The 60,948-nt window shown below is 35.3% G+C and overlaps 6 protein-coding genes and 1 non-coding gene across 11 annotated transcripts; 4 read left to right on the top strand and 3 right to left on the bottom strand.

Moving 5' to 3' along the window:
• Positions 1-261: 261 nt before the first annotated feature.
• LOC140015786 (uncharacterized) lies at positions 262-1,974 on the bottom strand. Its single transcript, XM_072068605.1, has 2 exons — positions 925-1,974; positions 262-660 (listed from the first exon to the last, which is right to left on the bottom strand). The coding sequence occupies exons 1-2, from the start codon at positions 1,972-1,974 to the stop codon at positions 262-264; spliced, it is 1,449 nt and encodes a 482-aa protein (XP_071924706.1).
• A 319-nt stretch (positions 1,975-2,293) lies between these two features.
• Positions 2,294-2,400, top strand: LOC113719339 (small nucleolar RNA R71). Its single transcript, XR_003454858.1, has one exon. It is a non-coding gene; the product is annotated as a small nucleolar RNA R71 (small nucleolar RNA).
• Positions 2,401-6,871: 4,471 nt separating this feature from the next.
• LOC113698979 (probable LRR receptor-like serine/threonine-protein kinase At1g53430) lies at positions 6,872-10,497 on the bottom strand. Its single transcript, XM_027218987.2, has 11 exons — positions 10,307-10,497; positions 9,848-10,022; positions 9,551-9,622; positions 8,434-8,502; positions 8,255-8,326; positions 8,082-8,153; positions 7,851-7,922; positions 7,676-7,747; positions 7,479-7,550; positions 7,296-7,367; positions 6,872-7,214 (listed from the first exon to the last, which is right to left on the bottom strand). The coding sequence occupies exons 1-11, from the start codon at positions 10,479-10,481 to the stop codon at positions 7,139-7,141; spliced, it is 999 nt and encodes a 332-aa protein (XP_027074788.2). The 5' UTR covers positions 10,482-10,497; the 3' UTR covers positions 6,872-7,138.
• A 9,300-nt stretch (positions 10,498-19,797) lies between these two features.
• Positions 19,798-30,331, bottom strand: LOC113698962 (protein CHROMATIN REMODELING 35). 5 transcript variants are annotated; one of them, XM_027218962.2, is made up of 9 exons: positions 30,173-30,331; positions 29,667-29,768; positions 26,381-27,462; positions 25,110-25,178; positions 23,794-24,105; positions 23,066-23,224; positions 21,491-21,991; positions 20,220-21,355; positions 19,798-20,137 (listed from the first exon to the last, which is right to left on the bottom strand). In XM_027218962.2, the coding sequence occupies exons 2-9, from the start codon at positions 29,749-29,751 to the stop codon at positions 20,134-20,136; spliced, it is 3,348 nt and encodes a 1,115-aa protein (XP_027074763.2). In that variant the 5' UTR covers positions 29,752-29,768; positions 30,173-30,331; the 3' UTR covers positions 19,798-20,133. The 5 variants fall into 5 exon arrangements, with proteins under 5 accessions (XP_027074763.2, XP_071908779.1, XP_071908763.1 ...); XM_072052678.1 differs by having other exon boundaries at positions 21,848-21,991; XM_072052662.1 differs by having other exon boundaries at positions 20,220-21,991.
• An 11,578-nt stretch (positions 30,332-41,909) lies between these two features.
• On the top strand, positions 41,910-43,367 carry LOC113690388 (cytochrome P450 76T24-like). The gene is made up of 3 exons (XM_027208256.1): positions 41,910-42,164; positions 42,420-42,618; positions 42,772-43,367. Exons 1-3 carry the CDS (start codon positions 41,910-41,912, stop codon positions 43,365-43,367), a joined length of 1,050 nt encoding a protein of 349 aa, XP_027064057.1.
• Positions 43,368-51,798: 8,431 nt separating this feature from the next.
• Positions 51,799-53,258, top strand: LOC113698973 (cytochrome P450 76T24-like). The gene is made up of 2 exons (XM_027218975.2): positions 51,799-52,503; positions 52,650-53,258. Exons 1-2 carry the CDS (start codon positions 51,799-51,801, stop codon positions 53,256-53,258), a joined length of 1,314 nt encoding a protein of 437 aa, XP_027074776.2.
• Positions 53,259-55,694: 2,436 nt separating this feature from the next.
• Positions 55,695-59,815, top strand: LOC113698984 (uncharacterized). The gene is made up of 6 exons (XM_027219000.2): positions 55,695-55,978; positions 56,129-56,269; positions 57,398-57,487; positions 57,637-57,866; positions 58,627-58,674; positions 59,325-59,815. The coding sequence occupies exons 2-6, from the start codon at positions 56,134-56,136 to the stop codon at positions 59,499-59,501; spliced, it is 681 nt and encodes a 226-aa protein (XP_027074801.2). The 5' UTR covers positions 55,695-55,978; positions 56,129-56,133; the 3' UTR covers positions 59,502-59,815.
• Positions 59,816-60,948: the final 1,133 nt, after the last annotated feature.

Here is a 60,948-nt window from a genome sequence, read left to right as displayed (position 1 = left end):
TGTCGCCATCCGGTGGGCTTTCGAATTGGTACGAGCTCACCCTCTTGGTTTGATTCCACTGTCACCCCTGCCTTCTTCGGGACCACCTGTACTGGACTTACCCACGGGCTATCTGATATTGCAAATATAATTCCAACGTCCAGCAGTTTTAAAATCTCTTTCTTTACGACCTCCATCATGAGAGGATTTAATCTCCGTTGAGCTTGCCGTACGGGTTTAGCATTCTCCTCGAGTCGAATTCGGTGCATACACACCGCAGGGCTAATTCCCTTGATGTCGGCCGGCGATGGTCCATCCTATCGCCTGCTTATGTTCCCTAAGAACTCGAAGTAGTTTCTCTTCTTGAACCTTTGATAAACCCGCGGAGATGATCACTGGAAGTGTCTCCCCTTCACCTAAGTATACATACTTTAGGTGTTTTGGCAGTGGTTTTAGTTCCAAGACAGGTGCCTGCACCACAGATGGAAGTAACCTTTGGTGAGGTTCGGGTATGAAAATCGGTGCAAGATCATACCTTGTCTTCGTGGTTGGTAATGTTTGCAACGATCCAATCACGCATTTAAGCTCTTCACTCAACTCTACCCTAGAGGTCGTTTCGGACTCAAAGTGCCTGGTCAGGACGACCTCTAGTTCATCCCTGCCTTCAATTTCAAAAACCTCCTGTATAGCATTGTCAATAACATTTACCGAGAAAACAGAGCCAATATTTGAATCGGATGGATATTTCATGGTCTCAAAGATGTTAAAGTGAACAATCTCACCATCAAATTCCATAGACAAAGTACCCTTATTAACATCAATTTTGGTTCGGGCTGTGCTCAAAAAGGGTCTACCTAACAACAAAGGTGACGGATCACGGGAGTGTTCATCCTCCATGTCGAGCACATAAAAATCAACTGGAAAAACCAATTCGTTAATTTTTACCAAAACATCTTCAATCAACCCGTCAGGGTATGCATTGGTCCTGTCAGCTAATTGGATTATTATCCCAGTCTCTTTCAAAGGGCCTAAGTTTAAGGAAGCATAAATGGACTTTGGCATGACATTAATTGAGGCTCCCAGGTCTAACATGGCCTTTCCAATCAAAGTATTACCTATCCTACAAGGAATAGTAAACATACCTGGATCTCCGCATTTCGGTGGAAGCTTTCTTTGTAGAATTGCTGAAACATTCTCCCCAACTATAACTCGTTCATCCCCCTTCAACCGCTTGCGGTTGGCACACAGGTCCCTCAAAAATTTTGCGTACCTGGGTACTTGTTTAATCGCATCCAGTAGGGGTATGTTGATCTCCACCTTGCGAAAGATCTCCAGGACCTCTTTTTCCTTGTCTTGCTTCTTTGGTTTCTCTAACCTGCTAGGAAAGGGAGGTGGATTAGTTTTAGCTGTAGGAATTGGGTTCGAGGGTACCTTTGCATTTTTGTTGTCTGTGCCCTCCTCTTCCAATTCTTTCTCAATCCGTTCCTCGTCCTTGTCTTTAGGAATCACCGGTTCGGGTCCTTGAACTTCCTTGCCACTCCTTAAAGTCATTGCACTTACATTCTTTGGATTTGCCTCAGGTTGAGATGGCAATTTTCCTTGAACTTGGGACTCCAAACGGTTGATTGTTATAGCCATTTGATTCATTTGATTTTGCAATGATTGTACCTGTCCCAGTTGATTTCTCATGCTTTGCAGGTTTGAATCCGTCTTTTGTTGATTAGCAAGTAATTGCTTCATCATCTCTTCCATGGACGGACTTGAGTTTGAAGGGGGTGGTGGTGGTGGTGGGCGAGGATGGTACTGTTGTTGGTGTCCTTGCTGTCTATTTGGCACAAAGTTAGACTGCCTATTTCCTCCATAGCTAAGGTTGGGGTGATCCCTCCAACCAGGATTGTAGGTGCTTGAGTACGGGTCGTACTGCTTTCTTGGCGCGGGCGCGTGGCCGGTCATGTTCACCTGTTCTGCAGTTTCTTCTTGAACCAGTGGACACATTTCCGTAGGATGACCCACGGCAGTGCACACCCCACACACTTTGGCTTGCGAGGCACTCCCCACAGGTAATTGTCTTACAAAAGATATTAATTCGGAGATCTGCTGTTGGATAGAGGACGTTTCTACCTCATTCACCCTACGCGTCGGGATGTCCTCTCTTGAACCAAACTACTGTGAGTTCTCAGCCATCCCTTCAATCAACTCCCATGCTCCTCGAGGAGTTTTGTTCACCAACGCCCCTCCACTTGCAGCATCGATTATGCTTCTTTCCCTGAAAAGCAACCCCTCATAGAAATATTGAATGAGCAGTTGCTCACTTATCTGATACTGAGGGCATTTGGTGCACAGTTTCTTAAATCTCTCCCAGTACTCATAGAGAGATTCGCTTGGGTGTTGTTTGATACTACATATCTCCTTCCTTAGGCTCGCAGCTCGAGACGCAGGAAAGTACTTGTCCAAGAATTTTTTCTTCAGTTGGTCCCACGTGGTGATACTACCAGGCGGTAGGTAGTAGAGCCAGTCTTTTGCGGAGTCCTTCAAAGAGAAGGGGAAGGCCCTCATCTTTATTTGCTCTTCTGTAATTCCCGGGGGCTTCATGCTGTTGCAAACGACGTCGAACTCTTGCAAGTGCTTGTAGGGCTCCTCACCTGGTAAACCATGAAAAGATGGCAAGAGATGAATTAGACCAGATTTTAGTTCAAAGGGAGTGTCATCATTTAAATGTGGAAAAGTAATGCACAAGGGCTGTTGATTTAAATCAGGAGCAGCCAACTCCCTTAATGTTCGTGCATTTGCCATAGTGACTTCCTCTTGGTCTGAATCACTCAAATTGTCACCAGACAAATTTGTCGGCTCAACCTCTGGATCAAGTCCCTGAGGTGCAATACCGTATTGCTCTTCTCTGAGCCGCCTGGTTTCTTTCCTCGTTCTACGCGCGGTCTTCTCTACTTCAGGGTCGAAAATTAATTCGCCTGTACGAGAAGAACGAGGCATAAACTAGAAAAATACCAGAAAAAAAATGAACTTAAAAAGAAACAAATGATTAACGCCAGTCCCCGGCAACGGCGCCAAAAATTGACAGGAGTCGAGCCTGTGCAATAATAAATACCTACTCGAGAAAAATAAATTTTCTGTGTATAGTAGTGAGTAGGGTCGAATCCACAGGGATTGGGAAAAATTTGATTCCTTTCAAGTTCGGGACACGGGGGATTTTTATCAGAAATAAACTAAAAATAATTAAACAATTTAACTAAAAATAATTAAATAATTTAACCAAAAATAAATAATTAATTAATACAATTGTAAATAGCAATTAAATAAATGATAAATAAATTCTAGCCAAGGATACAACTACGCAGACACAGTCCATTCATCCGATCATTGATGCAAAGAAGGTTCACTTAATTTTATTAATGGGCTAGTTATAGTCGCCGATAAACTCTAACGACCAGCTTTTCCTTAATTTATTGATAACCAAGGTACGACCGTTGATTACTTCTAACCAGGAAATACTCCTAGGTACGACCGTAGGAATTAATTTCCTAATTGCATTAAAAACTAGAAAAGCCTAACCCAAATTAATAACACGCTACGAGGGTTATTTAAATCAGATTGCATGTTCTCCTAGTATGTGAAAATACTAGTTGTCACTAATATTAACCAACTAAACAATTACGGATTTAATTGATTAATTTGACAGGAGATTAATAAGTCAAATTGCACATCGGGCCCTTGATATCCAATTAACAAAATAATTCCATGGAAATTAAAATAGAAAACATGCAAATATTAACAAATTAAGGAACACGTAAAATTAATTAGATCTCACAGATATTTGGGACTGCGTCTTCGCGTTGATCCTTGACTAGAGGAGAAAATTAGCCACGCCTCATAAGAAAATCTTCACACAATTCAATTGAATTTAAAGACATCATCTTTCTTCGATAATTGAGAGAGTGAATAACAAAGCTCTCGGAAGAGAATAAGAAAATTACACACTAGAATTCAACAAACCAAAACAACTCCCTATCCTCTCCTCTGGAACATCCCTCGGAGAGAAAACTAAAAACTCCTCTATCCTCCTACGGAGCTTATTTTGAGAGAAAACTCCAAAACAAAACTAATAGCTTCTCCAGCTATCTTCTCATTCTCCTCTCCACTAGTTTTATAAGAGAACTAGTTACGTAGGAAGCAAATAGAAAAGCTACTTTCATCATCAAAGTCCACCTATGGCTAATGAGTATATCTCCCACAATAAGAACAAACTTTCTACGTGGTCCCCGCTTTGATTTCTTATTGCTAGTGGATTTCATCATATCAATTCAATTCTTCATCAGCAATTCCGTTGGTTTGCACAATTTGGTTTGCACAATTTGGGCTGATGGTGGAAAGCTTTTAGAAGCTTTCACGCGTAGAGAAATCTTCTCAAGAAGGTCCCCTTTTAGCACTTTTCTGCTCCACTTTCTGAAATTATATCCAAATACCAAATATAAATATATATTGACAATTAAAACAATATTTGGCAAGGATAAAGAGGAAAATTAACAATAAAATTACTAACAATTAACACCCTATCACTTACATGTAAACTGTGTTTGATAGGGCATCTAAACTTCTGGGAATTGGCCCATCAATTTTGTTAAAACTAAGGTCCCTGCAAGACAAACATAAAGAGTAATAGATTAGGTATTGTTCATAGTCTTTTGTCAATAGCACCATTTGTTCATCAAAGATGTTCTCAAAGTAATACAAGTGCCCAAGTCCTTGTATCCAAATACCTGTAGTTGCCTATAAATTCTGTTTCCCTACTCCTCTTTATATATGTCTAGTCCGATGTTTTGGTTAAATTACACCAGCCTACCATCAGCTTTATCCTTTCCCTCCAATTCTTTTACATGGAAAAAAACCAAGACAAAAGAGCTGGAAGCTATTGTAATTTAAAAGTATGCAATCTTACAGAAATTATTTCGTGTCATCATCGAAAGTACAAAAGCAAAGGTCAGTGCAATTTTCAAAAACCTTAGGGGAGGTTTTGCTTATCAACTCAGCAGCTTTTCTAACTAGACCCAAGCATCATTTGCATCTCTTTCACTTTGTGTTTCCTACACAGGGATCAAGGTTGTAAAACAATGAGGTGCACACTTCCTAATCTTAGACACGGACAAACTGGATAACTCAGTGGGGGAGAGATCAGTTGGGTAGTACGGGGGAAAGAATGTAAGTGAGAGGTCCCAGGTTCGAGACCTCCCACTTATGCTAAAAAAAAAAAGGAAAACTGGGTAATTCATTCATTTTTTGAAAAATTTAAGCCTTATGCTGGGTGCAGAAAACCAGTATTGAATAGAGATTTTGAGCTTACTGAATAATAGAGCCAAAGTCTTTCCAAAATGTAAGGAAATCAAATAAATAATCCACCAGATCTCTCTTGTAATGTTGATTAACATTGAGTACAGCTATTGTATCATCCTTGAATTGCTTATTGTTGCGTTCCTACATTCCTACTGCATATCCGGATATCAAATTAATAGATTATAATGCTACTCTATACAATATGAGTCGGTATCCTTACACATATCTAAGTGATAGGGTGTTAATTGTTGGTATTTTTATTATTAATTTTCCCTTCTATCCCTGACAAATATTGTGTTAATTGCTGATATTTACTCATATTTGGTATTTGGAATCAATTTCAGGAGTGAAGCAGAAAATTACCAAAAAGGAGGGACTTGTATGGAAAAATGCAGACTTCTAAGGGCTTCAACCTTTGGGTCCTTGAATTGGTGGGGACCACAAGCTAGTGCAAGGTATTTAGTCATTTGGGCTTTTCAAAGAAAGCAACGTAGAGAGATTTGGAACAACAAGTACTTTGGAGGCTTTGTCCACATGTGCGGGGACCACGGATAAGAAGCATGAGTCATTTGGACTCTAGGAAAAGAAACGTACAAGACTTTGAATTTGGTGTGGGGACCACCAGAGATAGCATTAGACTTCCTTTTGGCTTTAAAAAGGGGGAAACGTACAGAGAACTTTTATCAATCAATAGTTTTTAGTTTAGGCTTTTAGCATAGTTTTAGTTTCCTTTTCTTAGCTCTTTCGCATGGTTGTTCTCCATTAATGGAGAACTAACCTCTTAATTCAAGTCAAGGGGACAACTGAAGATTTGGTTCAACAATTACTGTGAGATCTAATTTATTTTAATTGCTTCCTTAATTTATTGGTATTTATATGTTCCCTGCTTTTAATTGCTATAACTCATGTGAGTAATTGAATAGATGCGCAATATTTAATTATTCACATAGGCTATTTTGCTAAATAGGGATAATTGAATCCGTAATTGTTCGTTATCTTTATCTCAGTAGCAACTGGCGTAATTGGGTTTATGTCAGGGGAGCATACGATCTAACTTAAACAAACCCTCGTAACGTGTTTGTTAGTTAGGATTAGGCCTTTCTAATTATTAATGCAATCTAGAAATTAAATCCTACGGTCGTACCTAGGGTTGTTTTTGGGTTAGAGAAATAGTTAACGGTCGTACCTTAACTATAGAGAAATTAAGGGAAGGTTGGTTGTTTATTGCGTGCATGACAACTATAACTGGTCTATTAATAAATGTGGAATTATGTGTGAATCAATGATCAGTGCCTGAACCATTTCTGAAGTGTACCCTTGGCTAGAGTTTTCCCTTAATTATTTCTCTTAATCAATTATTTTCTGCAGTAAATTTATTTAGTTAGCATTTAATCCAAAACCCCCCATACCTTGGACTCTAGAAGAAACGAATTATCCCCAGTCCCTGTGGATTCGACCCTACTCACCGCTATATACAAAATCTGTATTTTTCTCGAGTAGGTACTTATTATTGCACAGGTTCGGCACCTGTCACTAAGGAAACTTCTTTTTGGACATTATCACAATGCTGTAATCTTGACTTTGTGATGCATCAAAATTTAAGGTTCAAAAACAAACACGAACAGTATGCAACTAATTGCATCTGAACGTTTAGTATTATACCCAACAAAGGGCAGTCATCAGTAGCCAGTTCTGAGGAGCGATCAACTTTGCATTAACAAAAGAGTATAAGGCTATGCATATTGTGAGGGAGAAGTCCCTGAGAAGCATGCAGAAGTTCAACTTTGAACAACAAAGAAGTAAATATCTATTCTACTCACAAGACTCTCAATTTTGTCAGTGAGCCAAGATAGTCTGGTAACTGCCCAACTATATTGCAACTCCTTAATACCCTACACAACCAATTGAGAAACAAGTCAATGCCACTTATAGTCATTTTCCTTGAGAGTGCAATGCAATGCCAGAACACTCACAGAGTCTTCATATTAGTTGCACCGCGAAGGTTAGGAAAAGTTGTGTCATTTCCACTCAAATCACTGATTCTCCTGTTTGTATTTTTCAAAGAGAACGATAGATCAGAAACATCAGCCGATTGTATTGTTTATTCATGAACTTTACTTTGTAAGAATGAAAATCAAGACATAAAGAAAACTTACAAGTCAGTTAAATTTGTTAAGGAAGCAATGCCAGGTGGGATTGGCCCTTTTAAACCGCTACCGTGGATCACTCTGCCATTATGTAATATAGTCTTTAGTTGAGTAACAATAAGATGAATCATTTCGGCAGAAATTAATTATAGGAAAACCAGAAGTTAAAGAAAATATTGACTGTTGCCAATAGGTCAAGGTCTTACAGATATTCAATACTTTTCCAGTTCTCGATAAAATTAGGTATACTCCCCGTGAAATTGCAGTCACCAATCCAGCTACAGTTTTTTCAAAGAACTTGAAGGAATCAGTTTTAAGACAGGAAAAGAATGAGTAGGACATTCAGAACCCATTGGACCGAAATTCAAAAAGAGGACTCACAACTCCTTCAAAGCAGTCAAGTTAGCCAATGTTCTAGGCAACTCTCCGGTCCAATTGTTCGAGGTAAGAGTTCTTCAATGAAGCGACCAAATTAGTTAACATAAAAGGCAAAAAGAAGAGAAAAGATGCTGATGAATTCTCATTCCCTAATAGTTGAGAAACACAAATGAAATCAATCAATCCGACAGCGAAAACAGAGAAATCCCAATAAGGCATACTCCAAGGGCTTACAGTCTCTGTAAGCGGGATAAGTTCCCAAGCTCTGGAGGTATAGTTCCAGACAACTGATTGAAGTCCAAGGTTCTACAGAAAATTAAGCGACAAGAAACAAATTATTCACAAGTTGATTAAAGAATTGAAACATATTTGTTAAAGAAATAAGAAGTGTCAATAGGGATCATTACAGATTTGCAAGGGTGCTGATGTTTCCAAGTTCTTTTGGTATTGTTCCTGATATGCGGTTACTGTTGAGAGAACTGTGGCAAAACCACGAACTTACACATTATCGCTGAATTCTTACATAGCCAGATATGCATCAATTCCAACAACATATAGGGAAAAATAAAATAGGAGCAAAACTTACATGTTAACAAGCTGCATGGTGCCCCATATTGGAGGGATGTTACCAGAAAGGTAGTTCCGAGTGACATCACTGGATCAAAGTAGCAAATATTGAAGATAAAGGAACAGTCAAGTTGGTTGATTTTTTTTCCATTTTCGACCCATGTTGTCTTCAAATTTATCACTGTGTTTTTGAAACTCGGACCGGATCGGCCGGTTCAACCGTTTGAACCGGAAACCGGATAGGCATCTGGTCCGAGTTGCTTTAAAAAATCAGGAAACAAAAACTCGGTTAAAATTCGAATTTGACCGGAAAACCGGAAGAACCGCTTCAACCGGAGTCTGAGATCTAAAGAAGAGATGGTCTGGAGACCACTTAAAAACTAAAGCCACGGGACAATGGGACATGTGCTGTACATAATTGCCTCCAAGAATTAACATCTCTATCTTGTGTGCCGTTTCTGACCTTTGACTGTTGTTGTAATCTGAGCATTTTTAATTTTTTCCTTTTTTACCTGTTTTACCCTTTTTGTTTTCCTTTTTTGATTCTTTCTTTTAATTACTCTCAAATCTCTTCACATATCCTACCATAAATCTCTCTCAAATAACTCCAATGGAAGATCTAAGTTAAAAAAAGGATAAAACATTAAAAAAAGAAAATAAAAAAATTCACCTAGAAATATTTTATCAATTTTATGATTTGACACTTAGAGTACTAGAAAACTTATTACACCTAAAAAGATTTTAGAACTTATAGCTATAGCCCTAAATTCTTGTATTACTTTTCAAGTAAGCCCTCCAATTTGGTTCTAAACCTGTTGAATATGCGCTAAATTGTAAATTGTATAAATTGCTACTTAGTTATACTACCTTATTTGTATTTTCTTGTAAACTATCTTAGAAATATCAAATATATATTGAACCTGCATTTCTTAGTATTAATATATTTTTATAAAATTTACATAATATATTAATTTTTAAAATTAAATATATTTATGAAGTTATCCGGTTCTTGAATGGGTTCGACCGAGTCGAACCCATTGACCCCTAATCCCTGAACTCAACCGAGTCGATGATCGGTCCGAGTTTCAGAACATATTTTATCAGTCATTTTCTCATAGGGAAAGGTGAACACTTACAACTCTCGGAGGTAAGGGAGTTTGACCAATTCTGGTGGCAGTTCTCCTGGAAGACTCTGTGATTTCAATACTCTGCACCTCAGATAAAAGACCCGGAAGAAAATTTTAAAAAAATTGGCAATACATCACTTGTAGAAACAGAATCATGGTTCTTTTTTTTTTTTTCCTTCTATTTTGTGTGCGAGCTACTTCTATGTAAAGAAAAACACGGGCCAAGAAGAATAATATTCTTCTCATGTAGACGTTCAGGTTTATGGATTCTTAGTCTCTGTACATGCTTGAGTAAGGAGTACTTACATACTAACGACATGACAGGTCGTGCTATTTTCAAAGGAACAATCACAAGTAACCGCATTCGCAAACTCTTTTGGTGCAGTAGCATTTCTCCAGTTTGATTCTCCACTACAGGGATCTACTCCGAAATTCCAATCCGTCTTCCCTAATGTTTTTGCTATCTCCCTCAAAACGTCCACTAGAAGAACCCAACATCCAAAAACAGAAATTGGTCATCTGGTATGATACAGCAAGTCAAATAATTTGTTTGGATTGTAAATTATTTGAGATATTTTCACTGTAGCACTTTTTGTGATATGATGTACGTGAGATAAAAAGATAATTGAGAAGATAAAAAAGTGTATTGAAAATTATAATAACGATACAAGCAAATATATTTGGACAAATAATCTGCCGTCCAAACACAACCATGGTACTATTGCCCTTTGCACCCAAGTTCATACTCGTATGGTAAGGATATACCTTCATCTGGTACAAGAGTGGCTCCTGAAGCAAGCTTTACCGGCCAGAAGGTGAATACTATTGCAGCAGCTGAAGCAACTGAAAATCCAAGGCGACCCCGAAGAAACATTTTTCTGAGTATTATTAAGAAGAGGTAGTTGCAGAGCAATACTACTATATTCCAAGTCAAAAACATGCCAAACAGAAGCTGAATATATGTAAAGAATTATTGACTGCTTCACACACGGGTTTCCCATTCACACTCTAATGATTATGACAATAGAAAAGTCAGCCGCTGGTGAGATTTTGTCTCGGTTTGACAGTAGATTGTGACGTATGGGTTGTGACGTATGGGTAGGAATAAATCTGTTCAAAGTAAGAATCTTGCTAAGCAATTGCCTGGGGTCTTTAGTAGGTCTCCCTTAGATGAGTGTACTTTTCAATAAGTGTACTTTTCAGTTTGTTGAAAAGAATCTTGCTAGAGAATTCCAAAGTAGTTTTCATACCTATTATCAAAAAAAAAAAAAAAATACTTTTCATACCTCTTCATTCACACCCATGGTTGTTAAAACATTATACCTATTTGAGCAAGTTTGTTATTTATCAAAACATTAGGTCTTTTAATTATAATTTTGCAACAATTTTTGTCTAAAAAACAAAAGATAAAACAAAAAAAAAAGATTCGGAAACAAATGAATAAAACAAATAGAGACAAAGTCACAAAGGACGAAGAGAGAGAAAGTTTCTTTGGTTCTTCTCAATCTCCATTCCAACCTTTTTTCCCCATCTAGATTTCAATAAAATTTCACAAAATTTTGCCAATCTCCCATCTCTAATTCTCTATTGTCTTTGTATCCTTATCCAGCCCAATGAAAACAACCGCGATTACCCATAACCCCTAATTTGATTGTTTCTTTTAATTATGCCTATCAACTATATATGTGTACTAAATGTTTTTACTATCATGTATTAAGATGGATTGTTTTTTTATTTCTAATTAGATAAGACGCTTGGACCTTTTCTTTTCATTTTAGGGTTCCATTGCTTTATTTCTTGTCAAACTATAGGTAAAAATAATTATATGTTTATAAATATTTTACTTATTTGATATTTTTAAAGTTGTACAAAACTATATATAAATTTCAAATTAATTAATTTAGTTAATTTGAAAGTTTTTGGTAGAATCTTACGATCCTACGATCCAATCCTGTGAAACTAAAATCGATCCTACGTAGAATCCCGATTTTGCAAACCTTGTTCATACCTGTGCTGATGATGTTATGGATTTGGACAGCGCAGGTTACCATTTACTCTCTTGTAGTTTAGTATTTTTTTTTTTTACATAACTAACTCTCCTCTAATTTCAAAAACTATACATAACCTCCTCATAGTTTGAACTAAAGTGTCAAAATGACAGAAACGATTATTCGTAACGGGACTTTTAAAAATATGGAAATTTTCCTTATAAATACATGACACATTAACCCCATATGATTTTATATTTTATCATATAACCCCCTTATAATTTAATACTTTACCATATAACCTTTTTATGATTTTCAAAATATACACATAACTCCCCTTGATTAATAAATAATTTTCAACTTTACATAAGGGTATTTTTGACATTTTAGGTGATGTCTTATTACGAATGATCATTTCAGTCACTTTGACACTTTAATCCAAACCATAAAGGGATTATGTATAGTTTTAAAAATTATAGGGGGGTTATGTAAAAAAAATACTAAACCCCATGGAGGTAAAGTGTAATTTCACCATTTAGATATCAATCCTAGTCAGATGTGATTTTGGGTACCAGTTATATTTATCTGTTTCTATGATTGCATCCTTGTTTCTATGATTACACTTGACTAGAGTAGTTCTTTTGCTAAACTATGTGGAATTTCAAGAAAGAATGGAAAAATCTGAAACATAAAAGGCGCAGACAAATTTCCTTACAATCTGTTCATCAGAAAATCAGAATCGATGGTAACTGGATATAAATCTCCGGTAGATGTTGAAGATGCTGGGCATAGCTCTCATTTGAATTTGGTACTTCATGCTGATCGGAAATCTCCCTGGGCTCAACCTTGTTGCTCGAGACTCTCAACCCTGAAAGCTATGTTTTCAGAACCGGACCGGATAGCGACTCGGCCGAGGTCAGGGGTCAGGGGTCAATGGGTTCGACCGGGGGTCGATAGAGGTCGAACCGGATGACGTCATAAATAAAAATTATTTAAAAATTAAAATATTATATATATAATATCTAATAATATATTGATATTAATAAATGTATATTCATATATATTTGATGTTTCAAATATATTTAACAAGAAAATACAAAGAAATTAGAACAATCAAGTAGCAATTTATATTATTTAATAAATATTAACAAGTTTAGAATTAAAATTATGAATTTAATTGAAAAATAACATCAAATTTTAGGACAATATTTATAAAGTATCAAATATTTGAGGTATATCAATAAGTTTTAACAATTTAGGGGGTCAAAACATAATATTAAAAAGTTTGAATTTATTTTAAAAAAATTACTGTTGAACCGGAAAAACCGGTTTTTTCCCGGTCAAACCCGGTTTTTGACCGGCTTTGACCGGATTTTAAATTTCCGGTTTTTTAATATGACTCGGACCGGCTATCTGGCCGGTTCCCGGTTCGACCGCCGGTCCGGTCCGAGTTTTAAAACAGAGCCTGAAAGTAGCTCTTTATTAACTGCTCGTCCTTCCAGCATGCTAACCACGGTTGACATGCTAGGCCTAATGGTCGGTGAGGCATTGGTGCAAAGAAGGGCAACATGAATTGTCAGTATAACCTCTTCCTTGTTGAAGTTTGATCCGAGTCTTGGGTCCACTAGTTCCATTAGTTTCCTTTCATCCTTCAGCAGAAAAAAAATCATCGTGTGCAATAGGGGTGGCAATTCGGGTCCAAATCAGATTGGCGGGTCGGGTTCGGGTCAACCCGTCAGAAAATCTGTTGACCTGAACCCGACCCGCCAACCCGTGACGGGTCAAGTATGCTGACCCGAACCCGAAAATTTCAGGTTGACGGGTTGGCGGGTCGACCCGAAACTCAATTTTAATTTATTAATTTATCACTGTAATTTCTAATAAAATCAATTTTTCACAAAACTAATTACATAATCAAGTAATAAAAATTTAAATAAATAATTCCAAACCAAATCTAAAATAAATTAAACACCGTAAAAGTGTTTTATCCCAAACAAAATATAAAATAAATTAAAACAGTATAAAAGTAAAAAATAATATAATATATTATTTGTCCAAATATAATAATTTCAACTTCACACAAATTAAATAAATTCATTTAGGATTAAATAATTAATGCCTTTGAAAAAAAGAATAACTTAGTTTAGTTAGATAAAATTATTTTTATGTTTATTAAATTATTTTTAATTCGTAAACGGGTCATATCGGGTTATATCAGGTCATCACGGGTTGACCCGAAATCGACCTGTTTTCTTTTCGGATTCATCGGGGCCAACCCGATTCTGACCCGAATTCCCGAAACCTCAACCCAAACCCATTAATTTCGTGTTAGGTTCGTGTCATGTTTTCAGGTCGTGTCGAAAATTGCCACCCCTAGTGTGCAAGGCTGCAAGGGGAAAAAACCGTCTAATACCAAGTAATGACAGACAATACATAATCTTGTAAGGATGCCTAAGCTACTAGCACTGAATGAGATTTGGTTATTTTCATGCCTAACATAAGTCAGTATTCAAAATTAAAGCAACAATAAAACCCAGAAGATTAAACGCAAGAGAACAAGATGATTAACCTACCCAGTCAAGAAGATAGAAGCAATCCTGCTTTGGTTTAATACTGGTGTTACTCCTTCCACTGACAATCTCCAAAAGGACAACTCCGAAGCTATAAACATCTGCTTTGTCAGTTAAGTAGCCCCTCATTGCATATTCAGGCGCCATATATCCACTGAAAAGTCATAAATATGGATTCAGAAAATGTATGTATTGATAAGTCACAATACGTACTTGATAAACTATTCAAGAATGAAAGATGGTTCATGGCTAAAATGCACCATTTACCAATAAATGGACATATGTTGGCACAGACCCAAAATTTGAAAGAGGATTGTACTACAGACTTCCACAAGGAAACAATGTACATGCACTCACAAGGTTCCAGCAATACGGGTACTTATGTGGGTGTTTTCTTCTTCATCGAGCTTGGCCAGACCAAAGTCAGATATTTTGGGGTTTAGATACTTATCAAGTAGCACGTTGGTGGCCTTGATATCTCTGTGGACAATCTTCAATCTTGATTCTTCATGGAGATAAGCCAAACCTCTTGCTATACCTACAGAAATCTTGTGCCTTGTTGGCCAATCTAATTCCAACTGGTGTTCTTCAGGACCTGTCAGTGTCCATATCAGGAGCGGAGCCAGAAAGAAATCTTAGTGGAGGCAAAAATAATACTAATTTTTTTTTATTTACTCTTTTTCTAGTTTTTCAGCAAAAAAATAAATAAATTTACCAACAAGTACAAATGATACGTATAATCCATGAAAAACGTAAAAAAATAAACTCAAAATTATTAATGTAATAATAATTTTATTTCAAAAGCAAACTAAACTATTTACAATTGCTCACGACGAGTTTTCATATTTTGATAACGGTTTACAACTTTCTCATTTTGAACTTCACGAAATATATTTTTCTCAATATAAGTAACTAAACAATCATTCATCCAACTGTCTCCCATTCTATTTCGTAACCAATTCTTCACTATATTCATAGCTGAAAAAACCCTTTCTACTGTAGCTGTAGCAACAGGCAAAATCAAAGCTAACTTTAAGAGCATATAAACCAATGGATACACAATATCTCTCTTAGTCTCTACCAACCTTTGAGCTAGATCAGAGATTTTCCTTAAATCGAGAAATTCCTTAGCTGATTTCAAGTCATTAATATAAGTATCCAATTCAATGTCAAGTGCAAGAATATCCAACTTAGAAAATTCACAAGGATAATGTTCTGCAAAACGAATCAACTTTTTCTTGTCAAATGCTGCAAAGGAATCACTTGGGTTCAAGCATGCCATACAAAGAAGCAACTCCATATTGACTTCATTGAACCGATTGTTGAGTTCTTGGAGTTGTAAATCTATCACAGCACAAAATAGCTCAACTCGATAGTGGTGAAGGTTTGTAATTTGCTGAACTTTTCTTCGAGATCTCCCACTATTAATGAATATTTCATCCATTTTCGGAATGATGATCTCATGTTTTTCACAAAACGAACAAACTTCATCAAGCAAAAAACCCCATCCATCTTCCCTAGTAGCTTGTAATTGTTGCTTGGAAACTTTGGATGATAATCCCCAATTTTTTTTTCTTTGGGCTGGATCAGCAGCTAATTCATCGAAGTTAATCCCCAAGCAATTTCTTTTATTGTCATTTTTTGCACTTTCATTATCCTTGGCTTCTTCTTTATTAGATGACTCTTTTTCCATTGATTTCCTCTTGAAATATCTCTCCATAGCTAAAGAAATTAAAATCAATATATAAGATACTGATCCAATTAAAATATTAAATGTACAATAAAATCTATCCAAAAACTATTTCACAATTTAAAGTTATTTATTCATTACTAATTTAATATATCAAATCAATAATCACAACATATGAACCTAATCAAGTCAATTAGATAAAAACTCAAAAGAATCCATACAAGAATAATTTAAAAGTTAAAATATATGTCAAATGGCCCTTTATTCATCATTACATTAACTCCAATATAAGAAACTAATCAAGGAAAATAAAAATAAATTATATATCCATAATCCATAAAAGCACAATTTCACAAGTTAAAATATTTATCAAATAACCCATTTATTAGTTGTTACATTAACTAATCAGTTTTCAAATTTATTTAAAACAGTAATAGTCTCATGCTCTAGAAATATATTTGCCAACAAATTTAAAATAATAATAATAAGAAGTAATTGTTTAGAAGTTAGAACTTGATTTTGATGGTCAGATGGTCTTCTAAAATTGGTGGAAAGAATTGCAAATCAGTGGCAGAGTTGTAGATGGTCTCTCGATTGTGGCTTTGTTGGGGTCTTGAGGGGAAAATAGGAAACCAGAAATTAGAGGACTAAATTGGGAAGGAAAATTGGGAATAAGAAACCAGAGGACTAAATGACGGAGAAAGGAAAACGGACTAAATGACGAAGGAAGAAAATTGGGAATAAGAAACTAGAGGACGAAATGACGGAAGAAGGAAAATAGGAACCAAGAAAGAAACGTCGGGTGTGGAATAAGAAACTACCATTTCTCTTGTTAGAATAACAATTAGTACTAAATTAGTAGCTTGTCAGTGCAATTGGGATTTGGGACAGTAAATTAAGCGTGGACTTTGTTAGCATAGACTTCAGAGGTAGATGGGGGTTTGGAGCTCGGACTCGTAGACCTCGAAAATCCTGCAATGCTGAATTATTTGCCCGTACCAAATACAGTACAGATATGACCATTCGGACTAAACTGATTTATTTCATATAATATTTAGCTCACATGATAAATATATTTTTCAATCCTTACAAAGTTAGTTCATATAGGCTCCAATTCCCCTTATAGTTAATCATGATTTAAATTCAGACCTCAGATTCAATGCTATCGATAAATTCTTTTCATACTTTTTCCTTCCATGACTTTATTGAGCACCTTCTTTTGTCTATTCTTGTCAGGTTTGCTCAGAGTTTTCTCTTGATAAACTGTAGTGGTCAATAAGCTAGACTGGTCAAACTTCTGACTTTCATACACGAACACAAAAGCAAGGAGCATGCATGTTCTGTTTCGTTAACAAGTCTCCTAGAAGAAGAGCAGCAGAAGGAGCCAAATATAGAGACGTTTTGAACAATAGAATTTACTACGTTATATACAAAATCGTCAGAAGTCATGAAAATGATAGATCATAGAAGAACAAAAACCAACTCGAAATCCCTTTTCATCTTTCCGTATTTCGTCCGAATGGGTGTGAGTTGCTTATTCAAATTGGTGAATTGCTCGAGAGATATAACTTAAAAGTCAAAACTCCAAAAGAGAATTATCAATTATGCAGAGTGCCTGGAATCTGTTTAGAAAAAGCAGCAGAAGTTCCTCTTATTTGGCTTATCCGTTTACTTGACCATAGCTCTTAATTCTTCCAAGAAAAAATTGATAGCAATTTTTTGTTTTACAAGGCAATAGGAAGGATTTGACCGTGAGAAGGGGGACGCAATAAATGCCGTACGGGCAAAACTGTGAGCTGTAGTTGTACTTGGTTTTGGGGTGACTTGTTCATATGCTGTTTCATTCCAGGTTGCTGCCATGGAAACCAACCTCATCGTTGACTGAGTGTTTCATTATAGTGACAGCTTTACGTACCCCTTTCTCGGTCAGCCCTTTTTTTGTTTTTGGTTTTTTTTTTTTTTAATGAAGGAAGAGTGCATATATATATAATTCGAAGCAGGATTTGATAAGAAGGATTTGCAATCTGTGTGACAAAGGAAAAAGAAGTATGTTATGCCATGACATGTTTGTTTGATCAGCAATTGCAAGCTGTTACCAAGTTTATGAAGTTGAATCAGTATGAGCAATGAATCAGAAATCAAATGGTTTTTCAAAATGAATTGGGATGAATCATTTTGGTCAATCGGACTTAAAATGTGTTCTCATGACGATTTTTTTACTGTGTTAAATTTCCGCGCATGAGGGGTATTACACCGAAGAATGTATCATGACAAACATGAGTAACAAAGTAACACACTCATGGCAATTCTAGCCAAGCCATTCCAAAAAAAAAAAAAAAAGAAAAGAAAATCCATAAGTTAAAGGATTCCAAAAGGCAGGTACTGTTGTTTGCAAAAATGCCGTAAAAGTCATTATGGCTTTTGACAAAAAAGACAACAGCCTGAACCGGGTTGAGTGAGGTCTCTTTAGATCTTAGTCGCAGCTTGCCTGCTTAGGTTGTTATCCCACATCGAGGGTTGGAGGGGTTTTGGGGTAGTTTATAAGTCTTCTCAGGAACCACAAGAGTTGCCGACTTTTGTAGTTTTCTGTGGACTTAGGTTTGTAAAATACCGTAAAAATCATTCTGGCTTTGGACAAAAAAGGTACTCTTGTTTGCAAGAAAAGGTGTGGGAAAGTGAATTACTTTTTCGTTCATGTATGTCTGGTTAGCAAAAGGTTGAAAATTTTTCTTGCACTTGTCTTCACCTTCTCGTATTTTATATCCTTCAAAGTTGGCAGCGATTTTGAAGGAAAATGGGTGGTCAGATGCAAAAATTTTAATAATTGTCACTAACTTCCCATTCTCCCTCAAATTTTTTTCTTCAAAACAGAAAAAATTCATTTTCATTTATCTCATTTTTCCATACAATTTTCCCTCCATTCAAGCATTTCTTTAGTTTTCCTAAAATTAAGAAGAAAATGAAAAAAAAAAAAAAAATTGCTGCCCAACAATCGTACTACTCTATCAATTGAACCCTTAAAACTAACCTCGTGGGGTAAGCTATTCCAAAATAGACTCCAAGACCAAGAGTTGATGGACAGAATAACTTTGGACAAAATGAGCTTGTTGAAAGTTTTAATCAGTACTATAGGCTTCGGTGTTACTAGACATGCCTGAGAATTACTACTGCCTCAAACATTTAGTATTAGATGAGTATGACAAAGTTCGATTCTGAATTAGTCAAGACTCAATGGCCACTGGCCAGTGGCCATCACCTTAATGGTGATGCTGGAGGTAGGGGTTCAACCCCCGCCTCCCACAAAAATTTGCCACAATATGTGGCTGGTCTTAGTTGACCATTCCCCTTACCCCTTCTCTTAGATTAGGCTAGAGTAGGTTATAGGACATCTATCGTTGCGAAAAAAAAAAAAAAACAAGACTCAATGCGGTCACCAAACCCTGGCTGATTTATTCCCAAAGAAGTACTGCTTAATTTTTTAATTGAACTACCAGATACTTTAATTAAAGAATAAAACACTCAATAAAGATATGAATATGCTTGACTTTAAGATGGGATGTATGGAAATGGGGAGCTTTTCCTTAATTTTCCTTCTAATAAACTTGTCTGTTGCATTTATGAGACTTCCACCATTACACACAATCAATCAGGCTTGTAAAACTACTATAAAAGTATTTCATATGTTTTATGGAACAAAAAGGCGGATGGTCATAAAACACTTCCAGCAATTTTTTTTTTTTTTTTGTATTTACTATTCTCAAGAGGATGATTGTTTGAGTATCACAAAAAAGTAATACCTATTTTATTTACGTACAAATACAATGCACATACACTAGTTTATTTAAAGCCTATGATATTTTTGAGTGTTGACATCAAGCCGGTCAAAATGAGTAGCAATTTTCACCTGAATGATCTGCCAGCTAGTTAGGATGATAAAATCAGATTGGAAATTGTACCTCTTTTCTCCCTAATTGTTAGCAAGTAAAAGAAATTTCCGACAGAGCAATCTATAAGTTCACGACTTGCAAGAACATTTATTTACCATCCTATTTGTACCATACCCAATGGGTGAATTTACAGTCCCTTTTAAGTGTGACAAATTCAGTAACAAAAATTCAAAATATGGACTTCATTCTCTGAAAGTCAGCCAGCAATTTACATAATCTCTGTTGAGCATCTGAGGTTTACATTTATATCCTCCCAGTCATTTTTACAAACTGTCAGCAATATCAAAATTATAAAACCTAATCATGTGCCCCACCTGCCTATAATTGTCAACAAAATGAGACAAAAGTCCATCCAAAAATAAGCTGTTATCTACAAGCCTCCAACTGTGCTGGCTGTTTACCTGAAAATAAAGAGGGGGAAACAAAACATTATTAAATCACCAATATGGCAGATCTTGGAAAGGGCTAAAAGAACTGACTAACCTTCTGTAAAGAGAGACTACATCTTGGTTTAACTGTGATGACTCTAGAAACAAATCACCACAATCATTAACATCAACATTTTCCATCTGAAAATCTTCTTGACCCTGACATCCATTCCATTCAAACCACATCTTTGAAATAGACTCCTTTCTGAAGCAAGTTAAATGGTCATCCTCTTCTGGAGAACCAGAGGCAACCAATCTGTAGGTGTACACTTTCCTCTGTTGCCCAGGTCGAAATGCACGTCCAATTGCCTGGCGAGTGACTGAGGGGTTTAGATGTATATCCAGTATAATAATGCGTGATGCTCCTACAAGTGATATTCCTTCACCACAAGCTCTAATTGATCCGAAAAAGACTCTAGCATCTGAAGAATTATTGAATTGCTCCATGCAAGAATCTCGAATTTCAGAATCTGAGTCACCAGTGATCACAAACATTTCTTTTCCAAGACTATAGTTTTTAACTTTCACAGTCAGTCTCTCCAAGAACTTTAGAGGGAGAAGATATTGACTGAAAACTAGCAACTTCTCGCCAGTGGATTCACATAGCTGGAGAAGATTTAGGTAGAATTTGGCCTTTATTCCTTCAGTCTCTTTCAGTTTCTCCAACATTAGATCAATCTTCTCCACATCAACCCTATCTTTAACTCCAGAATACATCAAAAGTTTCTTCAACTGTGGGTGCACATAGATAGCACTTCCTTCAGAGTTTATTTTGAACCTACTTTTCAGTTCCTTCAGCTCTGCAACTTCTTTCTTTTGCGCACGGCTGAGTTCAAGAAAGACAGTGAAGTCAACTAGTCCAGGTAGTTCATCCAAGAAATCTCCCTTGTAGTAGTGAAGAACTTTGCTTGTCATCTCCCGCAGATCTTGAACGATATTCACTTTCCTATTGAATTTCTCATCTTCAAGGAGCGTGCACTCCACCAGGTTATAGAAGTCATCATCAGAAAACTTTGTAATAGAACTCCTCCCGCTTGATATTTGCACCTTACTCAAGATGCGCCTTTTAATGACTTTAGGAGTCCCCATTTTCAGAAACTTTGGATGAACAAGATTCAAAACATTGAAGACTTCCCTGACATGGTTCTGATAAAGGGTGCCAGAAAGTACAACCTTGCGAGATGTCTGTACCTGTTCAAGAGACTTCAAAATATCAGTGTTTTGGTTTCTGGGAGTGTGACCTTCATCCAAGATAAGAATAGAAGGGCAAGTTAACAATATATCCCGACATGCAAGAGTTGTTTCATTCATATCCATGTCACATACAATCAAAGCAAACTGTGCATATCCCAGAAACAAAATGCTTCTTTCGTTTGCCCATCTCTTCAAAATTACTAGCTGCTGACTCCTACTTTCTGATTTGGATGAGTAGAGATCATATAGCGGTATGTCTTCCACTTGCCATCTCTGGAATTCTTTCTTCCATGTTGATATGATTCCCTTTGGCAGTACAATCAATGGTCTTGCAGAAGGATATTTAGCCATGAAACTCTGAAGGAAACTAATGATCATAAAAGTTTTCCCCGATCCTGGGGCATGTGCCATTATACAACCACCAGGATGATCTGTCACCAAGTTGCTTGCCAGAAAATTGAACCCCTCAACTTGATGCGGTTTCATTACCTTCCGATGCCGTGGATGGACAGCAACTTCTGTCAAAGAGTCTTCATGTTCAACCCATCTAACACTTTCAGGAAGGATTTTAGTTTGCTCAAGGCCATTTCGGAGGGAACGTTCATATCTATAAGTTCTTTCACTCTTTTTGGCCTAACAATAGAAAAGAGTAAGAGAAATTGAATATCCAGAACCATAGACATAGACATCCATTTACTTCACCAAAGGAAAAATCTAAATTAGCAAATGAATACAGAGCAACACAAAAAATCAATTTACATAGGGAGCATTGTACTTAAAAGTTTACTCATGTGCAAACTGTGAGCAAAATTTGCATTGGATAAAGAGATAAAAGCAAAATTTGAAAAGAGGGAAACAAAAGAAATAAAAGACCAGAAGCTCCATATCTCATCCTACATGGTCAAAGGTAATTTACTCGATGTGTGCAGGTCCTCTTGGAAGCTTCTTCAAGTCAAGAACTGCAGCATGCCAAGCTTATTTGCAAGAAACATGTACAATTTGGTTTGTACCAATAAATATGTAAACAGATGGAGACAGAACTAAGTGTGTGATCATTTTTGTGGATAACAACCTAGAAGAAGGTAATGGAATATGTTGGATATTGCTCATCTGCAAAAGCAATAAACAAGCTATGTAAACACAAAACTCAGGGCATTTTGCAGTCAAAATACATGAACATTCTAACAATTGGTATTGAGGAAATGCAGCTACAGAAGACAGTTGCACATACAAAAAGCAAGAGACATATCACCAATATTACATGTCTGCATATGCATACATAAAATAGAAAAACAAACTCATGAAATAGATATATGAACTATCAAATGTAAGTAACCATAGAATTGCATGCACATGAACAAAGAGGAAGTTTCTGTACACAAAATGTGACGGGTAAATCCTGGTCATTGCTTCAAGGTCAACCTTATCTGTGCATATTTGTGTAAGATTCATTTTGAGGCACTTAAAGGTATATGCACATAAGGTAGGAACGAGTGAAGTACTAGTATAGCATATGTGGAAGTACCTTTAAACATGAATTCCCATTATGCAATTGTGTACATGATGGAAGCTTCATGTTTTCACTGGATGAAGCTACTTCTCAGACAATAATCAAATCACAAGAACAGGTATGTAGTTACTCCCAACTAAGCAAATAAAGGACAAGAACACCAACGAAGTACAAGACAGAGCCAAGAAAAACCAAACCTTTGCATATTGATACTCAATTATGGTTTCAATCCCTCTCTCGATCAATCCACAAACGCGGCAGACAGAACCTATATCATCTTTCAAGATGAATGAATGATCACAATCTTCTGCACCCACAATGGTGTGCTTATCAGATGAAGAATCTACAGCAGTATCCTATTGACATCAAACAATAAGTTGATGGTGAGGAAACTTTGATGGGAATTCAAGCACAAAACAGACAAAGCCAGGAATAACTTTGTAATAAAGGGCTACAGTATATTAATTTGCCTTAAACATAGGAAGGCTGTACAAGTATCCCTTAATTGTGTAGCAAAACTCCAGTTCTTGGTCAAGACATCAATTAGCTCTCCAAGTGCAGAAAGACATCTCAAACTCATTTCATCATTGTGAAAAATCAAAGATTTTTCGAAACTTTAGTGCTCTCCATGTCATTCTTTCAAGGTACTATGTTAGAAAGATATGTGACTAGTGAAGATACTTTTCTTATCAAAACATGCAAATATATTTTAATAGACCTTATGTAACATTACATGCGGCTGATCTTCTGCCCTTTTCTCTCAAAAGTTGTCGGATTGAATGACCACAGGCAATGCTGAGTCAAGTAAGATGCATCAAAATGCAATGTTTGAGACTACAATCAAACCATGGCAAGAAGTTTGAGATGTATAAATCTTATCAGCAGTTTCAGTTGCTATAGTTAATTCAAAGTCAAATTAAAGCACCTTGGAACATTCTAATGCAAATGATAGCTCGTTCCATATACTCCCCAGACCACCATACTCAGAATCATGTTGGGGACTGCCTTCCTCATGTTCTGCATCACCCTCCACACCAACATACACACCTTTGTCTTTCTCAACTTCAGAAATTTTAGGTGAAACAGGAGCATTTGCCTTTGTCTGCCTCTTGTCCTCCACCATTTCAGCCTTAGCCTCTGCTCTGGGATTTAAACCATTATGCTTCTTAAGCACAGGTTTATCACCAAGATAGGAATTTCCTTTTCCCAACTTCCCTTCTTTAGCACACTTTAGATTCTGCAATGTGAAAATTAGACCATTTAGTGTTTGAGGGCAATAAAGGGGACAGGAGGGAACACGACTTTAATTACAACAAATTCAGACTCACAAATTAGATGGAAACCCAATGTAAGAACACAAGTATTCGATCAATAAAAGAACATGTAGAGAGAAATCTGAAATTATTCACAAACTCAACTATTGCTTGATCATCAATATTGAAGGATTATTGAAAATCAATTACAACTTTAGCTTTCTTGAGATCAGTTTTGCCAGCATGGCAATTCTTTTCCTGTTCTGAACCTTGGGTCTTGAGCACAATCTAGATCATAAATACAAATATGGCATCCTTTTGGTGTCTGAGGCAAGAAGTAGTGTGATTACAACAACATCAGACAAATAAATTAGCTGGAAACTCAACACAAGAAACAAGGTACTTAATCATTAAAAGAAACACAAAAGAAAACCATGACACTAGTCAGAAATTCAACTATGTCTTGATCATCAATAAAGAAGGATTGAAGAAAACCCGTTACACGTTAGTCTTTCTAGGTTCAGTTTCAACAGCATGGTGAAAATTTTCGCTTCTTAATATTTTGGTCTTCAGTGCAATCTAGATCCTAGAAATGAAAATGACACCTTTTAGTGTTTGGGAGCAAGAAATGGGACTATCACTTAACATCCACATGAAAGGACTGAAGACACAACCAATTACACCTTTATCTTTCTGGGATTCAGTTTTACCAGTGTGGCAAAAACTTTCTCCTATCAATCTTTGGAATTCTGTGCATTTTAGACCCTAAAAATAGAAATGACACCATTGAGAGTTTGAGAGCAAGAAAGGGGCACTAGCAGACCAATGAGTATTATTACAATAAAATCAGGCACATAAATTAGCTGGAACATGCAAGAATAGAATGCCTTAAATCATTGAAAGGACATTTAGAGAAACACTGAAGGTATTTATAAACTTAAACTTTCATGGGATCATCCATATGCAAGGCTTAATATCAACCACTTACACTTTCAAGATTGCTACCATGGCAAGATTTTGCACTTTCAAACTTATGGTCATCAGCAGCATCTAGATCCTACAATAAGAAAATAATACTGTCTTTTTCTAGGACAAAATTGCAGACAAATGTGCTCCTATTACGAGAAAAACAAACAAATAAATCAGCAGGGTAAAAAAATATATATATATATAAGGTACTTTATCATTGAAAGAACATGTAGAGGCAATTTAAGTTGTGCAGAAACTTAACTATCAGTTGATCACGAACGGGGAGCAATTGATGAGAACCAATTACTCCTTTATCTTTCTTAGGTTCATTTTCAAGAGTAAGACAAACTCTTGTTGTTTTTTGGTCCAATGTGCAATCTAGACCCTAGAAATGGCAATGACACTATTTTAAGTGTTTGACAACAAAAAAAGGGGACACCAGTGGCCAAGTGAATGTACTCTCAATGAGAAATCAGCTGGAAATGCAATGCAAGAAGACAAGGCACTAAATCACTGAAAGGACATGAAGAGAAAACAGTGAAGGTATTCAAACTTATAACTATCACTTGATAAATTGTCATGATTCAAGCCTAAAATTGAGTTTATAGACCTAAATCACCCGGGGAAAGTGAACTTGCAGTTCAGATAATTCAAATTCTCTCATGCAAATTTTCTAGCAGGCCTTCTAAGCCACTTGAAGAGTATTATTGCGGAATAATTACTCCGCTAAGCAAGAAATGCACAAGAGACATGAATGTTATGGATAGACTAAATGCAGCTAAAATTGAATTGTTTCAACTATCAAAAGAACCAAAGACTAATTGCATCCAAAATTGAATTGTTTCAACTTTCAAAAGTACCAAAATACAAGTCATATAAATTATTCATTTTCTTTTCATGTCTTCAATCATCGTTTTCAGTACAAAGAATATCAAATTAAGGTGAACAAAGAAAAAAATTCATTTTCACAAGTAACAAGCTGTACAATATTCTACCATCACCTATTCCAGTCTTCATGCTGGCCAATTAATTGATGGATCCAGAGTTATACAGTTTGAATGTAAAGAAAATTGTAATGCTTGTTAAGAAAGAGAAAAGATAGTGTAGTAGATATTAGCTAAGCTATTCTGCTTGTAAATGCTCCTCTGGTGCCTATGGTACGAAACTGCAAAAAGTGTACATACAAAAATCAATGCCACTCAACTTCAGAGCCATATCTTTCTGGTACATACCCCAGATAAGTAATTGAAACCCGCTTTGGTGAAATTCTGGAAAAAAGTTTCAATGTACCTCAACATTATTTTGCAGAAGATTATCAGCAGTCTTTGCCAAATCAGCAACCTCATTAGGGCAAGAATTCTCGTCATTCTCAAAGGCTTCATCATCTAAGTCAATAACAGCAAGAGGCTTAGCTTCTCTGACAATCTGTTCAAATGGTTCAGACTCAACAATTGTACCATTATCGGGAGATTCCAAATCAATGATATCAGGCACAGAAGGAGGCTTTAAGTCCCAACCTTCTTTGCATGGATACATTTCCGTACCCAAATGCTTACGCAACATTGCAGAATTTGTTGAACCTAGAACCCCAAATACTTGATTCTCTTGAGCCAAGAGCTCCTCAATTTCCTTTGTTACACTTCCATATTTGTTTGACTGAAAATCTTCTTCACTGGGCCTCTTTTTTACACCAAGATTCCAACATTGAACAACAGGCTTTGTTGCAGAGCTGCGTGAATGACAAAAATTGTTGTCATTCTCAGGGTCTTCCTCAACTGAGTCAATGACAACAAGGCACTTAGCTGATGTGTCTATCTCTTCAGCTGGTTCACACTTGATAACTGTACCATTACCTGGAGGTTCATCGTCATCCTCCAAATCAATAATATTTGGCATAGAAGGAGGGTTTGACTCCAAATCTTCTTTGGTTAAATACTTTTTCAAACGCATACATGACATTGTAGAATTTGTTGAAGACAGACACCCAAATAATTGACTCTGAGCTAATAGCTCCTCAATTTCCCTTGTTACGCTTCCATATCTGTCTGATCCAAAATCTACTTTTTTAGGAATCTTTTGTGCGCTCAGATTTTTACATGGAACCAGAGGCTTTGCTGCAAATCCATGTGAAATTAACTGATTCCTTCTAGCAATTAGATGCTCAATATCCTTCTTCACATTTCCGTATCTGTTGATATCCAAATCTTCTAGCAAATTGTCAGCAGAAAATGGATCTTCATGACCTATTACTTTGGGACAGACCTTCTGGTCCTTCCATTTGAAGTCATGACACCAACAAGCAGAAGAATTTCTGAAACTGCACTCTCCTACTTCACCAACTTTAGCCCTTTTCTGCTCCTTGGAAGTCAAACCTGTTTCAAATGTAACAAAAAATTCAAAATATTATGCTTCATGCAAAAGAATAAAATGCAAAATTCAACATGGTGAAACTTCTCCAAACATGTCACAACAATAAGTACGTTTTAGCTTTAAATTCTTGGCAAATCGAGCTAACATGGTGAAACGTTTCATCAGGAGAGCAACTTTTTAATTGTTTAGTTCATTGTGATATCCAAAGAGAAAGCTATCATAGTACAAGTTCAACGGAAACAGCAGATGCAAGAATTTAGAGTACAGACATTGTGGGTTATTGTGCTCAGCAACTTAACAAGCTTATATAAGATGTTTGAAGTTGCTCCAGAAAATCTTAACAGGGTTGGCTGCAGTTTTGACATACATATAAATATCAGAACCTTTTAAGAGTATAAAATATTACCGACATAAAGTTAAATGACAGGAACACACATTTATGGATGATATAGGCAAGGAACACACACAACAGGACTTAGAAGTTAGAATGCTTAAGTGAAAAATTACAGGGTTAAGTGAAAAATCAGAACATAGAAAAGAAAAGTATGCAAACCACTCAGCTCAATACAACTGTAATTTAACTCCTTTGATGATGACCTTATGCATGGGATGCTGCAAGCAACTAAGTGATCAACATATCTCCAATGGCTGATCCTTCCATTAATGTTTTACTACATCTTCTGTAACCAAAACCCTATTGAGGTCATTTTATCAAATTCAAATGTGCATGTGTGCTAGATTTCCAATTGTTGCATCTGGTTGAGCGATACAAGCATTCTTTAGTACTATGAACAAATACTGACGTATGCAATTAAACTTCATTTCACCCTGCCTAAATGCCATCACCAGACCATTTGCAGTCTGCACGCCCTTCCTTTCTTACTTTTGAGTACAAAAGAATATTTGTTTCATATCACACTTCACAGAGCATTATACAAAAGGAAACCCCTAACTGCACGAGAAACCCCTAACTGAAAAACAATCCAAGGTTCCGGGTTGAATTCTCCTCTCTCACTGGAACAAAAGGACTGACATCATCTGTTCCAAAATGTTCAGAAGTCTTGTTACCTATTACTTTGTATGTTGAGAATCCTTCTAAGGTTACCTCAAAAAGGCTTAACACTTGAATTGGGATTTCAGGGATTAATGGTTTGGCAAATGACAATGGGGAACCAGTTTTTCTGTTTCTCCTTCTAGTTTTACCTTCTCTTTTAACCACCTTTTTATCTTCATTTCGTCAATAACCGTCAAAATTACTTCACACTAGATATTCAACAGCGGCAATCTTATTGTTTCCATAAATATGGAATACTTTGAAGAGAGGCTATATTTTTGTGTGATAGATTGGTTATGCTTTCCAAAAGGCTTCATGAAAAATTGCCTCCACTGTCTATGATCACAATCCAATGCTCAGCATTACATTCAAATAATTAAATTTCACAAAAGCCAGAACAGTTTCTTTGCAGAAGTAAAAGTCAGTACCCATAACTGCCCAACTATAATTACAAAATAGAGAACGAACATATCAGAATTCAGAAATCCAACTGACAAACAACGGAACCTGACATTATACTGCAGTCCAATTGCTAGAATCCCGGAATAGAAATGCATAGGGATGACTAATGAGGCTGCATTCTCTGCCTTGTGTTTGCATTTTGTTAACACAATTTGGACTCAACTCTAATTCACATTTAGACTAATCCAATTTTGAGAGCCCACACACACAGCATTTGCGTAAAATACAATCTACACTATCAAGTTACACAACAGTTTACAAACCTTCCCCCACCCCCCCCCCCCCCCTCTCTTTTCTCAAAAAAAAAAAAAAAAAAAAATAAAGAAGAAGAATAAGAATCTTGATCTCCTCATCTAAACAAACCTTTTTAATAGAATTGATTTACATGTTGAAGCATCATAGACTATTTTTAAAAAATTAATTATACAAAATCCCATACACAACAAACAAACAAATGTTAGAGCAAGGGCCAGCCCAGAGGTTAAGACACACTTTTATAGGCAATAAGCAAGGGTTCGACTCTCGTTACTACCATTGCACCACCCCATTATGGGGATGATGGCATGCAATATATTAAACCAGCAAGGAAAACACAAAAGAAAAGGAAAAAATGCACCAAAAATTAACATGAGCTACATCAGGATATACCTTGGGCCTAAGCAGAGAGAGAGAGAGAGAGAGAGAGATTACCAGTAGTGATGGAGCTGAAGGATAGACGCCTTTTGGCAATTGGGGTCGTGCTACTGCTTTGTGACCCTTCAGACTTTGAGGCCATTTTGATCAATCAAGACACTGATTTTGGAAGCCAAAAGAGGAAGATTAAGCAGATGGATCAAATTATTGTCAACAAAAATCAACATTCAACATGCAAGTCGAAACTGACAAAATACAAGACCGAAAACGCACAAACACTATCGACTTCTTCTTGATTATCCTGATCATACTGACACACCCCAAGAGATTAAGCTCAGGTACACCCTTTAACCTTATTAAAAATGGGTTCTTTTTGCTTTCTTATCTGAGCGTAAAAATCGCATGCATTCTGATTTTTGCAGACAAAACAGCTACTTAAAGGGGGAAAATGGATTCTTGATGATCACAGTAAAACCCCAAAAACTAAACGCCATTGAAGAAAAAGATACAAACTTTGAAATGAAGAGACAAAAGGGATTTCAAAATTCAAGCAAAGGAATCACCTTTTGGAAATTTTGAAGCAAAGTATGAAGAAGAACCATGAACAGGAGTGTAAAGAATTTGAAAGGAAAGTGAGAAAGACCTTCTGGAGAAAAATGACCAGCACAGAAGCGTGACTTTCTGACTCATAGACTAGACTTTCTTAATTTTTACTTTTAATTTTTTTATGAACCTTTGTTTTTATTTGGGTGTACTTCCTTCTTAAGTATTGGACTTGGACCATTCATTTTTCTTAAAAAAAAAAAAGGACTCGGACCCTTCAGATGCTATGCTTTTAATTTCTCTTTGATGACCATTAAAGCTCTGTCTTTAGTCTCTTTCTAAAGCTGTATGTCAATATGTTTGTTTGTTTATTTTTTTCCAACTTTTGCTTAGCTTTTGGAGCCTTCATTATTATTATTATTTTGAACCCCTTAAGTATGGAAAATGTCCCAAATCACTCCAATATGTTTTTCTTTTCCAACTCTCACTTAGCTTTATAGCCTTGATTATTATTATTTTGGACCCCTAAAATAATAAAATTATGAACATGTCCCAAATAGTTAACACAAATTAGAGGTCAGGTTAAGGTTTTCTGTCCTCCTCCTTTTTTCTGTTTCGAAACCTCTTCCTTACACTATAAAATAAAAAATAACAAAAGATTGCATACCTCCCCTGTTTATGGGGTTTGTCAAAAAAAAAAAAAAAAACATAGGTGTAGGATAAAAGCTTGCTTTATTTATTATTATTATTTTTTTGTTCTTAGGAACTACTAACAATTTTTAACAATTAACAAGGAATATTTGTGTGGTGAATACTGCACAAAATGATAGTAATTGGGGATGAAATGGTAAGGTGTTATGTATATAAAATGAAAAGTTAAAGGTCTAACTTAGGGGCGTTAGGGATTCCATTTTGCAAAAAAAAAAAAAAAAAAAAAGAACGTTAGGGATGCCATTGAAATTAGTCCTAGATGTCAACTCTCACCACATTCTATTAAATGTTTTTTTGTTAGTTCATTGTGTGTCTTTGGCATCTCTTCCTTTTTATATTTTGGTCATTTGATTTTCTTTATTGATTTAACTTTTATTAGAATTTGATTTCATGAGGTACACTACGAACTAAAAAGTAATTTTTTTTTATCATTTTCTATCAAAACTAATCTTTTCTTTTCATGTTTCACAACTGAATTGGAATTCCCATATACATTACCTGAAAAAGCAGTCTTCAACTTAGATCTGATTCAGTAGCTACTGATTTACAAACAACTAGTAGCTTAACCTCATTCAATTTGTGCAAATTGAGTTTCCTTTTCTTTTTGTTTCTCTTTTTTTTTTTAAAACGTATGGGTAGAGGGAAAAATAAAGATCAAATCTATGAAAGGCAGAGATTAATTTAAAGACCAGATCAATTCCAATAGCAAGAATACAAATTTAATACAGGAGAAGCTGAATAAACAGGGGACTTTTGATTGAATGGAAATGGTTTAATGACTACAGCTTTCTTGACTGATCATTTTGACTATATTGTCCAAACAACTGGATAGGTTAATTTGGAGTGTAAGCTATTTGTCTTGAGATGAGCGGGGCAAACATGTCTAGAGTTGATAATTTCTAAGTTTTATATGTTTATGAGGTTTTTTTTCAGCCACTAGATTTAGCCGAGGAGGTATTGATCTAATAGTTAAAATTAAAATCTCAAAAATTAGATATTCTAGATTCAATTACCTACTCCCCTCTATTTGTTTCTTAATCCCACACCTTCCTTATTATAAAAAAAAAAGGGCAAATAATGGAATTCTTGATCCATTCATGGACTTTTAGAAGCTATGTAAATGTGAGCAATTAGAAACTAGAAAATAAAAAAAATACGGCCTATTGCTTTGTACATCTAATATTAATTCTCTTATAGTTTTTTTTTAAAAGATTTAATACATTAACTTTTTTTTAAAAGTTTGTTAAGTTATTCTTCCTTGAGAATTGAAAGACTAGAACAGGTTTTCTTTTTTTTTGCCCCTTTATGAAGATAAACAACCTCTACCTTGAGTAAGTGGTAGAAAATCAACTTTTTATATATTTATCTTTTGATTAAATTACATCTTTGTAAGGTTACTTATAAATTTCTAATTCATCTTTAAATTGATTCTATATCAATTCACTAGATGCCCATTTTCCACCTACAAAAATTGTAGAGGGTATCAAAATTGAAGGACTTATCCGAAAATATATAAAATCCCTATGACTCGACGCGCTTTTTTAAACTTGGGGTGAGCAAATGGACATGGTGAACCTTATATTCTATGCTAATCAGGCGCCAATAGGGAAGGGTAGAACATAAATTTGGAAATTGTATTCCTACTGAGTAAGGCACAACAATTATTATCACAAATAAAATCTGTGATTCATTTATTATACAATCAGTGGTTCAATTTTATTTTCCAGATTTTTGGCTTCAACCGATTAGGGATTTTTGTGGGTTGAAATGAATTAGGGATTTTTGTTAATTAGTCTAATGGTGGGGATAACTTACCCGATTGAGGAGAGATGGGTTGCAAGCAAAATGACAAAAAATGTCTCAATCAAACTTAACAACTGAACATAGTGAGACTTCGAGACATAGAGGTCTTAAATTCAAATCCCTCTTCCCCTCTCCGTTCCTTGCTAAAATTTTATTTTAAAAGAAAAAACTTGAAAATTGACTAAATAGTCTGGTTATTTGGGGGGTTAAGTGGACTAGACGAAATTTTGGGACATGTTGATGGTCAAGTGTGCATTTTACCTCATAGTTAAATCATCACCAAATGCTATTATGCTAATTTAAACATAAAAAAATGATGAAATTTAAGAAGTGAAAGGAATTTGAATCTAGAACCTTTATATTATGGAGTCTCGACCTTAGCCCTTAGCTCAATTCCTCTTCAGCTCAAATGCGTTATAAAAACTTTGCGCAGATCTGCTTTTCTTGTGGAGGAGAAGTAAAAAACCCACTAAAGTAGATAAATAAAAAATAAAAACTTCTTGAATATTTTTCAGTATCATTCGTAAACATATCTTAATTTGACCAAAGCCCTCAAACAGCAATCAAACTTGAAAATCTTTTAGGCTTCTCAAATGATTAATTTAAACGGAAAAGGAAACATATAATTAGAAGGAAAAAAAAAAAAGACATCTAGTTGGACAACTTATGCAGACTATTGGTCCACTACGTCTATAAAATCCACCAAGGAACAATACTATATGGTTCTGAAATAAACTGTCATCCTCATTCTTTCGGACCAGGGGCAGGAATGGTTGCAACCGTTTCTGAAGGTGATGTGTATTTTGTACATGACGTAACTCTGTTTGCACATGATATAACTTACTTTCAACAACGTGTAATTCTAGAACAAAATTTTGTAATCTCACACATGTTGTTAAAAGCGAGGTACAAGATGAGATCTGGACCGTACAATTTTTTTGACCAAATCTTGGCCGTGAACTGTCAGAAACGGTTGCTTCCGGCAACCATTCCTGCCCCTCTTCCTCATTCTTCCACAATGCAGCACAAGAAGCCACACTGATTACTGTTGGCATTTATTGTTTATTTGAAAAAAAAAATTATTCAGCCTTATATCGCTTTGTAATACTTAGCTCTTTAGTGGACTTGTAATTACTTGAAATATAGTAGTGGACTCAGCGCGCATGAAAGGAAGGTGAATGGGGTCAATTCAAGTGCAAACTATTGGATTTCCCCACAGCTATTTTTTAACTTGATCCCATCGGATAAATCTTGACCTGACCTTCCCAATACTCAAGTAAACTTTCTTATTTACTCTCTTCTGCTATTCTTTCTCTATTGATGGCTCTTTAAATTGCTATTCCTGTTCCTTCTGTGTTAGGAAAAAAATATTGTTACCTTGAAATAGTTTATTTAAGACAATGCTTATCAGCACAACTCAAGTTCTACATTGTTACCATTTTCTGTTCCACTCTTCCGACAATTACTAGAGTAGATACAAATTTAGTAGGTGAAATTCACAAAAGGGGAAAAAAAAAACTGCAGTATCATGTTTTGACCAATACTTTGGGGCAATTTTGCAGCTTCCATCATCATTTGTTGCAGGTCTACAAGAGCCATATCAGATATACATCTTAGGAAACCAGCAAGTGAGACATCGGCAGAAATTTCTTGACATGCAATTCGAGCTAGCCCCTTTGGGAAACTCTAGGACAATTTACGTTAGGATAATGTTCTTCAATGCTAATTGTCATTTGCTTTTCTTGGCAGCAGTACTGCTTCCTCAGCTTCCGCCTTAATTTTCTGCATGCTCAGGAATGCTGGAACTGCAAAACCAACATCTCTACAAGTCAGAAAGATCGAGCTGGTCATAATCATCAATTCAAAAATTTGACAATGGAACACATGAGACCGTAGTGACAACTGCCTGGAGTTTTCATCTGGGATTCCTCAAAATTAATGGAATTTTCTGTTCTGATATAGACCTAGTCTGTAGGTAGAATATCGACAGGATTTTTTGATATTGGACGCTAAGTTTTAGCGTGCAACTTTTCATTTGTTTGACAAGCAGGACATAATTTAGTCTATCATCAAAGTTAATTAATATCTAAAAACCTAGTGTTAAATAATTACATTTCACGATGCTAAGTAGCTTTTAAGTAGTAATTTGCTCAGAAAGAGAGTGATAAGGAAAAAAAGAGAGACTAACAAGATGTCAAAACCAAGACAAAGAGAAAGAAAGCTATCTTCATTGGAACCCTATCCATGCTTTTTGGCCAAGAGATTTATTGAATCCTTGGGCAGATGGTAACCATGCATATGTATGCACCAGTTTTGTTTGCACACTTGCAGCTTAAATTATATTCACATGTTTTAAAATAATTTTCATTGCTTTCTACTCTCAACTTTATCTCCCTGATTGGAAATTTGCTCAAGAAAAAACTTGCAGAATTTGAAGAGCAATCCTTTGTGTGTTTTTTTTTTTAAGTCCGCACCAGCCATTTACATCGTTTGTCTCCTGCTTGATTTAAGACCAATACACAGTAACAAATGCTTACCTTTAGAAAGTTTCTTAGGGTTTATTGATTGTCCAAATGTTCATCTTGACACGTCTATTAGATTTTTACTATAAAACCTGGAATTAATTGTATCTTTTTTTTGGGTAAAATGGAATCGAGTATCCAAAATGCTTAGACATTATTGTCATCTACGTTGATCATATGGACAAATCAAAAACGAAAGAAAGACTTACTATAAACTGCCAAAGAGTGGAAAAAAAAAACCCCAATTACTTTAATACACGGCTCTTCATCGTGAAAATGATAAAAAGGTGCAAGCTGAAGTGATATTATTACCACATCATAGAACTTATTCTTGACACACTTTTCCACAAATGTCTGCAATGATTTGGAACACTTTTGTGAATTTAGAGTTAGATAGGTCATTTGCTAGATAAAAAGTTGGAAGCAATAGATAAAACATGATTAAACACTCTTTAAGGTTTTTTTTTTTCAAAATTGAATGAACGAAGCAAAAAGGTAATACATTTACCGCTGACGGGTTTCAAAAATGTAATTAAGTTTAAATCTAAAATACACCAAATGTTACAAGTATACAGGTCACATTATAGTTTAGGGTGTAAAAGGTCGATCTTACAATGAGCTTCTGATCAAGTACTAAGTCCTTTGCTTACTCTATTATTTAGACAGATTATCGATTAAAATGCAATAAAAAAACTAATAATATACTAATCTTAACTAAGTAACTTGATCAGAAACGGGTTGGTGGGTTGGATTGAGACCCGGGTACAAAAGATAACTTGCTGATTCGAACATGACCTGCCAACCCTAAACGGGTCAGGTATCCTGACCCGAATCCAAAAATTTCAGGTTGGCAGGTCAATCCAAATGACCTGAAACATAAATCCAACATTTAGTGAAGGGTTAAATCAACCTTCTTTTGTTTATAATCATAATTGTCTTTATTTGTGTTGGGTTAGAGTTGTATCCGATTGGGTTATAAAATTAAGAAATGTGTTCTTGGACCATAACATTGCATATATATATATATATATATATATATATATATATGAGGTATAGGGTTTTTAAAATCCTCTTACCAAACTCTATTGAGTTACTCGTTGGTAACTCCTCATCAAGATCAAACCCTAACAGATAATCCATCAGTCATGTGATCGAATTAACTATCAGATTGAATACTTACAGATATCCAGTTTTACCCTACCCGTTGCCAATCCTAATAAACGTACACCAAGTTGTGGACGAAGTACAACAATCATATTTAACTAATTGTCCTACCCTTATTCCAAACGGGACCTTGGTGAAACAGCTCGATGTACAGAACTCATTCTGCTAATTTTTGGAGGATGAAAGCGGGGGAGATTGGTAATGCTACCTACAGTGTAAAAAGATTTGAAGTTTGTCTATCTAGTTAGGGTAGTAGAAGTGCAGAACAATTAACAAAATGCTAGTAGATGTTAACTAGCTCAAAAAAATTGACAGGTTGTCAGCCTGTGCAATAATAAATACCTGCTCAAACTAAAAGTAATTTCTGTAGATAGTGGTGAGCAGGGTCGAATCCACAGGGACTGGGAGTAATTGTTTCTTTTCAAATTCACAGTGACAAGGGGGTGTTTTTATCTCAGAGGTGACAATTTAAGCAGTTCAACTAAAAGTAAAACAATAAGAATAAAATAGCCAACTAGAAATTAAATAACAAATTACTAAAATCAAACAAGTGATAATTAAGGATCTAGCCAAGAAATAACTTCAGCAATGGTTCACCTAATTGATCATCGATAAGCAAAGGCAATTCCAATTATTTATCAATAAATAGGTTATAACTGTCAAACAAGCGATGACAGTCAACCCCTCCTTACTGTGTCGATGATTAAGGTACGCCCGTTAATCACTGCTCTAATTGAGAAATAATCCTAGGTACGCCCATAGAATTTAATTTCCCAATTGCCTTACGTATTAGAGGAGCCCTATTCTAATCAAATAACGCACTACCAGGGTTATTTTAGATTAGCCCGCGTATCCCCCTGACACGAAGCTAATCGTGCCAGTCGTCACTAATTCAGGACAATCAAACAATTACGGATTTAAATGCCCTAGTTGACAATAGGCTATCAGATCAATTAATTATCCGGATCCACGACAATCAATTAATTGAATAACCATAAGCGTAGCAATCAAGGAATACACGAATACCAATAAATAAAAGGGAGAGATTAAATTAAATCGATCTCATAATTTTTAGGCGAATCAAAGCATCCGTCGTTTCTTGACTAGAATGAGGGGATTAGCTCATATTGGATGAACTAAGCCCGCAGAAAATTTCAGCCAGAGTCACGGCCTTAGTTTGCATCTTCGGAATCCGCAATTCGTCGAACACTCATAAGGCACACGGCAATTGCAAGTGACAATTGAGTTTCTTTATTGTTGCTAGCATTCGTGGAGACAAAAAGCTAAAAGTAAGGTAACTAGGAAAAGTCAAGAACTCAAGCTAAATTATCCTGCCATGCGTAAGAAAAGTCAAGAGCAAAAGCCCAACGAAAAGTCAACAATCTCAAGCTAAGCTACAGACGGAAAAAAACGAATTTAGCCAGCCCCCTTTTTGATCCCTTTTTCTTTCTTCTTATTGCGGCGGCTCACCAGGAGGGAGAAGCCCTCCGTCCGTCCTTCCTTGCGGAAATTACCAAAAAAGGCATCATCTCTTCTTTGCCAACAATATCCCTGGAATAAGCTCTGTGGCTTGGACTTCTTTTCTGTCAAACTTGGCACTTGTTATCGTATTTTCGTTCTACTCCCTGAAATAAATGCACAATACTAAAAGTGAGTAGAATCCCGCAATTAATCCACATATAGTCAGGTAATAGGAGGAATTAATAATGAAATAAAAGCTGAAACTGCAACCTATCAAAAATCAAATTATTATTTCCAGTAATTTTTATTATCATTGAAATTTTACTGTTCTAATCTTGTTTTAACTATAAAATAGCTACTGTTTCAGAACATAAAAAAAATAGTGAACCATTATAATTTGAAACGTTAAGGAAAAGCAGAAAATTGCGACTGGTACAGGTTGGGGACCTTACCTGGACTTCGTTCTAAATGTTTTGCCGAAACCTAGCCCTGACGTCTTTATGGATTTGAATTCTGTCATAAAATCCTTTGGAGTAGCACTGGAAAACTTTTAGTCCACATCAGAAATGTAGCAGACAATAATTAGGGTTAATCATATTTTATTCCCTTAAAAAATACCTCATTTTTCAGTTTATCCCCTAACATTTAATTTTACTCACTTAACCTCCTTTACGACAAAATTGCCCTTGCATTATTTTGATTTTTTATTTACCATGTTTTCCTTTCTTTTATTTCTTTTTCTCTTTCTTCTTTATTTAATTCTTCCTCTTTTCCATAAAAATCTTCACCTTAATGATTGAAATTAAAAACGAGGAATTGCAGAGATTTATCTTCTCCTTAAATGATTAAAAAAATAATCAAATCACTTTCCTAAAATACAATTTTTTTAGCCTTTCAATTCTTTTAATTTTGGGTTTTCCTCTTTCCTTTCTAGTTTCTCATTTTATTTTCAAGAAAATATCATAAGATGAAATTGTTTTCCTTTCTTTTATTTCGTTTTCTCTTTCTTCTCTCTTTCATCCTTCCCAATAGAAATTCCATTTCAATGAAAATTTTTTTTTTGAGTTTGTTATTGCATATTTTTGGGTGAAGGTTTAAAAGGCATCAAAAAATAATTTTGATTTTTTGTATGATGCCACGTGTCACAAATTTCAATTGATGATTATTAATCAGGCCACAATTTCATCTTAAGATATTTTCTTGGGAATAAAATGAGAAACTAGAAAGGAAAGAGGAAAACCCAAAATTGAAAGAATTGAAAGGCTAAAACAATTATATTTTAGGAAAGTGATTTGAATATTTTTTTAATCATTTAAGGAGAAGATAGATCTCTGCAATTCATCTTTTTTAATTTCAATCATTAAGGTGAAGATTTTTGTGGGAAAGAGGAAGAATTAAATAAAGAAGAAAGAGAAAAAGAAATAAAAGAAAGGAAAATAAGGTAAATGAAAAGTTAAAATAATGCAAGGGCAATTTTGTCCTAAAGGGAGTTAAGTGAGTAAAATTAAAGGTTAAGGGGTAAACTGAGAAATGAAATATTCTTTAAGGGGATAAAATGTGATTAACCCCAATAATTATTACCGTTAGCACTTAGCAGCCCCTATTCCCTCTTCTACAAGCTCTAAACAGTCTAGAGTTTTTATTCTTTTTCTTGGGATAAGCAAGGATGGTTACATTCCCCAAAGGTTTTGTTCATTTAAACGAAATGTATACATAAATTACTTTGAACAAAATATAAATATAAATCAAATTTTTGTGAGTCCCATATGTGAAGTTGAAAACGATATACAACATGTAATTTGGGTCTTACATATTTTTATTTTTTGATCAATCATGACCCCTTAACCTTCAGGACAGTTATAAGTTGCAACCGTTCCTGCCTAATTCTTTTTTTTTTTCCTCTTGGGATACATGTTCAAGAAGTACGTAGCCGTCATTTATCTATGCAATAAATTTTGGTAGCTGTGTAATCTTGGAAAAATCACGTTGACTCAGGAGAGACCTCCCCCAGCCAGCCAGCGTTCCTCTTGGAAAGTTTCTCAGGGATTTGAGCCAACGATTCCTCATTTATTCAGTAATAATTCCTTTTTGAAGAGGTAACTGATCACACTGCTACAATACTTTTTGAAGAGGTTGCATATGCTGTGAAAATATGGATGCTCCAAACACCTTTCCCTTTTGGATACTTATACCTCTAATTTCTCTTATTTGGTACTGTATTCACGTTCTGATCTTACCAAATACCAGTGAATACAAGTCCAAGAAACTCCCTCCAGGGCCTTACCCATTTCCTTTTTTTTTTTTGTCGAAACGATAAGATGATTTCATTGCTTTCATGGTAAAAAATTACAAGTGCGAGCAACGGCTCGATCGGAACTCTACAAACTAGTGTTCAAAGACACTGAGGAAGCTGTCGCTCCTCATCCACAATAATGCTTAAAGTATCAACACTCAGTGTTTTACTGACTATCATATTTTCTTCCCTATCCAAAACAAAAGAGCACATGCAAAACAATCTCTGCAACTGAGAGATGTCTTCAAGTACTGTTGCCATTTTGCTGTTTGCTGGGCTCTGATATTTTAATTGTCTCCACAGTTCCTTGTTACAAAATCTCAGCTTAAGATTGCTCCACTTGCGTTGTACAGCTTTACACAACACCAGCTTCAGTGCCAAAGCTTCATCTAGGATTTTGTTTCCAGAACTAATGTCTTTCAGTGCCCACCCTATCATCGTGTTACTTGCAAAAAGCTGAACTGTGACTCCAATTCCCACAAACAACTGCCCTTGCTTCATGGTTGTATTCACCTCCATTAGCACTTCTCCTTCATTTACATAATTCTGATTCTGAGCATCTTGCCTAGGGACTGTTTCAAACGTGCTCTCTCCTTTCTCTTTGTACTCTATCTGCTGCTGCTCTAACCATTCCGAATGAGCTTTCCTTATAGATTTGAAGGGGGGATCAAAGGTAGCGTTCTCGAATTCTCTTTTGTTTCTTTCTTTCCACATCTGCCACAGGATGTTTGCAGTTAATCCAATGTGTTCCATCCCTTCTGACCTGTGCCTTGCTTCAGAGATTCTTCGCCACCACCTTTTGAAATCTCCCTGCTGCTCCTTTGCTCCATCCCACTGAATGGGAGATGCCTTCCATATGTTTTCCGTGTGGGGGCAATTCAGCAGAAGATGTTCGACTGTTTCCTGTGCTAATCCACACATCTTACATATCGGATCACCCACCCCCGTTCGTCTATTTACTGCTACTTTCACAGGCAGAGCACCTTGAATGCATTTCCAGATGAAAAATTTGATTTTATGTTTGATGTTTAAACTCCACAGTGTATTCCACATCTGAGCTAACTCCGAATCACTTGCAGTATAGCTAGAGCTAGCTCCTTCCTGCCTGCGCCTGCCTCTCTTTCTGTGATGCTTCATCAGAAATTTATAACCAGAATTGACAGTGTACATCCCTCCCACCTTTGGTTGCCAATAAAAGCTATCTTCCCTATCAGCTAGACTCAGAGGAATAGCTAAAATTTTTTGTGCATCATTGCTATTGAAGAATCTGAATATGATGTTTCTGTTCCACCTATGCTGACAAATAAGCTCCTCCACTTTTTCCAGCTCACAATGATTCCCTCGACTAGTAGTTGGCTTCCCTGTATCAGTGTCTGGAATCCACTTGTGGCTCCATATATTTGTACTCCTTCCATTTCCTATCCTTCTTATTATTCCAGCATTGATTAGACTTCTTGCCCCCATGAGTCCTTGCCAAATCCAGGATGCATTTCTGGGGAGACTACACTGTAGTATCGATTCCTGAGGAGAATATCTGGATTTCAACACCTTACTAACCAACAGATTTGGTTTAGTAAGTATCCTCCAAACTTGCTTTCCTAACAGTGCTTGATTGAAAGCTTCAATATCCTTAAAGCCTAGACCTCCTGCACTTTTTGCCATTGCCATTTTTTCCCAAGACAGCCAGTGCATTTTGTTCTTACCATTTTGTTCTTACCATTTCCAATCATCGGTAACTTGCTGCAAATCAGTGGATTCTCCCCAATATCAGTTGTGAAACTCTCTCAAACTTATGGACCTTTGATGTCACTTAAATTCGGAAGTAGAAGAACAATAGTTGTATCATCACCAGAAATTGCCAAGGAAATGCTTCAAAAGCATGATCTAGAGTTCTCAGGCAGAGAAATCTGCGATGCAGTCAGAGCATTGGACCACCATAAGTTCTCAGTTTTCTGGTTACCAGCACAAAGCCAGTGGCGCAATCTTCGCAAACTATGCAAAGAGCGTATCTTTTCATCAGAAAGGCTCAATGCCAGTCAAGGGCTCCGCCAAGAAAAGGTGCTGCAACTGTGCAATTAAGTACTCCAACATGGTCTCAAAGGACAGACCATAAATATTGGTGAAGCTGCCTTCTCAACATCTCTCGACTTGATGTGGAACACTTTCTTCTCGGTTGATTTTGCACAATTTGATTCTATATCTAGCTCTAACTCGTCTCGAGAGATAAAAGGAATGGTATGGACTGCGCTCTAAACCGCTGCTAGTCCTAATCTCGTGGACTACTTTCCCGTCCTCAGTGCAATTGATCCACAGGGCATAAGGCGTACAGCCAAGTTATCTTACGGAAAATTGCTTGATATTATTGATGGTATCATTCGTCAGAGATCACAAGAAAGAAACACATCCAACACTTATCTCAGGAAAAATGACTTCTTGGAAACCCTCCTTGATCTTAATCAGCAAAATGAATCTGTATTGAGCTACATGGGCATGAAGAATTTGATTCTGGTGAGTAATATTAATGCACCTATACATTCAATGCATACTTTATATATATAACTGGTCCTATACTCCTAATATATAACTCCTGAATTATGAAAATAAAAAAAAATCACCCGATGACCATAATTTGATTCCGACTCCACTCTATTTTATGATTTATTAGTTGGAGGGACAGAAACAAGTTCAGTCACCGTGGAATGGGCAATGGCAGAGTTACTACGCAACCCTGAAAAAAAATCAAAAGCTAGGGATGAGATCATGGAAATCATTCCACAAAACGAGCTGGTTCAAGAATCAGATATCTCAAATCTTCCTTACTTGCGATCGGTTATTAAAGAAACCTTTCGTCTTCACCCTCCTGCCCCATTCCTAGTTCGCCAAGCCGAAAGTGACACAGAAATCAATGGATATATGGTGCCAAAAAGTGCTGATATACTGGTTAACGTGTGGGGTATTGGCAGGGATCCAAGCTTGTGGTCAGATCCTACTTCATTCGTGCCTGAACGTTTCATGGATACAGAAATTGATGTGAAAGGCCAGCATTTTGAGCTCCTTCCTTTTGGCTCGGGAAGAAGAATTTGTCCAGGACTACCGCTGGCTGATCGAATTGTGCACCTCATGGTGGCTGCTTTGCTTCATAAATTTGAGTGGAAGCTTGAAGAAGGGATCAAACCAGAAGAACTTGACATGACAGAAGAGTTGGGAGGTACAATACACAAGGCAGTGCCCCTTAAGGCCATTGCTCTTTTGGAACCATAATGTAATGGTTTGTTCAGTAATCTTCAGCGAAACCTGTCTTAATCCTGAAAGTCCATGTCAGGAGAGGATCCAAATTTGCCTTCGCTTGTCACAGTCAATCCAATAATTATTGAAACGCATATCTTGTTAAAGTTTAATACTGCAATGAATATAGGAATCGTTCTATCAAAAATAGAAACAATGACATCATCTAATAACGGTGAGAACCAAGGTTTTAAAATCCAGATCAAACTGGCCAGTCCAACTGGTTGAACCATTGTCCTGGTTGCTATCCGAGTTGGGTTGACGTTCAAACCTGAAAGGGTTTAAAAAACTGCTTTTAAATATTGTGAACCTGTTAATTCGTCCAGTATTGGACTGTTGATCTATTGAACAAGAAATGGCTCTTATTAAAGTAGTTCGGTTCTTGATGTTGAACATTTATGTCTGGTTCTTTCATGCAATCAAAGTGATATTAGTCTAGTTGTCAGCATATTTAATGCAAGATGTACAACCGTGCATTTTTTGCCATTTTTTGGTTCTGAAACTATGCTTTAACTCTAAATCATTTAGAAGTTTCAATTGTCATATAATTTCATGTTTCTTATCTACAAAATCATTTTTAAATTTGATCAATGAGGGATGATTTCTTTATTTTTTTGGTTAGACGGAATTTGATTTTTAATTCAATACATTAACCAAGAAAGTATATTAATTGGACTATATTATAATTAAAGTAATATATTAATTATTTACGACGTAATTATAGTATCACGAGGCAATAATGATTAGACTAACGGTTGAACCAGTGAATTTTGATCCAATAATACTTTCCAGTTCAATGAGCAGGATGTGTTTCAAAACTTTGGTAAGAACATAAAAGAAATGAAGTGCAAAATAAAAAAGAAAATCTTGGAAGCTATCAAAAGTATTAACAAAACAGCTTTGACATGATGACCATCGAACTCGAATTCAGATTCACCTGATTGAATGATTCCCATCAAGATGTCTACAAAGTCCTTGGTTTGCTTGTTCTCTGGGATTGAAGATGCTCACCAATGATTTTCTCAAGAAAATTATCAAAGAACACCTTAGCAAGAGTTCCAAATCAAGGAGTTATAAGTCCCGTCTGATTTCATCCTTAGGTACTGCCATGGCACCTAAGGATGAAGTTGCAGCACTAAGATGAACAGCAGCACCATCAAAAGAAGCCTGTTTGAGCGATTTCACCAATACTCCAACCTCTTCTCTTGTCCTCGACAGAATTGGATCAAATCTTTTTTCTACTGAGTGAGTGTAAAATGCCAAGCTTACTAATGTTTCTCCAATGCAGACCATATTGGCCAAAAGTCCATCTCCTTTGCTCATGATCAATGTACCAAGAACTTTCACTATGGGGCTATTGGCGAAAGGTTGATCATTAGTCTTGAAGAACTTCTCAGCTGCTTCAGGGGATGAGACAATAATTGCTGGGACATAACCAAATCGCATGTGACAATAACGGAGCAAGAAGTAGTTAATTTAACCGATATTGTATATATAATTAGGAGACAAGAAATGAAACCAATCATATTACTGCTGAAATCGGAAGAAAATTCTTAACGGGCCTTTATTATAAACTTTACGACAAATTTATCAACGCATGCTAAATTACACAAAAATCAAAGGCCTTCAGAAACTAAATATGAAGATTTTCGGCTATGATGGCATAATAGTAATTTAACACAATAACTTGTGTTTAATAGTAATTAAACACAATAACTTGAGACCAATTCACACTAAATGAGAATAAAAGAGTAATTGCACCCATACTCAATGTTACAAAATGTATCTTACCCTAATCTATAAAGATTATCTTACCCATAAGGAGGCCGTATAATTTTTTTTTTCCAGTGTAAGTGAAAGGTATCGAACTCGAAATCTCTCAGTTACATTTCCTCCCCCATCCCTCTCCTCAGCGGTTGAAATTTAAAGAAGAGTTTAACCAAAAAACTGATTTAATATTTTAGTGTAAGATTTTACTATTTTGGTATATACATGATACTCTACCATTACCACTGTTGTAGAGGCCTCTAATTCATTCATGGCAATGCTCGTAGTTGTTGAGGTGTTTCGTTGTACTGTAATGGCCCAACATGCACAATCAAGCCTAAACTAGTCAAAATAATGAGAAACAAAATTTGTGTCTACAAACCATAAGGGATTAATGTATAGATCCAATTCACTAATAAGTAGGTACAATCGCCAACTTCAATTCATAGAGTAGGCACTATCTATAAATTGATGCTACATGATCAAAAGCACTGAGGATCTTGATGGATGGATTGAACGGTAGGGTAGGGAGTGCAAGTTAGGTTCCGAATTTAAAACCTTTCACTTAAGCATCTACCCTACAAAATGCTATCAAAAGAGTATCTAGCATAAAATTACTTTGATTTCACCCTAGACAGATGTCTTCGTTTTCTTTTTGAATTTTGAAGTAATAAATTTACGATGATGTGTTAACATGGAACCAAATTCATTGACCATTCAATTTGCCCTTCTGATCAAGGGTGGCACAATACAAAGGCGTAGATTGTTAAGCTGGCATGGACACCGCGTCCGAGAACTACTGGTCCAATGTAAGCACGCCTTCTAAAGATTCTGCTCATATACGTGGTTCCATAAACCCGAAAATCCCACGCCTTCACTCTCTAAATTAAGGAAACATTCAAGTCACAAGAAGTAGAGACCCTCCAAAGCCTGCTTGAGGGGAAAAAAAAAATTAGACTAAGTACAAGCTTAGTACAGGCTGTTCTTTATGCTGATATCGAAATATAATATGATATAATAATTGTGAAAAGGTCATGTATAAGTGATTAAACCATATTTAGGTAGCAATAAAAATTAGACTTAGTTTGTACTAGAAGATAAATGCATAATTAAAGTACATGCGGATTATTGTGAAATGGAAAAAAGACGACAACGTATATCATTGAAATGACTATTGTATCCTTATTTTGGTTTGAAAATTGAAGATCAGCTGACTTATTAAATTTTCATTGGACCTAGTTACTTTACTTACCATACGTTTCTGTTTTTGAGAAAGTGACTGAATATTTGATGCTACTTCCTCCCAACTGCTATAGATGATTTTATGACTTGTTACTTTGATGCACTAGTTTCTTCTTTATTAGCCATACTAAGCATTTGATTGCAGGTTTTGGTGGTGAAATATGGTTTATTCAAGATATGACTTTAGGTTTTCAGTTTTCAAATTTCTAAAATATATTTTATTCAAATCTCTCCTTGGTTCATCTGATAACTTTTGGTTTTCTTTTTCTGAATATAAGATCTTGACCTTAATTTCTTGCCCAAAAGTGACTTCTTGCCCTTCTCAACCCTTAGATTTTTCCTATTCTTCCTTGTTTCAAGCTCCATTCCTGTAAATGTTTCAAACCAAGTGTTCTATTTAGTAGTTCGGTTAATTTTTATTGTAATTGTAGATTTTTAAGTAATTTAGATTGCAAAGATATAGTTCATTAATAAAAGAAGTAAGTTTTCATAATTTTAATTGGGTATATTTATCAAATAGGATAAAAAATTCTTTCAAAGAGAGTTTTACTACAAATTTTCTCAATGAGGTATGTAATTCTGTATCTTGATTTATCATTTTACCAATCCATGCAATTACTTTTTCGTGAAAGCATATTATTTTGGTTTAATGTTATAACTTCTATGTGACTGTAATACAGTTGCTACGTGCCTTAATATGCTATGTTTCAATATGGATAACTAATGGACTTGCTGACTGCCATGCTCAACAATAATGCCTTAAAAAATAAATGGATACCAAAAATTGGAAGAAAGTACCTAAAGAGGTAAGCTTTACCTAACATTCTTTTTTTTCTTAAATTTGTTTTTTCAACAAGAGAGAGGTGGGACTTAAGAAAAAGAGAGGCAGTAAGGAGATTTGAACTTAGGATTTCTAATTTCTGCACTCCCAACCTAACATTCGAGAACAAATATCCATTTATCTATATCTATATCTATATCTATACTCCTTATAAAAGTGTGAAGAGTCTAGGCAAGTGGAACGTAAACAAGTTAAGTGTAAGCATTAAATTATTTGTTTTAAGTTTTACTATGACAAAAATACCCTCATTTTTTGCCTTAGTTTTTAGTTTGACCAAAAAGTACCCTTTTGTCAAATACTTAGAATTATTTTATTTTAGTTATTATGGTTGTAATGAAATGAATGAAACGTTATCAATTAACTCAATAATGTTAGTAATTAGAATAAAAACTGAAATGCTACCAACTGTTTCAATAATGTTACTAATTAAGATTAAGATGAACATTTTTCTCATTTAAAACTATTTATCAACTTTTACACTTCATCTTCAATTATTTCATGTGTTTAAAATTTCTTGCTCAAAGCAATGGCCAAAATATTAAATAGCCAACCAAAATATACATGCTCTTAGGACAAAACAACAGCATGCAAGGAAAAACAAACCTTTATTGACTTGGAAAAGCTTTATGACGAGATCATGAGCAATTTGCATACTCGTATATCTATTATCTATCTTTACATATTCGTATATCAATCTATCTATCCATCTATTTATCCATTACCAGTATTGGTGTTTTGAGTGTAAGCATTATTGTTGTCTTAGTTTTTCTTATCCCCATTATGCCCTTAGTAATTGATGATGATTGCAAGTTCATATTATGCCCTTGTTGTTTAATGATGATTAAAGTCATTATATCATATATGTTGGTTTAAAAATGTTAACGAGAAGATAAAAGGTTAAATTGACAATTAAGTTCACTATATTATTAACATATTGATTAAAACAAAACAAATGGCGAGACTATTTCAAAAAATCCTAAGACAAAACTTCTACAAGTACTAAAGCTGATAAATATTTATTGTATCCAAATTTTAACTACTGTTAACCTTTCAAAATTGTGCTTATATTAATGCACATTTTCTCCCATTATCCTTGCTTCTTAATGTCTTAAACTATAAAAAGTCACCAAAATATGGGTAAAAAACAAAAAAACCCCTATGATAAACCTAATATACAGAAAAGCCCCCCGTGATTTCAAAATATACAACACAACACCCCATACTTTGAACTAAATTGTAAAGATGACTGAATCCATTAAACTTAATGGAAGTGGAGAAAATGACCAAAATGCCATGATATAATTAAGCAAAAGACAGCTCAAAAAATCATTTGTTTTATTCTTTAGATAGAGAGAATTGAGGGTTAAGGGGCAAAACAGGTATATTTGTTAAAAATTAGGTATAAAATTTTTTTTTAGATTCCAATAAGTCATTTCCGTTAAGTTTAACGGATTCCGTCACCTTTACAATTTAATTCAGAGTACGGGGTGTCACGTTATATATTTTGAAACCACAGGGAACTTTTCTGTATATTAGGTTTACCACAGGGGGCTTTTTTTGTATTTTACCCCCAAAATATTGCTTAGAAAAGTTTTTCTCAAAATTGTCCAAAATTTTGATTTAAAAATGTCTTTTAAGGAATGCATTGGTGGGAAAGAAGGAATCATTGCTTAATTTTTGTTGATGAAACCTTATTGCTGTGAGATGTGAAAGCTTGCTTTTTTATGTTAAAAACGTGGGAAGGTAATAGTTGTTACCAAAAAAAAAAAAAAAAAAAAATCAATCCTCATAAGCAGTCTAATATAATGCTTCAATCTAAAAACATGATACAGTCAATTAATTTTCATTATTGCTATAACTCCTCAATGTGGAAATGGGGCAATAAAGTGGTGCTATTAATCATTAATTGATACATTCATGCCCCATAAAATGGCTTAAATCAAGATTTGTTGAGAATAAAGTTACAAAAAGGATATTTTTTTCAAGTTACTTGAGAACGAAACCTCAATTACAAAGAGAAATATTGCTACATTGGAATTGTAAATTGGTTCTTAAAGCAAATGAAGATTTGGATTCAAAACGTACTTCAACTTGGATATACTTGAGAGCGTTTAGAAAGAGTATTAAGGTATTATTTTGACTCCATTTCAGCTTTCTATGGAAATATATGAGTTTAGTCCTAAAAGATTCTTAAACTTTTGCATTGATCTTGGATGCCAGTACTTTGAATTGATTCCATTTCAAGTTAGAAGAGGGGGTTAGTTCAGAATCTCTTTTTCAATAGCTAAAAATGAGCATTCTTTAGTAAATATTTTTACTAACTTTGATTTATGCACTAGTTTCATAAATTTTAGAAAATTTTCTCTTCTTTCTACTACAACTCCAGTAAAATAAACAATAACTTAGCTAAACTTTCTTCTTCAAAGTTTTTATATGGTAGAATGTATGATAACTGTTTAATTTTTTTTATATGCAATATACATTTTGTATGACTGGCAACTACTAAATTTTGTTAGTCATAGTTTTTTTAGAATATATTATATTAACAATCAATATTTAGAAAGAAATTTAATATTTTAAAAGTTGTATCTTTAAAAAAAATATCCACACGCAAAGCACGTGACATATTACTACTACATGTAAAAAATCATTCGCTTTAGTTGTTTTTTTTTTTTGAAAAAAAAAGAAGAAAAGCTATTAAAAGTCACAAAAATGAGTACTGCCAAACTAGTTTTTGAAAGAAGAAAGCTGGGGAGATTGGTAATGGTACCTGCAGTGGAAAGGATTTGAAGCTTGTATGTTTAGTTGGGACAGTAGAATCGTTAATAATGCTAGTCAGATGTTAACCAAAAAAAAAAGTCCTTGTTTGCAGTATTTTTGGATAACTTTGAAACGCTACTGTTCTGATCTTGTTCTAAGTATAAACTCGACTATTTTTTCAGAACTTAAAAAAAGAAAAGAAAAAGTAAATAGCGTCATGCCAAAAATTAAAAAAAAAAAAATTAAGTAAATAGTGCTGTTTAGGTTGGGCAGCTTACCCAGGACTTGGTTCTACTAGGCTATTGTTTCAGCATTTAAATTATCGACTTGAAATCGCTTATTAAAAAACACTTAATTAATAGAATTTTTATCAAATTATTTATTAAGTGTTTAATCATATTGTTTGGGTATAAACTTTCATATGTGCTTTTTTTTTTAATTTGACTTTGCAACTTTGAATTTCTAAATACATTTATCGCTTCATTTAGTTCAAAATTTATAATAAAATTATTAAAGTTAATTTTCTTTATTCTTTGAAATATAAAGACTGCTCTAAAAGCACCAATTTTAAACTAAATGTCAAATGTGCTTTATTGATCAAAAGCCCTATTCCTAAATTCAAGAAATGACGCTTACCAGCTTTTGCCCGCTCTACTTTAAAGCAGGCAATTGCTATTGGTTCAGGTTGGGGGACCTTATCTAGGACTTGGTTCTAAATGCCGTGCCGAAACCCAGTTTACGGATTTGAATAATGTGACAGTCTTTGTCATAAAATTCATTGGAGTAGAGCTCTTAGGAAATATTCTAGCCCACATTAGAATTATAGGGGCCAACAAACATTAGCTAAAGTCAGCAGCCTCTATTCCCTCTTCTATGGAGCCAACAAACCTAGCCGAAACCTCTTCTATTGCCTGCAGTGCCCTTTTTTTTTTTTGCTTTTCGAACGGTTGTAACTGATTTGTTGATTTAAACCAACGGTCTGTTTAACGATGCTCTATGGGTACTCATTAAAATATATTCCAAGTGTCATATTTTCAAAAATATAAGATTCTTTAGAGAAAGTAAATAAATATAAGAGAATGTATGCAAGATTAAATAGGAAAAATATAAAAATGCGCACTCGTTAGAACAACGCTTAGACAAAATGTAAACTACTTCGAATATAACTAAATAGAATGAATTTTTTGTGGACTCTACACATGGCATTAACAATGAAGCGATTTTGGACTTTACAAAAAAAAAAAATTTTTTGGGACCAATCATGACGCTAATTCTTTTTTCTTCAGTTACATATTCAAGAACTAGGGACCCCTCATGTATCTATGCAATAAATTTTGGTGGCTGTGTAACCTTGGAAAAAGGCACATGATTGTGGGAGAAACCTTCCCCCTTGATTGATCGAAAGTTCTATTTAGACTTGTATTCGATGCCTCATTCATTTAGTGCTAATTCCTCTGGCCATTGCGCCTATATATAGCATCCACTTTCTTCAGTTCATTCCCAGTATCCAAAACATCACTGATCACACTGCTATTCCTATCACTCAAGCAATCCTTTTTGTATAGGTGCTGTGAAATTATGGATGCTCCAAACACCCTTCCTTTTTGGCTACTAATACCGCTGTTTTCTGTTATTTGGTATTGTATTCACTCTCTCCTCATATCGAATTCTAATGACGAAAAGTCCAAGAAACTCCCTCCAGGGCCATACCCGTTGCCAGTCATCGGTAACTTGCTGCAAATCAGTGGACTCTTGCACAGACCACTTACAAAACTCTCTCAAACTTATGGACCTTTGATGTCGCTTAAAATCGGAAGTAGAAGAGCAATAGTTGTATCATCACCAGAAATTGCCAAGGAAGTTCTTCATAAGCATGATCTAGAGTTCGCAGGCAGAAGAATCGTAGATGCAATCACAGCATGGGACCACCATAAGGTCTCAATTGCCTGGTTGCCACCACAAAGCCAGTGGCGCAATCTTCGCAAAATATGCAAAGAGCATATCTTTTCATCAGAAAGGCTCAACGCTAGTCAAGGGCTCCGCCAACAAAAGGTGCAGCAACTGTGCAATTATGTAGGCCAACGCTGTCTCAATGGACAGGCCATAGATATTGGTGAAGCTGCCTTCTCAACAACTCTCGACTTGATGTGGAACACTTTCTTCTCGGTTGATTTTGCACAATCCGATTCTATATCCAGCTCTTTCTCGTCTCAAGGGGCGAAAGAAATGGTAGGGAATGCTTTCAAAATTCTTTCTATCCCTAATCTCGTGGACTTTTTTCCCATCCTCCGGGCAATTGATCCGCAGGGCATAAGGCGCAGAGCCAAGGTACATTTTGGAAAGTTACTTGATATTATGGATGGTATCATTCGTCAGAGATCACAAGAAAGATACACATCCAACACTTATCAAAGGAAAAATGATTTCTTGGAAACCCTTCTTGATCTTAATCAGCAAAATGAATCTGTATGGAGCTACAAGGACATGAAACATTTGATTTTGGTGAGTAATATTAATGTACCTATCCATTCAATACGTACTTTATATAACAGGTGCTAATATATAACTCCTAAATTATGAAATGGAAAAAAAAAGAAAAGAAAATCACCTGATGACTATAATTTGATTCCAACTCCACTGTGTTTTAGGATTTATTCCTTGGAGGGATAGACACAAGTTCAGTCATCGTGGAGTGGACAATGGCAGAGTTACTACGCAACCCTGAAAAAAAATCAAAAGCTAGGGACGAGATCAGGAAAGTTATTGGAAAAAACGAGCTGGTTCAAGAATCAGATATCTCAAATCTCCCTTACTTGCAGTCGGTCATTAAAGAAACCTTTCGTCTTTGGCCTGTTTTCCCATTCCTAGTTCACCAAGCTCAAAGTGACACACAAATCAATGGATACGTGGTGCCAAAAAATGCTGATATATATGTTAACTTGTGGGGTATGGGCAGGGATCCAAGCTTGTGGTCAGATCCTACTTCATTCGTGCCTGAACGTTTCATGGATGGTGAGATTGATATGAAGGGCCAGCATTTTCAGCTCCTTCCCTTTGGCACGGGAAGAAGAATGTGTGCTGGACTACCACTGGCTGATCGAATGGTGCACCTCATGGTGGCTTCTTTGCTTCATAAATTTGAGTGGAAGCTTGAAGAAGGGATCAAACCAGAAGAAATTGACATGACCGAAGAGTTTGAAGGTACAATGCACAAGGCAGTGCCCCTTAAGGCCATTGCTCTTTTAAAACCGCTTTAAATGTTGTAAAATAGTTAACTCGTCCGGTGTTGGACTGTTCATCTGATGAATTGGAACGGTTTTTTATTAAACCAGTTCGGTTCTTGACTTGAACATTTTATGCCTAGTTGTTTAATGCAATCAAGTGGTCTTAGTTGTCTGGAACATTCAATGTAAGATCGACAGCTGCGTATGTTTTCGTAGTAATGTACATCTTTTTGCTTTAACTTCTTTAATTCTTTTGAGTTTCCATGTGCACCTACTTTTGTGCATCATTATGTTTTTTGCCATTTTACTTTTTTGAAATTATATTTTAGCTCTAAATCATTTAGGAATTTCAATTGTTATATAATTTCATGTTTCTTATCCAAAAAGTCATTTTTAAATTTGATCTTTTTTTTTTTTTTTTGTAAGCGAGAGACTTTAAACCCAAGACCTCCTATTTATAATTTTTCTCACTTTCTCAATTGATCATTGATGGATCAAAATACTTAATACGTTATTGTACTTTTTTTATAGAAGGAATTTAATTTTTAATTCAATACATTAACTAAGTGTGCGTGTATGTATATATATATATATATATATATATATATGCATAGAGGTCACTTTATTAGACTATACAATAATAAAAGTAATATATTACTCCGTCCACCTTGAAAAGATTGTCGCTTTTTGAGAGGAGTGTTTTTATCAACGGGGAAAGCAATTTAATCAATTTTGTACTATTTTTCTACTAGACACTTGACACTTGAACGGTTAAGTCAGTAGCCTAAGAACAATTGATGTCATCCTACGTGAAGAAAAGACCAATTCACACTAAATAAGAACAAAAGAGTAATTATACTCGTACTTAGGTCCCGTTTGATAACCCAATTCAGCACTTAAATTTTATGAATTCAGACCTTGATATGATCAGACACGTTTAATAATAAAAAATTAAATAATTGAATTAATTACGTTGCACTGAATTTTCGAAACAAAATTTTTTCCCAAAATTAAGTGATAAGCTATTCATTTATCACTGAATGTGATATACACTCAAATCTATTTGATTTAATACTTAACAATTCAATATTTTAATGGATTCAAATTTTAGATTTCAGTTTTCGAATTTCACCTTTATCAAACGCACCCTTAATGTTACATTTGTATTGACTCTAATCTAAAAAGATTATCTTGCCCACAAGAAGGTGGTCAAAATTAAAAGAAAAGTTTAACCTAAAAACTAGCTTAATATTATAGTATAAGGATATTTAATATTTTGGCAGACACGTGATACTCTACCATTGTCGCTATGGGAGAGGCCTCTAATCCATTCTTTGCTGGCATTGGCATTTTGCAATGCTCGTTGAGGTGTTTCATTGTATTGCAATGGCCCAACGCGCAAAATCAGGCCTAAACTAGTCTTACTAACAAGAAACAAAATTTGTGTCTGCAAACCATGACGGATTAACTTAGTCCAAGTTCACTTATTACTATTTAATTTTCTTAATATAATTACTATAACTATTAAGTTCTAAAACTAATTTAACATCTGCAGAATCATCACATTGAAACTATACATGAACCAGTAACAATTCATTAACAAGTATATAAATCAAGATTTTTTTCAACAATAATATGTTCAATGAGTTCAAAGTACATGATAAATCAAAATAAAACATGATTAACATTCAATACATCTCCAAAAGTCCTCAATTTGCTCAAATTAAGATTTGTTCTTCTGAAATTTTTGACACAATTTTGTATATATAATATTTCTCATATATATTAATATATTTTAACGCATAACTCACAAGTATTAGTATTATATATTTAGATATATAATTATATATATATATATATAGATTAAAAGGCCAAATTTATATATAGTTTGAGTCTAATGAAGCCCAAATTCGACTTACATTTAATTTGACTCTAATATAAAAGATTAGGCTTATTGGATTTTTTCTCATGCCGAGCAGGTCAAGCTTGAATTGTCCTTACCCATTCCATAAATCAAAAATCAAATGCACTTAGATTCCACCTCATTCCATAAATGCTATCAAAAGAGCGTCCAGCATAAAATTGCTTTCAATTCACCCTAGACAGATTTCTTCTTTTTTTCATCCTTTTTTGATTTTTGAAGCAATAAGTTTACGATGATGTGTTAAAATGGAACGAAATTCATTAACAATTCAATTTCCATCGAAGCCCTCCTCTTCTTTTTTTTTTTTTTTGGGAAACGATAGAAATTTTATTTCTTATAATAAGGAAGCCCTCCTCTCCGAAGGTGGCACAACACAAAGGCGTAAGTGATTACACTGGCAAGTGCGCCGCCTCCAAGAACTACTGGTCAAATGTAAGCACGCCTTCTAAAGATGCTGCTCAAATACGTGGACCTAGGCCCACGCCTTCATCATTTGGGTTGAGGAAAGTTACAAGAAGTACAGACTCCCCAAGTCTGCTTGAGGTGGGCCAAAAAACCACAGCAAATAAAATTAAACAAAAAAAATCCCGAAATGAAATAATCCTTTTAAGCGGCAAGTAAGTTGAGCCGCCGGCGGCGCAGGAAAAGCTCTCTGTCCACGGCGGAGACTGGCCGAAGAATCGAAATTCTTGCACTAGGATTGATATTACTGGTTAACTAGGCAGAAGCAGAAATGTATGCAGCAAGATTCCTAATGCAGCCGATTCTTAGGGTTCTCTCGCCTCCGTTAAATCTCCTTACTCGTACCTCTACCATCCCAACTTCCCGGGTAAGTTTGCAGAACAAAACCCTGTTCATAAATTCAAGAATTTTTTTTTTAAAAATTTTTGGTGTGGTAATGTAGAGTATGACAAAGGGCTTCAATAACTTTTTAATGGGTTTATTTTTTATTTTGATTTTTTTGTTGTGTTCTTGACAGCGGTAATGCGTGGGGATCATGGAAATTTACAGAAATGGTTGAATGCTATCAAAGCTAAGGTGCATAGGACTGTGCCCAGTCCTTACTGGAATTTGATTTTTCAGAAATATAAGCATAATTTCGGGGATTACTGCAATACAGGTCCGAATTTATGGCTTGTATTTATGTTTTTCTAGCATTTTGGGGTTGTTAAATATGCATTTTGATAATGTACGCACGCTATCTGTTTGGTTTTTTGCCTGAAGAACCTTGTGAAGTGATTTTAATGCCATAGTCAAGTGATATATGTTGTCACTATATTTGAGTCTTGCCCTTGTCTTTTTTTTTTCCCGGACGCAGGGGGTATCCGGGCCTTCGGCCCAACTAATCCCCCTGCGGCCTGAGAGGAGAGGCCCCATCCCCCGGGCACGTAAATCCTAAGACTCGAACCCTTGCGAGGTGCTGGACAACGTACCCTAAGGAGTGGACGTGACCAAGCGAGCTGCCCAGGAGGGGGAGTCTTGCCCTTGTCATTTCTGCATTATTGTTCATTAAAAAGTTCCCTTCTGGGACATATGAGCATATTGTTCTCTATCTTCTCATGTTTAGCCCGACTACATTGCAATGTAAACCAGTCTTTTTGGAATGATTACGTTTGGTCGTGTATAAGGATAAGGGGACTAAAGAGAAGTTAATATGACGTCAATATATACTGTTGGTCTGGAAATGTTGTGATTCTTCAAGTGTGTATCTTTTTCGTCTCAAAATTCAAAATTTTTGAATTGGCAAGAAGTATCACTTAGATTTTCCCAGTATATAAGTGGTTCTTTGAGCTTCATTTGTTGGAGCATTTGCACGGGGTTAAGTCAGAATATTGTGTTAGGTTGCACATGTTTATAGACTTTATGTCCTCTCTCAACAAATATTAGACAAGAATTAGCATAGTACAATACTGATGGTATGATGTTGGTGTGCAATTAAGGCAAACTTGTTACCTGCTAAAATGTCTGTAATTTATCTTTTTTGATTTTTACTGGATTTGAGAAGATGGGCACAATCTGAGCATTCTGTGTGATAGCGAGTGACATGGTAATTTTCAACCAAAGTATTAAATTTCACAACAAAAATGTCAGAGCAACATGACTTTCTTGTAGTCTGTATTACTATTATTATTTCTAGCTTTGGTTTGTAAATTTTGTGCTTGAGTTTATTGATCAAGTGAACTGCCTCCTCTTTATGTCAAGTGTATGTGTTTCAACAAAAGTTTAATTCCTTCTTGCTTCTTTTCAGGGGGTAAATTTACTGTGCGTACTATCTTTGGATTGTCACTGGTAGTTGGATCAATCAGCATTTGGCCACGCATTGCGTATTGTACAGATGGTGAGAACCATATTTCCTAAAAGTGAAAACAAATATACTGTAAAATTCAACAGGTTGTTTATTTCAAATTTAGCAAGTAGCAGATGCTGAAGGATCTTATTTACCATTTTCTTAGTCGAAAAAGTTTGTAATACTGCAATCCAATTCAGGTTTTGAGTTTTCGGTGGATGATCATGAGTTTGACAAGTTAGATTCTTCAGATTCTGACGAAGATCGTCGCGCTTTATTGACCATTCTAAGAAGACTGATGGTGCCTGTTTTCTTCTTATTAACTGTTTTGATGAACTGGGGCCATCCTGGTGTAATTGCTGCAAAAGTCACTCTTATTCTGTATACTACAAAGCCTAGCGCTTTCTCTGTTTATCTTTTTGTTGAACAGGTTTGCACATAATCTTTCTTAATCTGTTTTAGATAGGATTCTTTCATTTTTCATGTTGGGTTGAAGTTAAAGCTGTCCCACTTCCTATTCTGTGGTTACAATATCTATAACCCTCTAATTCATTCACTTGGGGATGGATGCTACAATTACTACTTGTAAAAGTTTCAAATTCTTGTGTGCAGATTAATAGGCTGGTAGCTTAATACCTATAATAGATTGAACTGATGTATGAACCCAATTTGATGTAAGGTTCTGTTACATGATTAGCCGATCTTAACACAGCAGTTGAAGTTGGGCAACTTTTATGCTGTTACAACCAGCTCTCTTCAACTTGAACAAATTAAACATACGTTTATTTCTAGATCCTTGATGCTGGAATCATATTCTGAACAGGGAAAATTATTATAGTTGAAAGAAACAGATTTTTAACTCATTGATTTCAAGATTTTGTATTGGGGAAGTACTTTTGAATTAAATGACAAAAATGAAATTGCACACTAGCCACCTGTATTTGGATAGGCAACAGCACAAAATGAAAGGAAGTTTTGAGGTATACAGCTTTAGACCTCAATTGATTGTATCTTACTGGCATTGGAATCAAAATTTGGTGATTTTAATCTGCAAAGGTTCGAGAAGCCATTCAAAGACAATTTGTCAGTCTCTGAAAAGCCTATATATGACTTTGAAGCTTGCTGTTAATATCTATATTTTATCTTTTACATTATGGATTTGTATATTGACTTACCTTTATCGATCTCAGTTACGACATCAAGCTCTACGCCAACACCCCTTCATCTACAAAATTATGGTCAGTTTATTCCTCCTGTTGAATAATTATATTATGAAACCCCTACTTTAGTTATGTTATCAAATAATTTTATATGCAATATTGGAGATTCACTGGTTTATATATGTGAAGTGTCAGAGCCATCAGGAGCGATGCTTTATTAGTTTCATTCACCCATGTTGTCCATGTTTAACATGTTCTTGAAGTGTTAGTTTGGATTTCGTCCTATTCAGTGCTTTGTGTTGATGGTCATAAATGGGGTTTTGGTATATTTACAAGTATCTTTCATATGAGTGTCATGTGTACTTAACCTTTATCATGAGGCATGTAAGGTTTTGAAGATAAAAAAACTTAGTTGGATGAGAAGATATGTATTAAAGAACTTATGTTGGGCTAGGTTCCTTTTTTATGGGAGAAACAAATAACAGAGACAACACGAAACTGCCTTCTTCTTGTTTGTCATGCTTGTATTGTATTGAGACTTTCTCAAGTAAATAACACTTTGGGAAAGTTCAAGTGACTGTACTTCAAGGAAGTTAATGGACAATTTGGAAGCATTTATAAGAGCTAGATTTTTCTGCTTCACAAAATTTCATTCACTTATGATTTTGACAAAGTCTTGTGTCAAGTTTATGGTTTTAATGCTTCTAATTTTGTCTGTTGCTCTGCAGCCATGTTATGCGAAGAAGGTCGAAGTTGAAGACTACATGTTTCTGTGTTTGGCTAGGGTTGAATTGAATGATCAGAATCTCACTCTTCTTGGAATTCTTGGTAGTTGGTGGGTTTTGCCCCTGTCATCATGGCAGGAAGCTTTTTCAATGTTGAGGAACAGTTTTCTGATCAGATGATCCACAAGGTGATCTTGTGTTTTGTTCCTGCAAAAGATCGTTAAGAAATTCAACTGGCAGATTATCTATAGGTTCTTCCTTAGGTATTCCTAATACCATCAGATATCAGGGTAAATCTGCTGAATAACGGCGAATAAGTTTCTGGAGATCCGCCAGCATTAGTATTAACACTTGCTACGCGAAGAAACTGCAGATCAATTGAAGAGAGTGCATCTTTCATATGCCTTTTTGTATATTCTCCATAAACCTAATGAAATATAGAGTCCATTGTATATCCCTTAAAGACATGGATAATGTGCAGTTTCTTTTTGCAATTCCATTCGCAGTCATACTCTAAGAGTTTAATCAAGATGCAATGCAAGTTGGATTCTTCTATCAAACCAACGTTAAAAACATAATGGAGCACTATTTCACGTTCAGTTTGGCTTGGGACATTTAACTTGAAAATTATATATTCCTCTGGATTCAGCCGGCTAGCAAAATTGATTTCAAATTCTTGTACTAAAATGGACAAATCATTCAAAACGTTTCTCACTTCTTGTAAAATGATTTTTTTTTTATCTCTCACTTTTAAAAGTATAATTTTATGCTCTTTATAAATTTATATTGTCAAATTTGGTTGTTACCTAAGTTTCTGATTAGTTTTTCACATTTCACAAAATGAATTATTTCGTTTCTCACAACTTAAAAAATGAATTTTCCTATTCCTTATATTTCACAAGTAAATTGTTTCATCCCTCATTGATCATGTGTATGAATAGATTTTTTTTTTATAAAAAATTCATGTATATATTTATTTGATTTCACCTGAACAATATAAATAGTATGTAATATATTTCTATTTGATTTCACTTATAACTACAATTAACTTGTTCAGGTGAAATTAAATATACATATACACGGGTTTTCAAAAATAAGAAAAAACTATTCATACACATGATCAATAAGGGATGAAAATTTTTATTTTGTGAAATGTGAAAAATGAAAACATTTATTTTGTGAAATGTGAGGGACAAAAAAATTCATTTTGTGAAATGACTATGGATTAAATGATGTGAAATGTGAATTGACAATTTTGTTCCTAAAAAATGATCACGTGCAAGACGCGTGATGGATTTCGACCAAAAATTAGTCAGAAATCTAGATATGGATCAAATTTGATCAATGTAAATTTGTAAGAGACGTAAAATTACTCTTTTAAAAGTGAGATATAAAAAAATCATTTTACAAAATATGAGGGACATTTTGAACGATTTTCCCTACTAAAATTAACTCTCTCTTTGCTGAATCAGTTGGGAATTCCATGAGAATTGTCAGGCTTATTATGAATTAGAAAACAATTTTTATATCTTGTAGTAAATGGACCTCTTAGCATTCATTCAGCAATCATAATTGCTCACATCATCAGTAAGGGTTAGGGGCTACGTAATTTTTTTTAAAATTCCTT

The sequence above is a fragment of the Coffea arabica genome, chromosome 1e (genome assembly GCF_036785885.1).
Source record: "Coffea arabica cultivar ET-39 chromosome 1e, Coffea Arabica ET-39 HiFi, whole genome shotgun sequence".
Classification (NCBI taxonomy): Eukaryota; Viridiplantae; Streptophyta; class Magnoliopsida; order Gentianales; family Rubiaceae; genus Coffea; species Coffea arabica.
The sequence above is the reverse complement of the archived record's forward strand: the minus strand, read 5'-3'. Positions and strand labels throughout refer to the sequence as shown.

Bases quoted from the DNA above. Each gene is read 5' to 3' on its own strand.
- LOC113698984 (XM_027219000.2), top strand. From the start codon at position 56,134: ATGCGTGGGGATCATGGAAATTTACAGAAATGGTTGAATGCTATCAAA. The intron at 56,270-57,397 runs GTCCGAATTTAT...GCTTCTTTTCAG, and splicing joins CGGGGATTACTGCAATACAG to GGGGTAAATTTACTGTGCGT. The intron at 58,675-59,324 runs GTCAGTTTATTC...GTTGCTCTGCAG, and splicing joins CCTTCATCTACAAAATTATG to CCATGTTATGCGAAGAAGGT.
- LOC113690388 (XM_027208256.1), top strand. From the start codon at position 41,910: ATGTCACTTAAATTCGGAAGTAGAAGAACAATAGTTGTATCATCACCA. The intron at 42,165-42,419 runs GTGCTGCAACTG...ATTGATCCACAG, and splicing joins AAGGGCTCCGCCAAGAAAAG to GGCATAAGGCGTACAGCCAA. The intron at 42,619-42,771 runs GTAATATTAATG...ATGATTTATTAG, and splicing joins GAAGAATTTGATTCTGGTGA to TTGGAGGGACAGAAACAAGT.
- LOC113698962 (XM_072052662.1), bottom strand. From the start codon at position 29,751: ATGGCCTCAAAGTCTGAAGGGTCACAAAGCAGTAGCACGACCCCAATT. The intron at 27,463-29,666 runs GTAATCTCTCTC...CATTTGAAACAG, and splicing joins CTTCAGCTCCATCACTACTG to GTTTGACTTCCAAGGAGCAG. The intron at 23,225-23,793 runs GTGCTTTAATTT...TGATGTCAATAG, and splicing joins TTGCATTAGAATGTTCCAAG to GATACTGCTGTAGATTCTTC.
- LOC113698973 (XM_027218975.2), top strand. From the start codon at position 51,799: ATGTCGCTTAAAATCGGAAGTAGAAGAGCAATAGTTGTATCATCACCA. The intron at 52,504-52,649 runs GTGAGTAATATT...ACTGTGTTTTAG, and splicing joins ACATGAAACATTTGATTTTG to GATTTATTCCTTGGAGGGAT.
- LOC113698979 (XM_027218987.2), bottom strand. From the start codon at position 10,481: ATGTTTTTGACTTGGAATATAGTAGTATTGCTCTGCAACTACCTCTTC. The intron at 8,503-9,550 runs GTAAGTGTTCAC...ACTTTGATCCAG, and splicing joins CTCCCTTACCTCCGAGAGTT to TGATGTCACTCGGAACTACC. The intron at 7,215-7,295 runs GTGAGTGTTCTG...TTGGTTGTGTAG, and splicing joins GCAACTAATATGAAGACTCT to GGTATTAAGGAGTTGCAATA.
- LOC140015786 (XM_072068605.1), bottom strand. From the start codon at position 1,974: ATGTGTCCACTGGTTCAAGAAGAAACTGCAGAACAGGTGAACATGACC. The intron at 661-924 runs GTAAAAATTAAC...AATGCTATACAG, and splicing joins GGTTGATTGAAGATGTTTTG to GAGGTTTTTGAAATTGAAGG.